Source organism: Megalops cyprinoides, chromosome 7, assembly GCF_013368585.1.
Source record: "Megalops cyprinoides isolate fMegCyp1 chromosome 7, fMegCyp1.pri, whole genome shotgun sequence".
Taxonomy (NCBI): Eukaryota; Metazoa; Chordata; class Actinopteri; order Elopiformes; family Megalopidae; genus Megalops; species Megalops cyprinoides.
In genome coordinates, this window is record NC_050589.1 from 13,929,935 (window position 1) to 13,980,569 (window position 50,635).

Genomic DNA, 50,635 nt, shown 5'->3' on the forward strand with positions numbered 1-50,635 from the left:
TGGCAAGAACTGAGTGTTATTCTGTATTAAATAATGGTATGCCATGATTCCATTTGTGTTATAAGTACTGGGTAACAGCATGAAATAATTGGAAAAGGTGTAGACTGAGATATCACTGTCATGCATGCCAGTTCCCCAAAAATCTGTATACTCAAAAGACATTGTTTACCAATGTAAGGGAACTGTAAAGACGTCAGCAGGTATTTTTATATATACTGTATGTGAAATTTATATTTTGCTAATCATATGTAAACATCAGCAGAGGATGAGCTCTGATAGTCTTTGTCAGAGTTTCCAAAAGAGAACACGTTAGTAAACTGTAACTGCTATCGTCATTGTTATAACAGTAGGTGTGAACACACCATCACCACCTGCTTCTACTAAACCGTCATGGTATTATGCAAATGAGGCATGCTTCACTTTGCAGTGATCATTGAAGCAAATAAAAAAGCTACTGTATTTTTGCACATTAACAAATGAATGCCAGTCTTGCGATGTGAAACAGATTCTGTGTCCCTAGTGCCCAGTCTGTTGAGAAAAGTGTATCATCCTAAATGGTGCTCAAAATAATCAAAGCATCTGGTGTTCACCTCACAGTGGAAGATGTGTGTACAATGAAATTTCAGAGACATGTAGGAATAATGTTTATACAATAGTCTATATAGTCTATACAACTTACGAAACGACACTAATGATTTTAGCAAACTTCTTTTAAATCTTTTTTTCAAGTTGATTTTTAGGAGTAATATCAAGTCAGAACTTAACAGAACCTCATATTGTTGATTGATGTTATAGTATATGTCATGCATTCAAAATGAGATTTTAGTCCAGATTTTAGACATCACTGCATTCAAAACCTGAAGTCAAACTCTGAGCCCTACCTGACCCGAACCCGAGTACTATAATGCAATTATAGGCCCAAACCAGCCTGTACCCAACATGTTTCATCATGTCCTGCGAGTTCAGGTTAGACTAAAGGGCTTTACCTCAATACCTAGTTATTGCAAGTCATTTGTAATACACACAAATGTTATTTCTGAATGAGGTCATTTCTGTTTTTACATCACTTAAACATGGACGGAATTGTTTATTGACACAACTGAATGGACCAGGGAGCAGGAGCTCATTGTGGTGGAAGGACCACTGGTGGGCCAGTGGTTTCTTGTTGTTGGAGTTCCTTATTTAATTCAGTCACCCACTGTAAAAATAAGTTTTGTACAGGTACTCACGTTTTACAGTAATGTTCAAGTATCCTTGAAGGGGAGCAGAAAGCTGAAAGAACCTGAAATCGATGACAATATCTACACGGGAGAGCTCTGCTGATGTCCTACATGGCAGGATTTGTAAGACATAGGGGCAGTAAACAAAGACGAATGTGTGTCAGAGAACGAGGAATGTACCATACGTAAATAATGAATCCCTGGTTCCCCTTTAACACTGAAGCACACCTGGGGATTTACTGGGACAGTCACACTTCCAGAACCGGATAGCAAGTAGCAAACCCAAGGAAAATCAAGATTCCCAGGCCTATGCAAAAGTATTTAGCTTATAGCCACATCTGTTCATTGTATCTGAGGCCTGCTGAAAAGTAAGTTTATTAGTGCAAGCACCCATGGGGAACCCAAAGGGGCCTCCTTTGATGGTGTATTAGTGCATCCCCAGCTGCAATGTCACAGTTGGTGGAATTTGATATTTGTACGGGTCTGTCTATTTTTAACTATAAATCCTGTTATCATGTAATGTGGGATGTGGTACGAAACCTGTGTGGACGCTACCATTATTAGACTGCTTAACTGACATCTTCTGCAAACAGATTAATCCAAGAAGCCTCACCAGATCTGGAGACCTAGTCTACCTAACAAGTACCACATTTAATGTCCAGTTTCAACTGCATATCAATCCCACAGAGGTGGAAAATAACCAATTACAGTAACAAGAGTAGCTGTGATTGGTTACTTTCCACCTCTGTGGGATTGATATGCAGTTGAAACTGGACGTTAAATGTGGTTCTTGTTAAGCAGATCTCCTGCAGTTTATTTCAAATGCTAAACACAAAACAAGATTCACAGCCACTTCTACAGTTTACAACTGAATTTGCCCAATCAGTTTAATGTCTTTGTCCCTGGGGGAACATTGTCCTGGAGCAGTGCAACAGCCTTTTCAGGTTTTCATTTGAACACGGTGTAACACCTCCGACACATGCTCCAGTACACTGGACGGGCCTCCCCCAAGGCTGACAAACTTTGGTTGTAGACCCAGATCAGCTCCCTTTCTTGAGGAGGTTGCTTGCGACAGCTTCTGTCTTAGGTCTGCTTTGCGCATCTGTCACACCTGCCAAGCGTTCCCTTGCCAGGCAGTGTACCTCCCCCAGGCTGTGTTTTTCTGTGATGCGGGGCGTGGAATAAGACATATTTTATGTAAATAATTGCAATGGTTGTAATTAAAACAAGAGTTTGCAGGCAACATCAAGGCTTTCAAGAGCAGTGGCCGATGAGTTTGAACTTTTGGCTTTTTATTATTTGACAAAGTAGGTCAGCTGAGAATTTATATTTCTCATTTACAGGGAGGGGCTGGAGAACCAATACAGAATGCAACAATGGAGAATGCAGCAGATTGCATAGTCAACTAACAGCAGAAGGAAAGATACAGCAGCCACACACAGAGAGCTAGTTTTGAAATTTAACCAGTAAATTAACACCCCTAATCTTTTGCTAAGTATAAGGGGATCTTTAATGACTATGATGAGTCAGGGTGTCATCTTAAACTGTCATCTGAAAGACAATGTCTTCTACAGCAGTGTAATCTTATCATTGCACTGGGCCTTGGAATTCTACCTAGATCAGTGGAAAGACTGCCTCTTACTGGCCCATGAAAATTACTTCAAGCAGTAATCTGTCTTCTCTCAGGAGATTTCCTACCTAAGTGAGCCCTGCCTTCCTTAGGCTGGGAATACGATACATGATTGTAGAGAAATTAACTCACTGCCGAAAAAGTCTCCAAGATAGGAGTGGAATCTTTACATAGTTAGTGAGGATCGGGAGTTGCTACCCCCACAGTACATGACAAGTTCAGTGACATGAGATTAATTGCCCCTACGTCCTCCTCACCACACTAAGGTGCCCCAATGGAAAGGCCGTCAGTTCACTGTTTTTTTTTTTTTTTTTTTTTTTTGATAACAGTGCACAGTGTAGCAGTGTTAAACAGTGCTGCGAGAGATTTCCAGGCGAGTACTGTCACTGCCTATTAAAACGTGAAATACTAATCAAAACAAACAGTGATGAAGAGGATAGTGAGTCCTGCAGCGCGATGTGCGTGGACCCAGGAAAAAAGGAAAAACTAGCAGAGTTTTGGCAAGAGTACAGCTGTGTATTTGATTTTCCGTGCGACTGTTACTGCGACAGAGGCAAAAAAAAGACATTTGCCTTGTAACCTCGCAAGTAAATCTACTAAATAGCAACGTAGGAAAAAGCTAACAGTGACAATGACATTTATTGACAATAAGGAGATAGGGTGAGAGTATATAAATCCCTTTGCTTACGCATGTGTACGTCTGTGTAAGTTAGAGTCCGTGAAAATCGTTTTTAACGAGACGAGCAGAACAGTTTATATTTTATACTTTCCACATGTATGTGTACCAATTAATGTATCTTACCCTATAAAAAAGCAGTTGTCTGTGTCTTTTCAGTTCGGTCCGCCACGGAATGCGTACCTAACTATGGCGTCCTGTCACCATAGAAACAGTTTTGTGTTGTATGCCCTCAGGTCCAGCACCTAGGCATAAATGTTTTCAGTGATATTACGGGTGCTAACATTAAGAGCAAGGCAACGGAGTCGCTGGACAACAAACTGAAGCCCAAAGTTGTGTCACAGCAAACTTTCGTATAATGATATAAGTGGAGTGGACACGCTGATGTATTTTCTTGCGGTTTTTGGTAGGCTACTGTTAAGTGTAATGTGTATCTAGACTAGCTAACGATAGCTAGCTAAACTCAATTTGTTCTCCCTATTAGTTATCCTATTGTAGCTAGTCTGTAAGTTGTTTTAGCTGAACTAGTTAGCCAGCATTTTTTATATATATCGAATAGCTACGTCTAGTGCAACTCGCTGGTAAGATTCCTAACATACAGTGATAAAAGTACGACACAAGTACAGTTACATCACTAGCTAATGTATACATGTAACGTTAGTTGATCATAAATAATGTAAACTAATACGGTTTTCGTTATATGATAAGGAGGCCACCGCTCATACACCGATTATTTAACCTGTTGAAGTTTCACAGTTAGCTGACTATTTTATTTGCAAATTATGGACCCCTCTAACATGGTGTAGTTCATGAGCAATGCCTAAAAGTGTTGTTGGTAAAATTCTCCGCGGCATAACCTGTTTTGGAGCAGAACAGTTTTGTTAGCATCAATAAGGTTTACTAATGTTTCGCCAGTAGCATTAGAAAATCATGTGATTGCTGTTCTTCGGGTATTTATGTTTATGCTTTTTCTCTTTGCCCCCAGGTTGTGCAATAACGGTTGCATGGAACGGGCTGAAATACATAAATATTAACAATGTAGTTAGCATTCAAAATGTGCATTAAACCAATACTCAGCTTCGCAAGTCACTTACTGTTGCAAGGTGAAAAAAATCTCATGAAGCATGTTCAAAAACGAGTATCAGGTGGGATAACTATGCTTTATTAAACTCTGTTGTGCTATAGGCTGATGTATACTTTCTGAATGTTTCTTGTGAAACACAGGCACATTACCTGAAGAAATTTCAAATGAATTAAAGAAAGAAATAAGTTATTTGTGTTTTTGTCTAATGGTTAAAAGGATACTTTTTTAAATTTACATTGTGAATTTCAAATTTTCCCTCATTTAAGGGTGGCGCTGTTGTGGACATATTCAGTGCTCAGGGGAATGATCCAGTGGCAAAATGGAAGCTGTATGGTGGCCAATCAGCTATTAGTAAAGTGAGTGTTGATTTTGTTTAAAATATAAACTCCCCCATTTCTTTCAGGCCTATTAATATTGCTGCAGGTACAAAATAAACAATGGAGTACAGGTCTACCACACAATCAATTAATGTCCTCTTATTAGAGACCCAGCAAACTGCTCTTGTCCTGTGGCTTAATATTGTGCTTTTTTGTGCGTGTGCTTTTTTGCGTGTCATGACTATAAATTTATAAGTCACACAATACAACTGGTACCCAGCAAGAAGACATTGACAATTTTACCACAGTCTTTATTTTTGGCTGTGGTGGGATGGATGCCACAATGCAATGCCTTTCTTCTTCTGGAGAATCTAGAAGTCTCTTAAAAATTTTTGACAGGTTTTCTTAAACAGAATTTAACAGTGTAGATTACTACTGCAGATATTTTGACTTAGGTTTGCATATACTTGAGGTATATAAACTTATTGTGATAGGCTACACAGATTTTAAAAATGCTTTAATGCAATGTGACTGCAAATAATTGTGTAAAGATTTTATAGTAGAATACGGTTGTAAATAGCTTTACCTTTTGTGGTTGCTGTTTGTTTAATTACAGGAGTTTGACAAAGAGATCAAGGGTTTTGTATATATTCTGGAGGGCAGGAGCCAGACAAACAAGATGCAGATACCAAAGGACAGCAGGATGGCACGTAAGTGTAAACTAAACATAATACTACACTGATTATTGGCTGTGTTTATATAGTTTTATACTTATTTTATAATTGATTTGGTCTCTTACAACATGTGAAATTGTTCAGTGGTTTGGCAACACTTTCCGACTTATGTGTCAGTTGTGTCATTATGTCTTATAAACGATGTCATGTCCTGACAGTGCCTTAACGGTGTGGTCTTATGACATAGCTGGGAAGGGAGGATAGGATTTACCCTTCCATGAATGCAGTCAGCTCATTTTAACTGAAAATGCAGTAACTAGCGGGCAACAAAATATGTTGATGTTGTTTTAATGTTGATGTGTTTCAAAGAAGCAAGCAGCATGTCAGTTCAGCTGAAGTAACATTACTGGAATTCATTTAGAGGCCCATTACACTGATGGTCATAACAGGACCATTGTATAAACATAGTTCCAGTGATTGAAGAAATGCAGTGCCAAGTTTGTGAACCCTGTCAAATTAGCTGCATTCCTGCATTAATTAATCAGAAAATGTGGTCTTATCCTCATCTAAGTCATAATAATGGACAAGCATCATTTGATTACACAGCACACAAACAGTTGTACTTTTCCCATATCTTCATTGAACACATGAAAATGTTTGATACTGACATTTTTAACTTGTACCATTTTATGCAAAGTATTGAAAAGCCTCATCTCAGTCACAGACCTGTTTCATGTTCTCGGAAGTATCTGCTCAGCTTTTATAATGAATGTTGCGCGTGCCTTGCCACTGCATTCTGCAATGAGGACTCATAACTCGGCGAGAATATATATTGGCCACAAGGCTCTGGGCAGGGAGGTGTAGTTTTTCGGGGAGATTTATATTTATTCACTGCTGGCAATTGTGCACTGGCCATTTATGAGATATGCAGATGTGTAAGTCAAGTCTGAATTCACAAAACTGACAAATGAATAAGCAAAGGCATGGGAAAAAGTCCAAGCATGGTACAGAGTTTTGAAAATAAATACAACATCCTCCATGAGACAGGTGTTGAGGAGTGTCTGTGTTGTTTTTGAACAAATTTATCGGCAGTTAATGACTTTTTAATATGAAAGCAGTTAGCACTGTAGCTAACTCGCTGTCCTCATTTCGCATCTCTCTGTCTCCTCCAGTAACCAAATTGTAATAATCACACACTCCTTGTTTACACATACAGATAAACAAGTGCAAGGAACCACAGATATACATGTAAGGTTAAATAACCTTGTTTTGTCATTTGTCAGGGTTAAGTTTCTCATAGCTGACTATTTGCCTTAAAGTTTTTACAGCCACATCTTTTGTCTGGGTGAAAAGGGGTAGCGTTGTTGTGATAATGACTTGAACAAGGTACTTGTAGTTGTAGTGGTTATAGTTACCCAGTGTAAGGAAATTCCCATACACAGACAGTGTCACGCAATGTAACCTTTTACCTGGGTTGTTTCTTTCAGTTGGGCTCAGCCAAAGGTTCCTGGTCCTGCAGATGTATGTTCCCCCGGGAAAAGACTTCTGCATAGAACTCATGTAAGAATACTCATACTGCTGTAACCTTTGTCATTGTACAGATAGCTATCATGGAACATTATATTTATAGTTAAATAATGCCAGCCATCACTTTTGTTTAAGCCATTGGCATGTCTAGAAAAAATGAAATTTGATTTATTGATTGATGATTGATTGTACTACTTTAAGTCATAATACTCAATATTTTTCCTGTATGTTTTAATGGAGATTGGATTAACTCTTAACTTTTTTTCTGGGATGACTAAATATTGCAGTAATGTTCTCATTATAATTTTAATGAAATCAACCCCCTGCAATATGTGATGATCTATAGAAGGCATCATCATTTTAAAAAAGGAAAAGCTCTGTTATTATATCATTCAATACTTTCCTAATTTCAAGGCTATCTAATCGGTTTTGCCACAATTGCGCCGCTAGCTGAGCTAAATTTAAGGTAAATATCAATCAATCATTAAATAATCAAATTCACTTTTCCAGAATAATTTTCCACAAAACTATTTAGCCAATCTTGTCACTAAATAATTTATTTACTGGCTCACAAAAAATAACAAATGCAACTCAACAGTGCTGCAGCAGTGCTCTTTGACTAAAACTGAACCAAATGTTAGTTTTTGGAGTCTTGGTTATCGTCCTTAGCTTCCAGCTGGATCATACTCAACCCTGTCCATTTTGACTTAAATTATTATATTGACTTTGTCAACCAAACATTAGACATCAGATTTTCATTACTTCGAAAGTAAGTAATACATCTTTTCATTTTTGCTTCCATGGAAATTGGAAGTGTGTGGCCACTGTTATAATAGGTTTAACAACATTAAAAATTCATGCAGATTTTCTATGAAACATTGTTGAAAGTAGAAACATGCAGGTATTGTGGCCAACAGAACTTCACAGTTTGGCGACCAGAGGGGATGTTGTTTTATTCAGAATAGAAAATGAACTAAATCTTGGTACAACTACAATGTATTAGTGCTTTCTAGTCATCCAGAACAGCCTAAATCTGTATGTTTTCCTGAGATAATTTACTATTGCTACTGTGCAGCTGCATGGCTCAAAACCTGAGTAGTTGGTGGCTTACTCTGTCTGTTCTTAAAAAGATATTCTTTGATTTATACGGAGCAATACATCTGTGTCTCTCTCACTCCAGACTTGGCTCTGTGAAACTGAGATTAAACAGCTGAACGTCCTTGTTCCATTAGCCGCAGGAAACAGGCATCGTCAGCTTGAGGAGAGCCAAAGGCTTCCTTGGTGGCACCCCCCTGTAGTACAAGCTCCTGGGATGCTGAGGCTGAGGCTGAGGCCGCTGATCTGCTTGAGTTTAGGGGTTCAATACGGCGGTGTGCTATGCTGAGCGCAGTCCATGTAGCAGTTAGCATCCGCACGGTGGCTGAGGGGAGCCAGCGGTCACCAGGTTGCCTAATGAGGGGAGAACCAACCCAGGTTGGTGATGGAGCAGGTGAAAGCCCCTGGGTTGACCAGGGTGACAGTTTGAGGATTGCCCTTGTGAATAGCCACTGTGATGCTGCAAGACAGTGGGACACAGCCTTTTGCAGAGTCCCATGTCCTCCCACCTGCCGCTGCAGGTTGAGTGGCCCTCCTCCCTACTGTTTTTTGGAGTGCACTGTCTGCCTTGCGTTCCACTGTCCCTCCAGCAAGACAACGGTCTTTTGAAATGTCCGTCAGAGAACAAAACTGTGCTCTCCTGTGTGGCAAGCAAGGATGCTCGCCCCCACGCTAGCATAGTTTGCTACACTGCATTGTTGTCCGCAGAATGATATCGAGACAGCTTAATACTGGCACACGTCTTCTCTTTCCTCTGGCCATTCCTTCAAGCAGTCTTGCTTCTACCAGTCAGGATGGGCGAGTGGTCTAAGGCCTCCCCTGGAGGCGTGGGTTTGAATCCCACTTCTGACATTTCTTCAATGCTGCTCAGTTCACTAGCTTTCCAGACTTTCTTGCAGAGAAAAACCTTCACAGAGCTGCCTGACAACTCTGTAACAAGTATACTGTAGGTAGCTGTGGCCAAGTGGTTAAGGTGATGGACTAGAAATCCATTACTGACTACAAAGTCAACTTTTTCCAGTATCCCCTTGGCCTCCAAAACCGCCCCAGAATGTACGCAAGTTACAGTTCCCCCTTTCACAATGCAGTCTGCAGCTTTGAGATCCCCATGACCCAGCAAGCATGACCATTGAGGGGTCCTTCCACTGCAACGTACCTTTCAAGAGGTAGAGGAAAATGTTAGTTTGGTCTGTACATTCAGTAGAAAAGGCATCCAGTTAGGCTAATATCACAACTGGCATATTCAGCTTACTCAAACATGGTGACCAAACAGGTGCTACCCCTAAGGTGTCTTCAAGTTCTTTCATTGAATTCATTCCTCCTCTCTCCTTCTCTCTGTTTTGAAAAAGATATTCTTTGATTTATACAAAATTGTATCTGTGTTTCTCTCACTCCAGACATGGCCCTGTGAAATTGAGATGAAAGAGCATAATGTCTTTGTCTCATTAGCTGTGGCAAACAGGCATCATCAGCTCGTGGAGAGCCATAGGCTTCCGTTAGGTGTGGTGGCACGCATCTGTAATCCAAGCCTCTGGGAGGCTGAGGCTGCTGATCTGCTTGAGCTTAAGGGTTCAATAAGGCGGTGTGCTATGTTTGTGTAACAGTCAGCATCGACTTGGTGGCCAGAGGGGAGCCAGCAATCACCAGGTTGCCTGATGAAGGGTGAGACAACCCAGGTTGGTGATGGAGCAGGTGAACGCCCCCGTGTTTGACCGGTTCAAAGATGAACAGACACTGCAGCGTTGCCTGAACAAGACAGTGGGACAGCCTTTCGCAGAGTCCCATTTCCTCCTGGCTGCCACTGTAGGTTGAGTGAGCATGTATTTATATAATTTATTGATGCATTTATTGTCTACGTTTATTTATAAATGAGCCAGCTGTTGTCCTCCATAACCGTAACCCTGTTCAAAACCATAAGTAATCCTTACAGATAACAATAGCCTTGACATATTTCACATGTAGACTAATTATAAAGACAATGATGATAGATTGTAACATAGCATAAAAGGATTCTTCCCTTGGAGTGCTTGTTAGTGTGTTGGATTGTTGAATTGCCTTCCAGCCTTAGACTTTAGGGACTGGGGAAAGCATTAAAGACAGTAATCAAGAAAAATTCTAACAGGAGATAGGAGAAATTGGCTGCTCAGTATTAATGGCCCACATCAGAGGCCTTTCTGCTTTGACCCCATGGCAGCCTCAATCCAAGGTTCTTTATCAGATATCCCTGTTCCTGTCAGTGCTAAGCCGTCTATTCCACATTAATTTGTTCGGGTTCATACACAGTAGAGATGTGTTGATAGTCTGTATCTAGCTAAAAAATCCCTCATTTCCAAGAATGCCAATTTTACTAGAGAAGCCACATATTTCTCTTAAAAGAAACACAAAGTTAAGCTTACTGTCAGAAATCATCCCTCATTTAATGCTGGTAAATTAATTTTGGATGTGCATGCAATACTTTGAGTTTCCTCCCATTATACTTCATTACTGTGCAATCAGTGCATTTCATAGGATCAGACAGGTTTAATTTAAAGACACAACTGATAGGAAAATGACATTTATTGCATTATATTGAATGCATATTCAGTGACTCCTTCTCATGGATGTGAATTTAGACTGTCTCAAAACGTCCAATATTGAGGTTTCCTTTGCCCTAGACAAACATCAGATACTGATGATTGGACGTTTACACCAGGTTTGGCTAATCACATACACATCATTATTTTATACTGTGTATTCTGTATTCTTTTGATTTCTGTGATTGAGCAGACAATTTTCAAAGATTCAGCAGTTATTGATTAACTTTAATTTGTTATGTACCAGGCAACAAAATATCAAATAATGCATGAAGTTACCATATTTTGCTGTGGTTTTATTAAATTGTGTCAACTCAAACAGTCCATTTTTAAAGCGGTCTGTTTCATTTAAACACAAAGACCCTTTCTGGAAGAGTGAGATCTGCAAGGGTATGCATAATTCTTTTGGTGGTGTAGCTTCTCACAAGCAGATAATCCATTGTGTTGAAAAAAGTAATTTCCAGATTATGATGTGCAGGTGGATGATCCTTTTCAAAGCTCTACATTTTAGTCATAAAGAGGATTGTGTTGTATTTTTCCACTAGTTTCTATGGCAACACATCTCCTTTGACAAGTTACAGATTGTGTTTTCTGGAAGTAAGTATGAGGCAGGTTTTTTACAATAAAGGATGCTTTATGCCTTCCTCATGTCATGTACAGCAAATATGTATATTTTAGATTTCATCTAAAAAAATTTTTGAAAATGATGAGCCAGCAAATGGAATAGCAACCCCAGCGCAATAAGATTACAGGCACATGCCATGAGAGCTTTGTTATTTCACAGACAGTATACTAATCCATTGAATTGCACTGGTAAAATGCTGCCAGTGCAATTGAAGAGATTTGGGGAGATTTTAAATCTTCAGCACATAATCTATAGCCTGTCTTGATGGAATAAAGAGTTAATTCATACATACATATATATATACATACCTGTACATGTAACATTTTGTGTCATTTGTGTCTTCGTGCCACTGTGGCAGACACTGCTCTCTTCTTCAAGGTCAAGGAGAAACAAATAAATAAAATGCTGGATTTTTTATGTCCTACTCATCTGCGTGTAATCATGCAAAGCTCATTATCCAACATCTGCTGCGAATATAACGATTAATTACAGGCATTGATAATGCTATATACTTGGGTGGTAATTAACCATAACGGCAATGATTGTGTGCCTTGATAAAAGCAGCTGTTAAGCCCTCTGATTTCCATGTTTTTATTCCATCTATAATTTAGTGTATCAAAAGTGCATGAAATGTTTCAATTATAGCTTTTTATTCTCATGGGTTTCAGTCCTTTTCTACAGTGTGATAGATTTGATTGTTGTTGTGAGCCATGTAGAATCTGTCATCAACTGTCAGCAACAGTCTATGAAATGAGAAAGGGGACTGCTGAAGAAACACAGTGAAAATAAAGCTTATGACTGTGTTTGCATTAATCAGTTACAGATGTACACTTTGTTTCACCTGGTTGTATCAATGCAGGCTTCATTTCTCTGTATTGCAAAAGGGTTGAAGATGGCAGGGCTGCAACCGTAACAGCCATTACGCATTAGTCTTTCTCTTTGGAGATATGAGTTCTGTAGGCAGGTGGGCCTGATGACAGTATTGTTCTTCTTCATAATTGCTGCTAGACTCTCAAGCACCGTGACCTCAGGCATCTGCAGTTTTAATCATCTCTGACAGTGCCAGAGGTAACTGGGAAGCCTGTGACACATCAGGATTATGCCTTAAACACCCTGTGATAGCCGCCTTGTTTTTTCCACTTAATTTGCCTTTGCATTCTTTGTGCGAATAACATGTTAACGAAACAGGGAGCTCTTATAGGATGCTGTGACATATGGGGGTTACATGAGGTGACATTGACTGCGTGAAGATACGCATTTGCATGTCATCACAGCAGGTGGTGGACAGAACAGAAGAAACATGCCTGTATTATATCTTTGGTTAACCTATAAGATTATGAATGAATACTGAAGCAACGAGGACTGAGCTAGTTAAAGAATGGAATTTCAGAAGTGGCTATCGCCCTCTCGCTGGCTGTAAACGTAGATGCTGAGAATCAAATGTTCATATGTTCATGATTACAACACCTGGTGATTACTGACAATACGGATGTAGCTGGTTTTCACTTTGACTAACTTTCTCTTTACACATGCTTTCGGTACTTTTCCTCCGGTGTGTGTGATTCATCCTTAGCAACTGCAAAATTCATCATGAAAGAAGTTTGTCTGAGGTCTGAGAAGGAGCTGCATTGTCATTAAACTGTCAGCATTATGTGGAAGATAAGAAGAAAGTCTATGTTAAGCTGTTTATGTAAATGTTGCAACCATAAATCCTGACTGCCTAAGGGACCCAGGAGTTCATTTGAGGTAAACTAAATGTATTGATATAATTTAAGGTGTTATTGAAAGGCATCGGAGGAAAAAAATTTTTTTTTTTGAATTGCTATATTATTCCACTGTTTGCTTTAGTGTAATTAAGAATGGAAATGCACCACTGACATTTCAGTGTGTTTGAAGTTCATTATGTTGTTGGCCAGTTGGCAGTGCATCAAATAGTGTGTTGTCCTGTGATTTCCAATGATATTATTCACAGTTGGCTTGGCCTTGTCTTGAGTTGTGAAATCATCATTTCATAGTGCCGAAAACCTTGTCTTCTGCATGCCCAGTTTACCATTTGAAAAGCAATCCATAAAGCTTGCCTTCAGAAATCTTATTTGGACTCTTGGACTTGGATGTTTTAAGCCATCCCAAGCATTGGACTCAGAGTCTGTTCCATGGGAAAAGAAACAAATCTTTATTTAAACAGAGCCAAGACGATTGTATTATGTAGATGCTGAAGAGTTGTAGGGCATGAAAATGACATTATGTACACATACATACGCATAGTTACACATTCATACTGTAGTGAGTTTAGACAATGCATGCACCTTTACTAACGACAGTTGCAGAATCATTTTATTCATGAGTAGCAGTATTGAAGGAGTTTGAGAGGTTCTGTGCAGAGTTGATTATTTGACCCTCTGGCCTTTGCCTTCACATAGATTGAATTCTTTCTGTGGGAACAGACCAATTCGGTGTGGATGATGAAAATAAATTAGCATGTGAAGCAATTTCAGTCTGGCTGCTGGCTTCCATCTTTATGTTGTGGGGGTAATTTTCATTACTATTCATTGTCATTTATTGGGGAGAAAGCCTATATCAATAGTCCTAAAATTCAGTTAATTGCATGTATTCTGTTTCAGTTTTTCATTTTTTCATTCATTTGTTACCAGGATAACAGATTCAGGAAATCTCAAGAGAAGGTTATATCTATCAACTGTTCATAAGGAATTGTCAGCGACCCCTTTACATGCCAAAATACCCCTCTCAAGTTTCAGGCTTAACATTGTGAGTATACATTTTTGAGTATATTCTTATATGAGTAGCATTTCTGTTATTTATTGTATCTGTGTTGCCTATGCTTTTCAAAAGCTCATTTTTTGCCATAGCATGCTTAAAATAAACTGTAAAATTATTAGGTTAAGGATGTATATTAACCCTGTGGCTAATTTGAAGACAAATTTATTCTAGCCCCAGTGGAAAACTGGTAGAAGTATTGCTGAATAACAACAAAAATCTGTCAACCAAGGGAAGTTAAGAATGTTGACAAAAAGAAATTGAATGAAGTTAAAAGATTCCTGGGCCTGAGGGTGAGGGAACCTGGAACTTGGCTGCCAACTTGGCTGGAACTTCTGAAGCAAGGAACTGGCAGTTCCCCTCTGCCAGGGTCTGTGATAACAAAAGAATCGCTGTTCAGGGGAGAGCTGAGAACATGCATGGGTTGTGTCTGTGTGGCCATTCCATATCCAGGTTGCTAAAGCCAGAGGAATGCATTTCTGTGGAGGAAATTCCTATACAGATATGAAATATATTGTAATATACTGAGAAATATGTTGTTCAGCCCAAAAATATATTGCAAATACATTTTAAATAATAAAAAAAATTAACACAAAGCAGAAACATATTACAACATACCAAAATGGTTAACATATATTTTAAATGTATTGATATAGCTAAAAAATATATTTGCAAAAATATGTTCTCTATATTATTTTTTTTGTATGGGAACCAACAGCCCTGTGTTGCCTGGCTAGCCCCTTCCAACCTCACATAAGGACTATAACTAAGAATACAGGTAACTGTTGAAATAAAGGAGTCAAGGAGTTTTCACTTTCCACCATAGCTGCGCCTAGTCGATAATTTCTGTCCCTCAGACCTCCATGCCAATATCATCTTAGTCACTGTTTCTCTTGAAACATCAACAGGTTTAGCAGTCTTTATCACTGAAGCTCCTGACAAACATACCTCAACAAATACCCCTCTCTCACAGTCACTGAGATGTCCTCGTCTAATGGTGGTAGCCAAAATAATGGGCAACTGTGCCTACCTAGCATTTTTATCCATGCGCCTAATGATGATGGGGTGCTAATTGCGTAATTAATTCAGGAATCACACCTATGCAGAAGCATCTGCTTTCAATATGCTTTGTACCCCTCATTTACTTGAAGTGTTTCTTTTATTTTGGCAGTTACATGTATGTTATGTCTCATGAAATCACAAAATTAAAGTGTCAGTAAAAGTACATTTAATAATATTTTATTTATTCCATAATTACAGTTGTTTTTGGTATGCATGACCACGGAGTCCAAATGCATTTAATACTACAGGGAGATTGAAGATTTTCAGTAATGAAAAACAAAAAGGAAGATGCTTGCTACCACAGGACTCAACTAAGACAACTCAGAGGGAAATGCTTAGCTATTTGAATTTACTTAATCTAATCATGCAGTTTAATATCCTCTTAAATATCACCTACCTAGAATTTACTTACAGGTACTTAGGTAGCAATTGGACAATTGCTAACATTTTTAGGTTGCTGGCTGCATGCCAATACTCCTTAAAAATCTGTTTCACAGCATTATTAAGTTTCTTGTTTGTACTTGTTTGTGAATATATCACAGTCAGTTCTCGGGTGAAACAATCCCCTTGGTAGCAATTCAAACACTTTTTAAGTGGGTATCTGTGTGTTTTCAGTGGGGGTATGGACGCTATTTATGAAGCATAGCTTAAACAAATATGGTTTTCATGTTCCAGAAGAACACTGTTTAACTGTTCTTCCCCCTCCCCCCTCCCCCCTCTGATTTGCAGTGGTGTAACATGTGCATTGACCTTGTGTCATTCACTGGTGAGATATTCAAAGGAGCTGCATTCTTATCCTTGGATAGAATCATAGTTTGTGCCAGCTGCAGGCTCAGAAGAATCTTCACCATGAAGCTCCAGCCACCAGACACCATCAGTGAAAGCGGTATGTTCAGTGAGCAAAACCATGATTGCTGCTGGCAGGAAACAGTCAGGTTTTAATGTACTTATTTTTAGCATAACTGTATTTGGGTGACTTACTCATCTTTTCTGATGAAAAAACAAAGTGAGCACATTCTCATGTACTCATAATATGATTCATTGTTTAGTCTTCCCTATTGTAAATCTATGCTCAGGTTTTTTCTTCGTCTTTTTAAGAACTCACAAGTCACGTCCTGAGCATATAATTGGACATTTTTCATATTCTGTGAATTGTAAAAATGGCTTATTTAAGAAGAAGCTAATGTATAATAAGTATATAATACTTAGTAAGTATAATAACCCTCTACAATTTCTGTCAAGTATACTATTTTCCTTGGTGGCATGAATTCGCTGTAATATTGTTAATCATAGGGGTATTTTACTGCCTCAGACTCTACCTTTAAAATACCTTTAAAATGTCTATATCATCTCATATTGTGCATTAGTATTACCAAAATGATCAATAGAGTACTATACCAACAGTTGTTGGCTGGAGTTTAGCCAATAGAGGGTGTGAACTTAACATTCATTGAGAAAATAAATAGGTATAGCTGAAACCATAGAGAAACCATAATTTACCACCCCCTCATCATAAGAGAGAGTGATACTGAGAAAGGCAGACATTTCTTATTTTAAACATCAAACATTCACTTTATTCAGCTGAATGTACTGTTTGTAATGAATTTTTCCAAGGGTATGGCCACATACTTACCAGACACCTTTATTGAGAAAACATATTTTACGATAGAAAATTACATATGGGGCCTTCATATACTTTAAGTAAAAAACTTTTTGAAATGGTCTTTTCTTCCTTAGATCTATACATCTGTGGCAATGGTCTCAGGGAAGTCATTCCAAGGACGTTCCAGTTTCCGGCAGATGTACAGCACATCACACAGGTGGTGAATATGAACAAACTGCGACTGGCAGAACTGAAGCTCAGCGGCTCTTTATCTGAATTGGGTGCGTAAAATAACAGGCTTTTTTCCTTCTTCGTGTCCTATTTTGTTAATGCTCCTCAGGCAAGTATTCATGCTGCTTACTGGCCCTGACAAGCCTCTCTGTGTGGATTTCCTCAGTGTACATGAATGTCGCTGAGGCCTCTGGTTGTTAACTTGTCTTTTATGTGGATCCCTTTTTTTTTTTAACAAATTAGGTGTTTATCATAGGGTTTCTGTTGGATCAAAGTCCAGTACCACAGCTTTGTGTAGAATGACCATGAGTATGATGGTGAAATCAAATTGCAACTACCTCATGTGGCGTCCAACACACAGCTCAGAAGGAAAAAGAAAGAGGAAGTATCTTACCAGGCATTTCTGTTTTAAATATGATACAATGAAGTTTAAATTTCTTATTTGTGTGAACTTAAAATAATAATGTTCATCTCACACATTTGTCGATGAAAAGAGTGTATATTAAAGTGTATTGAATTTTCCTGGCTATGTTTAATGTTTGAACTACTTCAAAGCTTGTAGGAAATAGTCCTAACAGACTGTGCAAAAATGTGTCATTCAGAGAGCTTTACTTATGTTAACAGCCTTCTGTTTGTAGCGATGGAGAGATTTTTGCTTTGAAACCCAAGTGCCCCTGGATCAGAGACACATACCTGGAGACTGCAATTACCTCTCCTTATGACAAAAATAAACGGTCCAGCGGTTCATTATAATTCCTAGTTCCACTTCACTGGCATTTTTTATCTCTGCATATTTATCCACTCTGACGGCTGTCTCATTCATGTTGATTTATTCAGTCATGCCCATAGAAATAAGATGAGAGAATTTTCATGTAAATGAGCTCTCATAATTGGTCCCTGTGTTATTAGCATAACCAGTCTAATAATGATTAAAGAGGACTGATATTAAACTAGGCCTTAAATCTAATAATATAAAGAGGCAGTTACAAATTGCCATTATTGCGATACATCTGGACATTGTGTACATTTTATTAATTAGCGCTGTGAACACATGACCCTATGAATCATTCCATCTCAGTCTTCATTTCAACAAAGGCATGTCTGCCTTTTTTTAGTATCATCCAATTATTATTTGAAAATAAGCATGTTGTGTGTGCTGAAGTATCTCAACCAACTGATGTCATTAGAGCTTTGGGTTTTTATAAGTAGTCTGTCTCAACATTTTGCGAGACTCATTGTAGTATGTAGAGGTTTTTTGGATTTTGATTTAACTCATATGTTATGCTTTATGCTCATAAAGTGAGTGGTACAAAGTTGTATGCTGTGAATACCTGATTATGAAAAGTGTTTCTGGACAATTTACTAATTCCAGAAAAATATTGCCACTGTCCCACCATTTTTGGATGGGACTTTTGGTTGCAGTGCTGACTCATTCATCTTACAGATCTTTGAAGAAGGGTGGGCATAAATCATGAAATACTGCTTTGTTCAGCCAGAAATGCTGGCTACGCTCTGTCAGCCCAGTACCATCTAAACAGGGCCTAAGGATTCATTCTTGCCTCATCCTTACTGTCTGCGAATTGAGGTCTCTGCCGCCTATGTCATTTCCATAGAGAGTAAGTTGTGATGTTTTGCTGTCCAGATGTCTAGTTAGCTAATCTTGTTGGTTGCTTCCTGGCACAGTGGTCTGAGACACTTTCCAACTGTTCTAATCGTGTTAGCTATTTCACAGTATTGTGCCCTGTCTGGAGCTGGCTACCATGTAAATCACAGAGAATGTTGTTATCCAACAGACAACTAAATCATCATGCTGAATGCAGGGGTGCATAATATGGGTGATTTGTTCTTATGGAACACCATATGAAAGGGGGCATTAGTTGCAGGTATGTATGTACATGCACGCATGCATGCACAATCAATCAAGTAAGTGTCATTAGAAATGATAACATTGTCTGAGGGTATTTCGCCAATAAACAAACACAGTTAAAAGAGAGGAAGTAGAAAGAAATACTAAGTGAGCTCTTTTCACCAAGACAGATCAGACCATAATCCTCATTAAAACCTATAGGACATAAAGTAGTTTAAGTAAAAATCCAATATGCTCTTCCAAAAAAGCTTGTTTAATTAATCACTTCCCTGGATAGATAGTATTGTCTCAATTAATCACAGAGTTTTAGGTAGTGTGTGACAACAAAATTTGATCAAATGTGGTAAAGGTAGAAAAACCACCAAGGCCATTAATAAGTAATATTACCAACTAGAAACACATAGTCCTTATTTACTTGCACAAATTGTATTACAGTTTTTAGTTTAAAGTCCATTGTTGAGACTATATTTGTATCAATTGTATGAAAGGCAAGTTTTTCAAACTATTAGGATCCAAATTAGGTGTCTTTAGGAGGGGCTAGATAGCATCTGGTTAAAGAGATTTTGGAACATATCCCAATGAGAAAGACAGGTTGATAAAGTTCAGTATCAGCTCATCAGTCACAGAGATTTACAAGCTTTGTAGGTATTGGATATACCATACAAGCTGATGGTTTAGAAGATGTCATTAATTTAGAGACTTGGGTTAATGATGCGAGAGCAAAACAGTCAAGGGTGCTTGTGGTTCTTGGTGAGATACTAGTGATAGATGGTTCCAAACAAGATAAAGGGACTGTTGCTAAGTAATGGATATTACTTCTGATATTGTATGTTTGGTTGAAAAAATTAATGGATACATTACTGCTACATCATGGAGGAACAATGAAGTGTGAAGGTGGCTGGCTATTTGACAGTTTATTCACAGTGTAAAAGAGAAATGTAGGATTAGTATTTCTATTTCAAAAGAAAAAAAGAGAATTGAGAGTATAGAACTGCGGAGAGTGTGTGCTTGCAGGTCATTATGCGGGAAAACAACAACAATGCTTTCATTAATGCTCTGTTGGACAAAAATCACAAACTCACCGAGGTCAGTTACAACTGGTCTGTCTTGGTTTGATTGTTTTAATTTGAATCCTGATGTGACCATGCCACCGTGCAAAAAAGTAATTCTCTTCAAATAAAATGGTCAGAAAAACTAAGTATAAAAATACTGGTCTGACTTACATGAAGGAATTTAGGAGCTGTAGGGAAGTTTTCTTTGTAATAGGGTTAGGGTTAGAGTTAGGGTTGCTTGTTAAGATATACTTGGAAACTTGGATTCATTTTGGCATTAGCAATTTCAATGGCACATATTTTTGCTGAGATTTTAGTTTAACTGCTTTGTATATGCAGGTAATGTATCATTTTTGTACAGTGGAAGTGTTTTTGTAGAGATAACGAAAACATGAGCAAGAATTATAAGGGCAGCCTTTATACAGCTGTTGCATTACAATTGTAGTGAATATTCTTGGAACATCTTTCCAATAAAGCTGGTTTAATGATTAATATGTTATACAGACATTGAATAAAGAAAGCTGACTATTTTTAGGCTGTTGGAGAAAATTACACATTCTGTGATGGACTTACATTTTTACAGCTGGATATTTATGCAAGCGGTGTCCCAGCGGCTCTAATCATGAGAGTACATTCCATCCTGTAATGTAATGGAGATGTTAGCTCTCTGGGCTTGATAGCTACACACATAATCTGTCCTGTGGAAGGACATCTGCTGAGCAAATACAAATTGGAAAAGCTTGTGTCAACACAGATGGCGATGGTGCAGTAGTGTCACTATTCCCAGGTGTGCAGCTGACAGCAGGTCAAGCAGGAGACCAGACCATGGTTTCACATTGCAGGTGGCTTGTCCCTGTGTGTCCCCGTCCATGCTCCACTGCACCCTTCACACTCAGCCATCACCCATGCAATTCCTCCATATATATTGCATGTTTCCAAAACCCTTACTTTGACACATATGTCTAGAGCAACCATAGTACGCCATCAAGTAGGCTAGCGCATGGCCTTAGTTTTGCTCACTTGAAAGGTTACAAGGTGGAAGAATTGATTAACTGCACGCTTGCAGCCTTGAAGCTTTGAAACATTGCACACTTTAAGCTGAGGAAAGTTGAATGTGCCAAACTTTGTACATGTTTTGCATATTCAATCTGAATGAAGAGTTGTTTTTATGTATATGAATATAAATGTGATTCACCAGACACTGTAGGATTCAGGTGTTTCTTGACTTTATGACAGTTTTCAAGGTCATTGCTGTTTATATCCATTAGTGAATGTATAAAAACAAACTCTTCCCCCAATACAGCTAATGAAATAGGTATGCTCAGTAAAGTTTGGGCAATAAATAAACTGTCCACTCTAAGAGAAGAAGGGTCCTTCAGTGCTAGCGTTGGTGGCCATTGCCTAATGAGGTCTGGCTCTAAAAGTGAACTTTGATGCCAAGCCAGCATTACGCACCACATCTTGCCTGTGGTCAGAACAACATTCTTTTCATTCGTAGCTGGAGAAAGATGGCTCTGCTGCTGACTGTATATGGTTAGGCATGAAAATCTTATACCTCAGACCTGTAGGGAGAGTTAGCAAAAGAGAGCTGTGGGAAGTTGGGAAGCCCCAAAACACAGAGGGTGCTGGAGTGAATGAGTTTGGTGCTGCTGTACACGTAGGCAGGCAGATGGATCTTTTTTCCCAGCTTAACTGTCAATGTTCCATATAATACTTGTAAATGTAGCCTGCTTACTTTTCATCATGACCAGATCAAGAAATCCTAAATTATGGTGTGCAGTTCTCAACAGCCTCTCTTATAACTCTTCAGAGCTGCAATTTAATTATGAGTACAGCGACGGATAACATGTCACCGTGGCAGTAAATTATTTTCTCTTCTCCACATTGCCAGTGGGAGGCCATTAGCAATATTACAAAATCATGGTCATGGTCAAAATTGTTGTTGTGCTGTATTAGGATTATCTTTAGATCATTTTAAAATACAGATATAAATGGAAGACATTTGTAGTTTGCAAAATTGATTTATATTGATTACATTATGTTAAATTTATCTTTTTATTTGAAGCTTTTCTGGGGAACACTGACATTCACACTCACACACATAACATTACAATAATACAAATAATAACACTGATATTCTGATGACCATTGAAACTCTGCAACTTTTTGAGGTTCTCTGTGCTCACTGAGATTATGTGCTCACATAATTCCCTCTTTCATTTAGATTGATGAATGTATTTAATTTCATCTGTCCCCCCTTTATCCTTAACAGGGCAGTCAAGCAATTGCAGTTCAAACAGCGTGCGAGGAGCCAAGATCCAGGATGTGTGTCACATTGCTTTTGGCTCAAAAGTCCCAGGACCTCCACCACCCACAGGGAGGAAGACTAGTGCATCTGGTGGTCGAGAGGTGAGGATGAGGCTGGTTCTCCTGGATAAGAAGCTGTGATCTCACAAAATCATCACCTACTCAATCACATGTTCATGCGTTTGCTCATTCTGATTAACATTATGTGTCTAATGATGCACTTATGGGTTGTTTTGGATAAGTCACAAAGCAGACAGTCTTCTGGACCAGCTGTGTTTCTGTAACGTTAAGACTGCAGAGATGTATCTTTTCCTTGAATTGGAATGTCCCTCTAATACTCTGATACCAGTTAAAATGTGGCATGACTAAACTGTTCAGGAGGCATAAGAAACTTTTGACATGTAAGACCATGATCAGGTAGTGCTACTAGATGTCCCAGGTTTATAAAGTGCACACATAATACAGTTTTGTCATAGTTCTGCTAAAATTTGGCTTGGTTATAGTCATTTTCACCCTACTCCGAGTTTTGTGCACATGCAAAAGTTGCTCCCAATTCAGGTGAGTTATAATGAGTTAAGATTATTGTCACAGCCAGTCCTAACAGTTTTTTCAAATTTGCACAGGGTCAAACCCTGACGAGTGAATAGTCTTGGACAATTAACAGTACAATTTAATCAAGTGGTAGCTCTGTGGAGTGTGGAACAAAATTCTAAACAAACCTTTGTCCTTGGTTGAAAAGCTATCTAGTTATGTAAATAAAAATGAATAAGGGAAAGAAGCATAGCAAGCCAGCTGACTAATGTGGGGATTGAGAAGAGAATTTATTTAGATGGCTAGCAAATGTCTCCTTGAAAAGACAAATGTAGAAATTACTATAGTAATACATTCTTGGTTGGCAATCTAGACTGCAAACTCAGACACACATTTAACTTGCTAACTGGATGGTTGTGATACTTACACTTGTACCTAGAATAAATGTTGCACCTGTTACATAGATGTCAAGCTAATATATGCAGCATTTAACTTTTCTGACTAATAATAATACCACCCCTTTTTCTTTTTACACTTACCAGAAATGAGTTTACAGGGAGTTTAACATTTATTGTACCAGCAATATTCTGTGTGTGTTAACCAACAAAACTTTGATTTTACATTCACTAGTTGTACAATTCGTAAGATACAGTATGATAAATATCTGTAGTCCTTCAACTCCTGCTTCCTGCCGTTACTGTATGAGTTGTATTGATTTGCTGTCTACACACACTGATATAATGTTGATTTTTGCTCATTAGATTATTTGTATGAGGGCAGTGCTCTTTCTTGCATTCCTATGTTTTTTAAAGAAAATTCTTAATATATCCAGTGGTTATTGACAGCTTACTGTTCTCACACAGAGATTGTAACTGGAAAAGCTCAATCATATTGTAATAGTTTAAATGAAAATGTCTTAATCAAGCTTCCAATGCTGAAATTATACAAACTATTCTTTTGGCAAGACACACACTTCACCAGTACACTAGTTCTGTTTTAATAAATTCCTTAGTTCTGTGTCTCCTAGTGGTCCCATCCTCCCACTCTATTAATCTCATGTTGATATGGATCTGATAATGTGAGAGGATGATGTCTGTTTGAGCAGATTAAGGTGAAACTTCAATAGTGCCTCTTGCTGTGTTCAACATTTTTAGTTTTGTCAAACTGTCTAACTCTGCTGTCTTAAAGGCTCTGTAGCACTGATCAATGATGTGTCTGTGGAACAAGGACACCCTTGCACAATGGTGGGACTCTGTATTTTTCAGGTGTTTGTTTCTGGTGCTAAAGCAAGCCAGACTTGTGGCCTAGTGAGGCAGAACAGCGGAGATTGGACAGAGAAGCAAAGCTATTGCCGTGAGACGAACCCCATTGCTGGACTCAGTTGCATTCCTCAACAGTGTGAGGACAGTGGACAAGCATTTCAGGGGCTCACAGGTAAGGATAATGGCTCATACATGAACTCTCTTGTGCCATAACGTGCACCATATTACAGCACATACCATGACACCTAGAACCAAGAAACTTAAAAATTAAGGTGGAAATGAAGTCAATGGCATTATATCTTGACATAGAGACATTACATGTACATGCTTCTCAATATATTGTCTTTATTTTAAGGATATAAATATTGACTAAAATGGAAGCCAAAAAATAGAAAACCTCCACCCATTCCAGATGTTAAAACATAACTTAATGTTATTGTGTGTTAATGTTAATGTTGTGTTAAAAGTAAAAAGTTGAGTTAATTACAAAAATAACTCCTAACAAATTACATGGGTGAATATTTCAGTTAACTTTGTAATTAGGAGTAGGCTGCTGTGTTGAGAAAGCCCATAATTTAAGAGGGATGGGTTCATCAGATCTCTCTTGGATAGAAAACCATTCTAGAGTAGGAAAGAACTGTGAAATGAAGTGGGGATTTCTCCACTGAAAAATCAGTTTATCGCTATTCAGTATGTACATGCCCACTAAACATGGTAAGCTAAAGAACACAGTAAACTGGAGACTTCATCGAAGGTACCCCTTAAGTGTTAAGTCTGTTGAAATACATTTACACAGGGCGCCCTTGGAGCCTGCAGCCACACCCCCCACCAGGCAAATCATCTGTGGAGAGAGCAGGAGTGAGGAAGCCTCGAGCCTATAGTGCAGGGAGAGAAAAGCCAGCCCAGACAGGTGAAGGGTGGGGTCTTCAGGGATTTGTGTGTGCTAAGAAAACAAACTCATCAAGGGCCACATCAGGTGCTTGGCTTATCTTTGTGCTTGTTACTGCAGATTTTACTAAACGTCTTATACACAGTGCACATAGATGTGCATGGGTAATTAAGGTTTTTAATTTTTTTTTCTGCTATGTACATTTAAATGTATATGTACATTTTTTGCAAAGGAAAGAAATAAGTCATGTGGCTCTTAAACAGCAAGATACCTGCAAGGATGGGCTTGAATAACTCTTTTTATAGTGCAGATATAGACATATTATGTAATCAAACTGCTATATTGATATAAAAGTCCTCTGTTGGCACGGAGTGATATTTTAGTACATTATACTCTTGGGTTTGTGTGGAATTTGGGTTTAATTGTTGTACTCCACTTTTTTGTGATACGTGCTGCCAGCTGCTGTACAGAGCTGCAATGGAAATGAAACCAGATTCTCTGAGAGCCCAGCCCGTCCTTACTGCAGGACCACGAACAGTGCAGGACCTCTGGGCCCCAGTGCAATAGTGGAAAATCCAACAGCAGGTCAGAAATACTTCCAAACATATAGTGGCTCGTTGAGCGCTGCTGTTATTATGCTGTCAGCTTTACACTCCCATTGTGAGGCATATCCTTTGTTACATGTGGAATTTTCATAAAGGGAGAACAAAAGAGTGATTGTACTACTAGATTACCCAAACCCTGACAGAACAACTCAGCTACCCTACAGCAAGAATGACCCCCCCCCAGGTCAACAGCAATTTAAGGATGGTACACTCCCACCCTGCTGTAAGCTAGCCATGCATTATCACTAATGGGATATAAAGTAAAAGTCAAAGGGACATCTCTCGGGATTCCACTGTAGTCTTCACTGCAGACAATTAAGAAAAGTTGATTACATAGTAATGGTGTTTTAAAGTGAAGTGAATGTTCATTCATGCTTTTGCCGAGGCTGGTGCCGAAGATCGCTAGCCACAGCTGAACTGTTTTAATTAGTCATATGGTTGAAAACAAAAGACAGGACAGATTGCTGGCTAAGGCACTGGGCACCTGCACCTGAGGTATTTGGGTTCTAGTTCCAGGTGGGACACTTGTTGCCCCTCAATACAATCTGGCGTATTTCTATTCTAAAAAGAAGTACTGAATAGATACTAGAAAAATAATTCTAAGCATTTTAAGCTGTCCTGGTTGTGTCTGCAAAGGCAAAAAATAGCGTTGTGTGATGCAGTTTACTACAGTGGGTATTGTGTCAAGAATTTTAAGAGTACCCCTGAACAATTTAGGGAAGGAGGGAGACATACCAAGTGAGAGAGCAAAATAAACCCATCAATTTTTATTTATTTTTTCATGTAGACTTTTATTAGGTCGGTTGCTGCTTTGATTTGTTGTCTTTCTTTTTCCAATAAACCCCAGTTCCCTGTGGCTCTCCTGTATTCATTATTCTATGCAGAAATAATATTCCTTGCTACCTGATAAAAAAATGATAACAGTCTCCTACATTATTGATTTTGTGGGACTGTTGAGACTTTTACGATGCAAAGACGAATGGAAAAAATAATAATGTAACATTAACTACAGGGGTTTCCAAGAATACATTGAAGAAATCCCTGAATTAACTCTCTCTCGCTCACAGTGGAAACTTGCATACTATGTACTACGCTTATCAAGTATGCTTGGCCATCTAGTATGTTCACACCAGATAGTATGGGTAGGTAGTATTGTTGACAATACACAGATGTCATGCTACAGTTGCTGCCAAAAGGAATGCGCATTGGCTATACACTGTCCATGAAGTATTTCGCATTTCCTATCCTAAAATGCATTGCAAAATAAAATTGGAGAGGGAGTTGAAAAAAAAAATGAAAAAAATAATGGTGGAAAATTGTGCGTAGTCAGTATGCAAGCAGCTATATAGCAAATAACCGTTTAACAAATAGCACATTTGTTATTGGTATTACACTAACATTGATCATTTGACATACTGTCATGTAAATTAACATGCCGGTTGTAGTATTATGAGAGCAAAATACTGAACCTAGCTCGTTAGCCTCTGCTTAGCTAACCTCAGACTTTTTTCATTTAGAATTCTAACAGAGAAGTATGTATACAATTGATGCATACTGTGTACTTGTGTACTTATTGATGTGTTCTAAAAGATGTACTAAACAGTTCATACTATTCAGCCTCTTTGTATACACTATGATAGCATGTGTTTTGGGACGCAACCACTGTCTCCTTCAGTGGTGAATATTATGTCAAGAGGGCCTCGCCATGTCTCTGATATTTTTGCAATGTTACTCGACAGTAGTGTAGTGACTGAGGACTCATTCACATTAAAAAAGAACCTTAGGTAAGTGTCACAGATGTAGTTGTGTGATCTTAGCAATTTGATTTTTGAGCATAGAGATTGCATTTTGGCTGCAACTGATTCTTGGGTTAAAGCCAGTCAAAGACTCAAACACCCACCGTCACCCTCTAGCCTCACCCCAATCTGGTATAACCCTGACCTCACAACTGACAGTAAACCATTCATATTTCCAATCTGGGGTGGGGGAGAGACCTGCAGGAGGGGGTGGCTCACCTGGGGACAGAAGGGAAACAATTGTAACCTTTGTCTTCAAAAATATCTGTAGTATTAAGTAGTTTGTTACAGCATGAGAATAAATGTCCAATGGGGTTGTGTGGACCAATAAATCGCCCTGTGTGGCCTGAGGATTATCAAGGCAGTAGGTGCACAACCGTGAAAGTGCATCTGAGTAATGTCACAGCCAGAGATTATAAGTCACTCATTTAGGTCTGCAAATGTGTCACTGTTAACTATCTGCATAAGTTGCTGTTGCAGTGTTTTCTAAATGTCATTTAAGATGACTACATATGGCAAAAACTTATGTTGTAGTCGGCAGGACTCGAACCTGCGCGGGGAAACCCCAATGGATTTCTAGTCCATCGCCTTAACCACTCGGCCACGACTACCCATGCCCCTCCTGAAGTGGTCAAGCAGCTCTGTGAACCTTTTTCTTTGCAAGCAAGTCTGAAAAGCTACTGAGCTGAGTAGCATTAAAGAGCTGTTGGAAGTGGGATTTGAAACCACACCTCCAGGGGAGAACTACAACCTAAACAGAGTACCTTAGACCACTCAGCCATCCTAACTGGCAGGTTCATGCATGGGTGCTTGAGTCAATGCATATAGGGAGGAGAAGACCTATACTAGTCTGAAATTGTTTCAATATCATGCTATATGCCTTTTCTGCAGAAAGTACAGAGCAAGGTAACATTCTGCCCTCCGACCTCTTGAAGGGTATGTTGCATTGGAAGGACCCATCAATGGTCACACTTGCTGGGTTGTGGGGATATAAAAGCTGCAGACTGCATCGTGAAAGGGGGAACTGTAACTTGCATATGTCCTGGGTGGTATTCGGGGCCAAAGGGACACTGGCAAAAACTGACTTTGTAGTTGGCAGGATTCAAACCTGCACAGGGAAACCCTTAGCCACTCAGCCACAACTACCCATGCCTGTTTCTCAATGGTTGGGCAGCTCTATGAACGTTTTTCTTTGTAAGCAAGTCTGAAAAGCTACAGCATTGGTAAAAAAAGCAATGAGAAGTGGGTTTCAAATCCATACCTTGAGGGGAAACTCTCACCTATTACTCCAGGATGATGTTGCATTGAAAACCTTGTCTCATAGTGCCCTTTTGTGTTTTTTGTTGTAATACCAGTTTTGATTGTTTGAGACTTCTGCATTTCTGGCTTTAACCATTAAAATAATCATCTAAAAATGCCATGCAAGGCAATAAAGAGCTGCATACAATTTACAGTTTGCAGTCTTTCCCTCAGCTACACTGTTTTCTAGCACTATGCCAAGCCTAGTCTTGAACACCTCAAGGTTCTGTTTCCACTATGAATCTTGCTTCAGGAACAATGTTAGGTCACCTTTTACTACTATATAACAATCTTCAGTTGTTAAGTTCACTTCACTCTGCCACCCACATTTAAAAAGTTGTCCTCATTTACCACCACTTGTCTTCTGAACAGATTATTACTGGACAACACATTTTTGAGCAATAATATCAATATACGCCAAAGAAAAAATGGTACCCTGTGCATCCATAGAAAAGAAGAGATGTTTGGTTGATGTCTTCCCTATCCCTGAAGAATTTGTCTGAAGATACAGTACAGTTATGTCTTCTCACATGGGTAGTTTTAATGATCAACGGAAAGGGAAAAAGTCTTTTCTCTGTGGTTGATTCTGCTATCTGCATCCCTGTCCATTCATTTGAAAGCGTACTTTTAAGCAATCTGAAATCCTTCAAGATCCATTAATAGTCTTAAAATACTCACAAGTCAAACATGTCAGAGGTTTTGAATTTGTTTCCCAAAGCAAAATGTAAAATAAATAGCATTGTAAGGCATCAATACGGGCTGGAAAGATAAGGTATGTTTTAGATGAGTGTTGCATTGCTGTTATCTAGTGTATATAGTGGTAAAAGAGACAGCTTTTTATAGTAATGGGCTGCAGTTTATAACCTTTTTTATTTTGTTTCAGACAAGGGGTCTTCCCATAGCAGTGTGAAAGACATCAGTGGTTTGGATTCTCCCAAACAAGCTCAAGAAAATCTTTTGAGACTCGTGGAGTCACCATCCCCAATCAACATGTGTGACCATGAGGAGGGTGAAGGCCCGGAGCCTCAGCTCAGTCTGGAGGATGTGTTCACCTTCTCTTCCCGCCCACACTCTGCAAGGCGCGGACAAGGACACCCTAACCCCATGGAAGGCTCCACGTCGTCCCCTGGCATGTGGGGTGAGGGGGATGGGGCATGCAGGGGTGCCAGGATGGAAGACGATTTCTATGGCAGTGAAAGTGAGGAGGTATGTGTCCTGGTTCCCCAAACTGACCTTTGTATTCACACACATGGAAAGCAGCAAAAACCCAGTTTACTGCCCACTAGCTACAGGTCAATCTTCTGTTTATATATCTGTCTATACATCTATCTTAACAAGCTTAAATGTATGGCTTGTATGTTTAAGGTGAATGGCAAGGCAGCAACATCACACTTACATACTGAAGATCGAGATGTTCTTTGATCATGTCGTGCAACTGTATATTGTTTGTATAGTGCTAATGCTTGCATTTCAAAGGTCATACAATGTCTGCACAAAAATGAAGCTTTCACCCAAAATGTCCTTTAGTAAATTCAGCGGAGTACTTTATGCCCCACATTCGTAAAATCCCCTCCTGGTTTGAGCACACTTGCTCCATCTGCCCTCATGTGAAGAATTGCATATGTGTCACAATACAAAGGAGCAGGTGCTGCTATCGAAGACAAACAGTTTATATTCATTACAGCTAGTTTTGTAATACAACATACAGTGCCTTGCCAAAGTATTCAGACCCTTGACGAATTTTCACATTTTAGTATCAAATTTCCACACATTAATGTAGGTGGTAGAGCCACCTTTTGCTGCAGTAACAGCTTTAAATATTTTGGGGTATCTACCAGCTGTGCACACTATTAGGGAGCGATTTTACCTATTTTTGGCAGATTTGCTCCAGGTTAAGGTTCCGAGTTAAGGGAACCAATACCGGCTCATAAGCCCTTCATCCTTATGTAATAACACCAGTCTGACCACTCTCTGAATGCATCATTACTTATTTAAACTATCACACTGCTTATGGTGGGAGTGCTATCACATTGAATTAAACACATTCTGCAATGTCCAGACTTTTTATGACTCTAAAATGAGCTAATGCATTATGGTAAAACCTTATTTCATTACTTCCTTATAGAACAATTCTGCTGTGGAGCAACAATTTGTTGGTATGTTGTTTGATTTGGACAAATATAAAAGTGAGTAAATGAGTCATTTACAGATTGGAAAATGTCTGTTGCGTGTCTGCAATACACCTGTTCAGCCACAAGAATAGTTCATACAGATGGTTTGCATAGAGGTTCACACGTTCTTATGTCAAGTTTAATGTTTATAAATCAGAATGTTGGCATAGATTTCTGTGTATGCGCAATTCATGATAAAGTTTTACGATGATGCTTTGTAAATAAGGTCCCAGGAGTGACCCACTTTCAACCACACCTATCTACACCTGACTGTATAAAGTCTTGCAATTGGATGTAATAAAGCTTGGTATGGATCATTAGGCTTTTTTGACCAATTTCCACATAGGTAATGGAAGAAAAAAACATAATGGTAGAATAACCAGACAGGAGAGAGATTTGTTTAATTTAGTGCTGTTGTTTGAAAATATGTGTTGAAAAATGCCCATGTGGGCTTACCTTTCCAACCTGTCTAACTTAGAAGGGAGTTCATAATGAGTCCATGGAGTGACAAGGTATGAAAACTGATTTGAATAGAAAAAATACATCCACACTACATCACCCTGACATGGTCTTATTAAAATGCCAAAATGCTAACTGTAGAACGTAAAAAAAACACAGTTCTAGCCTTAGCCAACAGAATATTTTGAGGTAAGTCTCTTTCAGCACATTTAAATGCTGTGACCTTTTGTTCAAGGTGTCTAAAGTGGAATCTATTCCTGGAAGAGACTGCTGCCAAGAGATTGCACTGGTTCTTCTTGCTCATTGATCTCTTGAACCTGAGCAAGGTCATAGCCATTGACATTTCACTAGCTGTTTTGGAATACCCATGGCTACAGAACTGTGATGAAAAATGCATTCATGGTTTAAAATGAGGAAATACAGAAAAGCATAAAATGAATTGTGGGATTGAGGGTGACTAGGCAGTGACAAATATGCCTGATCAGCAGTTTGCATTCATTAGTACCTGAACAGAGCTGTCTGCTTTAAAGACATAACTTATGAGGCTAATAATGAGCATCTCTACTTACAAGGTACTGTCATAAACAACCAAGATGGTGTTTGATTAGATACCTCGCTGTCTGATTTAATTTCAAGTTGTTTTTGACATAATTCCACTCCAGAGTTGCCTGTCATATCTCACTTCGTTAAAAATGTGTTAGTGAACTCATACATGTTTAATCTGTTACAAGTGTGCATTTTTTCATATTAAATTGCTGGTTTCAAAGTATTGCATCAGCTCCTTATATGCCCCTTTTTTGGTTTTCCTGACATTGCCATGACAGACAATTCAAAAACATATCTTTGTAAAACAACACCTGTGATGTGCACTTTCAAAATGAAAATGTGAAATTTCATCTTTTTAACTTACAGACAAGTGACTTTTGGTTGTGCCATTTCTGAGTTTCTTGAATTTTAATTTGAATAGATTTAACCTCTTGAGAATGCATTATTGAAAATGTAAGAAAATTAATAATTTGTATTTTACTCTTTTTGGGTCAAGAAAATGAAAACCTTGTCAGCTTACATGTAAAGATGCATGTAAAACATACATACATTTGACAATAACTGTTTAAGAGTTAATATTTTTAATTCATATCTTGTTTAAAGTTAATATTTTGCTTTTAAAATCATGAAACATGTACAGCTATGAAAGATTGGAAATAAAAACAACCATATAGACAGAAAGGCATACATACACATATAGAATAAGTGTTCACAGTTTACCTCAGATTTCAATACTTTAAAAAGTTAGTTTTCTTTTCTTTGTTGATGTACACAGTTTTGTACTGGTGCAAATTATTTCAAAACTTTTAGTCTCATGTTAATTAAATGAATCCATGAATGCAAACTTTAGCAACTAATTGAAGCCATAATCTACCTAACCGTTAGTGTTGTTGCAAGGATAGTGAAGATGGGATTCAAATCTTCATATGAAAGTAGCAATCAATTTGCTTCATGTTAGTAGTGAACAATCTGAAGATTTTTGAAGTGAGCTTTTTAAAATAAGACCGTATTATTCATGCCATGCATTTAAGAATTACCGTTTTTCTTATATACATATGCATTTCTGATGCTGCCATTATTACTACACTGCTGAGTGGGCACTTATGTACAGTTTATTTCTTTAAAGGAGAATCGACTGAAGCAATTAAATATCCAAGCAATTAAATATACAACAATAGTATCCCATTTGAGATTTAAACTTAACACATTCTGACCCAGACAATAAATAGTCAACATAGATAAAGACATTTTCAACAACTGATAGTGAATGTTTGAAATTGGTAAAATGATTTATGTAACTGACGTGTCTGCTTTCTGCACTTTCTGCCAGGATGAATCTCACTCAGCAGCTGTCGTTCAAAGACCCTGTGTGCAGTGTAGCCCAGGTGTCCCAACCTCAACGAGCCCAAAATCCAGGACCCAGACCCCAGATGGAGAGGATGTCCCCAATGCAGAGTACTTGTCCTGCAGTCCAGATTCTGGGTCTGCCGCAGAACCTCTGGAATCGAACAGTGCGTCGACAGCGACAGTGTCCCAAGGTGATTCCTCAGACTCAAGAAAAACGGAAGTGGATTATGCAAGCATAGTCCCAGTCCGCAGCCTTTCCCCCAGCAGAAACAGGCTGGGGTACAGCCTGGACCTCCCCACAAGTGCGACGCCTTGCCAAGATAACTGCATCAGAGCCTCGCTGAGCAGGAAGTCACTAAAGGAAATACCCATAGGGGACTCCAGGCTGGATGTGGAACACACTGTAAGTTCATTTGTTATAGTAATACTTCTACAATCAAGCAAAATCAATTAACAACAACAAGCAACAAAAATGTTATGCAGCAAAAAATCATTTCCTTATTATTTTATTAAATGAAGGAATACAAACTTAATGGCTATTATTGTGTGCTTTTTTCAAGGGTACATATACACTTTCCAATCCTCAGATTGATAAGCAAATATGTTTTCACTGGAAATTTTTTGAATAAATCTACATTGATAATCAGCACAATGAATAAGACATAAGACACAAGGTTTTTGATTATATAACATTGACTTTGTAGCTTTCTTGACCCAAAATTTAATTGGATTCCTTACCCATGGCAGCTTCAAGGTGAGTGAAAGTTGAAAAAGACATGAAATTCACATGAGCAGCATAACTCTCAACTTGGCCTATGCACTGACAATGCTTTCCAACAGAATTCAAGTATTTGATATTTATTTTACATGCAGTGTTGTGATGTATTTTGGATTCTGTGTTCTAGGGCCTGTTGTATTGTAGTATACTTGGCTTCTGTCAGATTGCAAAAGTAAATTTATGGTAGAGCTCGAATAATGATATGCTCACACTCAATGCTCTGGGAGCATTGTTAGTCTGGTCTGACACTGTTGCTCATTTAATTTAATGGATACACTTATATTCTGTTGTGCTGGACGTTACTCTGGATAGGAGCATCTGCTAAATGCATGTCAAGTAACACAAACTGCATCCATTCTTGCTGTAATACTGTGTAGCTACATTGGTCCACCATACTTCAAACAAAATGTACTTAGCACTGACCAGGTTGCTGAAGATTGCAACACTCTCTCGAACAGTCAAACATACCCTTCAGAGGGAAGTTTGCCACTTCCCTCTCCTATGTATTAATAGATGTGTGTAATTACCTTTCCTGCAATTGCTTTGAGCCTTTGTAAATCACATTAGTTATTGCACAATCATCTCTTTGAATTTTCTCCTCCCACTATTTTGCTCTCCCATAGGAAACCCTAAAATTCTTATTCTTTCACAAAAACCAGTAAAAAAGCCATGGTTCATGCATCTTCCACAATGATGCACACAGATGAGTAGATACACGATTTATTGCTTGTGATAACACTTTTACATTATTAAATATCCACAAGCCTTTCATAAATTATGCCCTACTACTTGGTGTTTTTGCTTAATCATTAAAATGGGATTCATTTTGCAATACTTCCTAAATTGTTCCGGACATATTTTTGAAATGGTCTCTCAAACAGCATGAATGCACTCTTGCTGCCATTGTGTAGTGATATATATTTTCAATGTAATAAGAACCCATTGCCTTGCCTTCTGAGAATAAGTGTATGTTTCTTGTGTTTGAAAGGGAAACAGTGGAAAGAGCCATAAGCCAATTGGGATAAGCACTTCCGAGTCATACACACAGGGTAGTCTTGGCAACCAGGAGGAGGAGGAAGAGTTGCGCATGCTGGCCAGTCTGTTGAGACAGCAGGAAGAGGAGAGGGAGGAGCTGTATGAGGAGAGCAGGTCTCCAGGCCTCAGCACCTCCCAGATCCACAACTGCAACGTGAGCATCAGCACCAGCAGTGATGACACCTCCGCCTGGACCCCCTATGTCCCAATGGTGAGCTCTGCAGCCACGTACTGAACAACTCCTTTATAAATAATAACTTTCAATAGCTTATTTGATTTCTAGAACCATATTTTGAAGAGTTTGATTCAAGATACACATTAGGCTGTGCCCATTTTCCTTTGAATGTGCTGAAGCTTTTATACGTCTGTGTCAGGTGAAGTATTACCTATTCATCTTAAGACCCAGACAGCCAGTTGTGGTTGCCAGCTTTGCACAAAGGCAGTGATCATTTTGTCAGCTTCAATCACAAACTGCTGTTAACAGAATCTGCAGGCGTCTTTTATATTCCCTCCTTGGGTGACACAGCTTCTAACTTTGAGCTGGAGGGGTAGAGGCAGGGAACCTGAGAAAGTCACAGCACTCTCTGCCTCATGGTCAAAGCAAGCATTTGTATACTGCTCTTGTTGGTGTCAAAGACAGTAACAAAGCCTCGCTGTTACTTCATTTTTTCATGTACAGCAAGGTAGAAGTTTCTGTATTTGAGATTTGTAAATTGGGCTGAAAACAAATATGACTGTTTTTTCAAGTAAGTCAGTAATGTACACTGAATAAACATGTTACCTATTCTTCTCATACGTTTCCATATTATACATAGGAGTCTCCCTATTAACAGTATTTTGTTAATTTGGGAGGCTTTACTGCAGAGGATCACTCCAAACCAAGGGACCATGACTTGCCTTTTTAGAGAAATTTCAAGCAAAACGCTGTAGTCACAGCTTCAGTTTTATTTAAATTACAAAAAGTGATGCCATTGTTAAGCTATAAATGCATTCATATTCTTTCGAATATGACTTTAGAGGCTGTCATGCAATCCTAAAGTTCACTTTAATTCAATATTATCAGAAGAGTAACTGAAAATGATGAACTTGTTCTGCTTAAGCCTTATTCACAGCCCTCATAAATGAAATATATGCTGAAGCAGTGGCTCATTTAAACAAACTTGATTTGTTTTCATTGTGCTATTGACAGATGAAAGTACATAATTATTACATTCCAGCTTCTGATGGTCCTTTCAGGAGTGCAAAATGTAGCAACAGTGCCCCCATTGGATTGTCAGAAAGTACACCACGACTTTAATCACAAAAAAGTGTAAAATAAAATATAAACAATAATCATGTCACAGTGGTTAAGGTTGTATTTGTAATTTAATTGTAAAGCACCTTTAATTTGTTAAGGCATTATAATAATGTATTACTTTATTGTTACAAGCTGTAAGACACCTTTAGTAAGTGTCTACACAAGTCTCTGTTCTGTTGCTATGTAAGGAGAATGAAATCGTATGTCGTTTTCCTGTGTTGTTCCCAGCCCGCCTATCAGGGACATCATTACCAAGAAGAAATGTCCCCCCTCTTACACTCCAATCCACGGTAAGAGCCAAATTGGGAGGGGGGGGGGGGTTACCCATAGAAAACAGTCATTTTACTGATTTCGCACTGCCCTTAAATCAATTTAGCATTCTAGTTTTATTTAGGATAGGATGAAGTGAGAACTGCATGAAGTAATTGACTAGATGCACTGCAAATGATAAACTGATGTAAAGAGAATAACAAATGCCAGAATGTGGTAATACCAAGATGAAATAAAACACCAAATGAAATATTTAATTTCTGAACAAATGCCATTGCATGTTTACATACTAGAACAAACAATGTCATGATTTTAATCAATTGACAACATTTTTACAACATTTACAACAGGCTATTACTAGAAGTATTAGTCCAAATTCTGAAAATGAAAGTTTTTGTTTTTCCTAGAATAAACTTCAAAAAAAATTTCTTGACATTCACTATTGCCATTGTTTTGGGTGACTTTGTGTGACAAAAATGAAGGATTGTAATGCAGACTGCAAGTGCGTTTTTTTGTATTTTTCTGATTTATAAGCAGTTTATGTGGAAAAGTCAAACTTTTGCTGTACTATGCAGTGTTGAGAAATCGTTTTTTTTTGTCTGCTGTTTCATTCACACCCTGAGGTTAAAACGCTGCATTATTGATGCATAATTTTGAGCCTTAGAAAATATTCAGAATACACCAGTAGTGCCAGAACTTGCAAAGCATGTTTGATACTGAAAGACGAATGTAAAGAACAAAGATTATTCTTTATCATTGTTCTTTGCTTTATCATGGATCCTTTCACATTTTAAACAAAATTAAGTAACAGGGCAGAATTAGTAAGATGATTTGTAGTGTCCAGTATTACTGCCAACATGCATCCTTGCATTGACACAATTTTATGACTTCCAGTACATGGATCTCCTTTGTGTACACTTGCATAGTGAAGAAGCTTTTCCACATTTGGCTTTGCACACCTTGAAAAAATAAGGCAAAAAAAGCAAAAACAGAAATTGCAGACTATTCTGGTAAATGAGTCAAACCTGATTTGTTATTGAGTCCTTTTTGGGAAATTTTGTGCCCATTCCTGAATTTTAAGACTTTATTTTGAAGACTATGTTATATACAAAAACACCTCTCAGTCTTATGCTACTGCATGAAACCCATCGTTGACCCCGTAAACAAGGTTTGGGCTCACATTTAGCTGCTGTCCTGAAGAATTATAACCCAGGGTTCTATCTTTTATGCTATCAAAGACAATTAGTGTTACATCTGTGGCCACCACTGAAGAGCTTAAATTCAGCTCAGTTCCCTCTGATTGTAAAATCAGCCACCATGTCCTCCTTGTGTCCTAAGGACCAACAAAAACCCAGTGTATGTGATGTATAGGGCTGTCCTTCTGTTTCTGTGTGCTCTACATCACCCATGTCCCTTGCTGTGGGTGGCTCTGTTCATCGGCTACCCTTCGGCTACACTTCCTGCATTAAATCTCCCAGGTCAACCCTGGTCCCATTATTTCAGAATCACATTTCCATTTAACATTCTAAACCCTCACCTACTTTTCTGAACATAAATGAGAGCAGAATTCTGAGCAGAAAAGAAGTTCCCAATTAATCAATGACCGTGTTACTGTACTCTCATTGTCCTTTGCCATCATCCAATACTTCCTCCGCAGCTTCTCTGTACTTTTAGTGTAGTGGCCTCGTCGTGGATCCAGTGGGTTTTGAGTTCCATCTATCAGTCATATCAAACCTTGACTTTGTGAATGCCCAGACTGGGGCACAGCATCCACTCTGTCAGTGCCTCCGTAAGTCAGATGTAAGTTACATGTTGTATTCATTAAAGCATTGCTGTCTCATTATCAGGGCCTTGCTAGTTTAATAATATTTCACTGCCTGTTTAATCCCTATCTTTTTCTTCTCTTAGGAGAATAAAAACAGGGGCCCTCACTCATCTAAATGTTAACAAAATGAGTACATTTTGTGATGGGGAAAAGTGTGCAGGAAAAATTCATGTAAGACTCATGAAACTACAAAACACCCAATTTTTTTCTTATCCCTGCTCATGTGATGATGTATCTAGATTGTACTTAAATTAGATAGATAAAATAGATAAAATAGATATTAGTTTATTTTACCTGTAATTAGCATAAATAAACATCCCAACAATCCAATATAAGGAAATTATGATTTCTGAGTCGCAGGTGTAACCAAAATACTGTCGAAAGGGAAAAAAGGAAAATATTTTTTCTGATTCAGAGAAGTAAACAATTCTGGCAGTGGTGAATGCAATGAACAATATATTTTGTAGTTGGAGCAGTGGAGTGTTTTAGACATATCACCAGTTGAAATAAGCACAACACTGAAATTATTCCGATATCTAAATGAATTTTTAGCTCAAAAAGTTTGTCCTTATGTTGTCTTGTCTAACAATGAAGTTTTTATCTGGCACGGAAAGCATGGGAGTAGATTTCAGAGATGTAAGCCATGGGTAGAAAGGTGCACGGTTAACTATGATTTAAACCTTGGTTCAAAGACCCCAGTTTAGACACTAACAAATGAAACATGTCATCTGTTAATGCTCCTATAATTTGTAAAAATAACATTGAGAAAACATATTTTTAACTTCTATTTTTGCAGCCATTGTATTTGTTGGTGGATTTTACAGGAAAGCCCGTACAAAATATGGTAGTGTGGGGAATGCTTTTAAGTTCAGTTAAAGGCATATGCACATATGCAGTTTTTAAGAACAATTGTGATTGATGCATATGTGCTTAGAAATACAAGCCGATGATTTATATAGCCCTCCTGTATCTGGCATTCTGAATATGCTTCCCTGAAGAATAAATGTAAAAGACCATATATATTTTCTCCTCTCTGCATGTAAACATAAACAACTTAAGTCATAATTCGCAAATTAATAAAGTTTTCATCTCACAACAATGCTATAGAAAATAAAAGCTGCAGTAAAGCGGGGGATGTGAGATATAGCAGTTTGTTTGTACTTGTTTGATGTTTTTTGTATTTATATATGTCAGAGCAGCACTGGATTTAGAGATGTCATCATTGTGGCAGGCCTTGAAGCCTAAAATAAGATAAGATGGCTGTTGGCAAGGACCCCCTCTTATTGAGGAGTGCTGCCTATCTTTATTATCATCTCTTTTTTTGATTACCTCTCAGAACTGTCAAAACAATATGCCAGTATGCACAGGGGGGCTCAGGGGGCTGTACATGTTGTATGAATATCTTACAGTACAGATTTGTTTTTATAGCTTCTGTCTATCTTTTCATAAGCACAGTTATATTTCCCTTGAATGTCAACGGTTTTCAAACAAACATAACCTGTTCCCTAGTGTCAGGTATTTCAGCTTGCCTCTGGCTTGTAAATATGCTTTGAAGCTTCCAAACAAATGAATTTTGCTATTTCACATATATGATTTCAATATAGCATATCTCTTGGTTGTATAAAGTACCTGTATCTTCAGTCAGGTGGAGGTAGGCCATCTGAAATTGCTGTGAACATCAATAATTTAATAAACTACATTTTCACATTACATACCACATTGGTCTAAATATCGGTGTGTTTTTTTCATCAAAATACATACTTTAATTCAAATTGTCCTGTAATCCCAGATTTATCAAAAATGCTGATGCTAATGTTAAGTAGCAAAAGGTGCCACCTTAGGAAAAGCAACACTAGGGTATTTATTTTACATTAAGCAAAGATGATTGTTTTCTTTCTCACTATAGAAGGTAGAGCTCATGTCTGTAATACATTGACAATGTTGGAAATCCAGTTGGCCCCCAAAGCGTATTTGCATGTTTTGCAAAAAGAAAAAAGGATCATGATTTTTTGCTTGTCGTTATTAAACCCTTCAATCACTGTTGAATCTTATGAAGTGGAATTTGTGGTGTGTAAAACAGCTAATGGGGGCAGACAAGCAGTGTATCAGAGGGTTGCATGTGCCTTGCCTCTTTGCTTCCTGTTTGAATACAGAAAAAAATCACTGTTGATTTTCAAAACTGTATTTTTTTAATTGATTAAGTATATATCTGTTATCATTAAAAATGCTCTTCTTTGACATGTGCGGGGGGACATAATACTCAGGACCTCCTTAGGGTACTAATTCCCTCATCATCACACCAAACTGTTGCCTTTCCACAAGCAAACCCAGAGCTTGGGTTTCTTTCTGGACAAGTGGGCAAATTCTAGATAAGTGTAAGAAAATACAGCAAAATTTCAATAGTATTACAGTATTTAGTTGCTGAATGACTTGAACTGAAAATCAAAATGTAAAATTGTGGCAGCGAAATTTATGGAAACTTAAAATTTAGTGGAAATGCTGGTCAGATGTATTGTCAGGTATGATTAAAGGTCACATGTAAAATTGAGTTAACCTTTTGAAATTGAATATGACTTGTGCAATACCTGGAACTTGGAACTTGATGTGATAGGGTTGTGAAAGTGGAATCTTTGAGTTTACCAGAATTGCACACTGATAATTAGTGTGAAATTATTTGCATATTTTTTGTTATGCTGAGATGATAATCATGTGGGTGGATGCATTTATGTTGTGGAGGTTCACACTTTATGAATACCCTACTTAATCAAAATGTTTTTCAGTGAATGAGATGGAAATGCACTGTGAAGTATTGAGACTGAATAATTATTAATCCAAAGTAGTTTAGCTGTCAGCTGGAGGAGCTACTGTGGTTACATGATCACTAGATTCACTGACAGGTGTAATCAAAATTCAGAGCAGGCCCTCCTGTTCAATCAATATCTTTGACAGAAGTAATTAAGACCCAGGCTAGAAGGTGTGGTCTAACAGATCGTCTGTTTAAGGCATCTCCACAGAGTCATTTTTCACTACTGTAAACATTATAGATGTATAAAATTTCCAGATTATTGTGAATGGTAGGCACTCCCACAAGAAAATCTGTAGCAGCTAAGACTTCTGCATTTCAAAAAATAAAATTCCTCAGTCATTAAATGCAAGCCTGTTGTTTATCACATTTAACTTATTTAATGCTTTAAAATATGAAATGGAAGTAGAAACATTAATGTTTCGAACAAATGCAAATGGAAACTAGGCTGAGCCCTAGGAAATGGAAATGACTAGGAAATGACTGAGAGCCAATATTGGTGGAACAAATTGGCTTTGTTCCGCTGTGGATAAGGTTGGGAAGGGTGGATAGGGTCCCCTCATTGCTTCACTCTTGAAAGCCTGAGACTCGTGTGCATACCTGTGCAAGAGGATGTGCCTGTCCTCCATTGGTGTTCGCCACCTATAAAGCTGTGAAAACGGTTGCGATTGGTGTGCATATGCATATCTGAGAATTACGCGTGTCTCATTCCTAATTCATACTGTGGTTGTTGCTGTAGTTGTGATTAGCTTAATTGGTAAAGTTGACAACCATTAAATATTAGGTGAAAAAGTGGAATGCAAAAAAAAAAAAAAAAAAACAGAAAATGAGGGGTAAATATAGCTGTAAGCATTCATTGTAATTAATTATTTCAAGCAAATTGAAGCAAAAGTTATGTGCCTACTTACTGCACAAGTACTTATTAAGTTCATTATAAGTCATTATAAGTTCTATTATTAAGTTCATTATTGTATTTGGGTAAAACACACAGTAATTCTAATATATGGCTGAATACTTTCTAAAAGGTGACACCAACCACAAAGAGGTGCAGCCCTGGCAGTTTTATTAACACTCTACAACAGGATATTGACAAAAATAAGTTTCATCTGCAAGAAACAATAATCGCATCATCTGACATGAATAAAGACAAAGTTCATGAATGAAGTTCAAGGCTGAGGCTAACTGACTAGGTAACTAGTATTAGCTGACTATGAATCCATCTGATGATAGATAACTAGCCTGAAATTGCGCCAAATTTGAACTTGTGTGTCCATTTATCTGCAACTGGGAAGTCAGGGAAGTGATGGTTACCTGAGACAACGTTTACAGCTTTGTACTTGGACAGTGGATGTATAGTTACGTAGGTAATGGGTAAACCAAAAACACAAAAAGATGTGCATTTAACCAGCTACAACAGCAAATAGCTAAATAGCTAGCCATATCCACAAATTCAGTGTGTAGTTATTAGCTCCTATGCTGTGCTGATATCAACATGTCAATATATGATGACTGGTTACATACCAATGTACTGGAACATTGTCCCCTGTCACAATTTATTCTTTGCTGTTAACTAGACTAGCACTACTTGTTACGTTTGAGCAAGTATTTAGTGTATAATCAAGTATACGTGCAATAGGAAATGTCATGTAATTGGTTCGCAAAATTTCAAAATGGTGGTCCTTGAGCCAAAATTGTTCCTTTTGAGAGTAACCAAAGTAGCAAGTCTGAGAGTTCTACAATTTTACACTGATTATTAACACATTTTTTGATATTGGATTTTCAATAGACTGTTATAGCGCCTCCAAGTCTCTGATCTGTGCCATATGGCTAGCGTGGAGTATTGGCAGAAGCCTCTACTTGCCTTGAGTTTTTGGTTTATATTTTAAAGAAAAGTGGCATAAAATTATTCTGTCTCAGTAACCATGCTTCACAAATGTTGTTTCAAGGAGTTGGCCGACAATACTGTATGCTTTTGCACATGTCAGCTCTTGAGCACTGGATTGACTTCTATCATTTGATTGTCTGCAGGAGTCATATTTAATGAGATGATGAATAGATTTAATTTTAATGAACTATTTATTCACTCTCAGTCCTTAAAACTACATTGCATTAATTGCACTGAACAATGTAATCCATCCATGAACAAAAGTAAAGGGTACTCTAATGCTGTAGCTGTAGTGGCTTCTGCCTCCTAATGCTGTCCTTAAGGAACCTGTCTATATTGAAAGGGAAATATTTACATTATTGGCTGTTCAGTTTAAGTGGAAGGGATATTTTTGTTCAAATAGTAAACAAATGAAGAAACTGACAGCTCTTGTGAGGTGATCTGTAAGGCATAATTCCATTCTGTGCTAATGCTTTGAAATGAAAGATCATTAAAAGCATGACAGTGGAAACATTGCAAAACTCGGATTGATTTCACAAAATCTCTTCTACTGAGTGCCCGGCAACATGATGATTGTGTTATTATAAACTCTGCAGAACTCAGTTCAATCAAACATGAGAGGTTTGAACTAAACAAGGCACCTCATCACAGAAAACCAAAATATCTTGGGACCTAGAGCAATTCCTCCCAAAAGAATCATGACAAATCCCCCCTCAGAGGAGCCAAAGTCTCTTGAGACACCACAGGAAACAGCTTGTCAGTGTAATCCATGCCAGAGGAGGATTTACATAATACTAACTACAAGGGTGTAAAAAATAATACCTTTGTGCTTTCTGGATTAAAAAGTCATTGTTTGTGAACACTATGACTTTGATCTGTGCAATGCTATATAGAACAAAGGATAATTGTTCCTATAATAAAGACCACATATAAATGTGGAGAGCACAGGACAGTCTATAAAACTGGAGAATGAAATGTCAGTGTTCTGGAAAAAGGAACTGACTGTTTCAAAGTACACCCCAGAGAAACTGAAGTTTGATGTACTGAGCACACCCCATCTTAGTTGCCATTACAATGAGTTGTACTTATGCCCATCAAATATGCATTTATGTTTATGTGTAATTCCTGACATTTGAAAAAATGAATAACATAGTGAGTGTCATGCCTCTGCTTTGTGTAAGGGGTCCTGAACTTATAAATGCATTTTCCATTGTACGGAACATACACACAGATTCCCTGTGTTTCAGATGCAAACATGCCGTTACATATCATTGAGTGGAACAAGCTCGTCTCTCAGCCTACTTATGTGTGCATGTTTGTACATGTGTGACTGTGTAGTGTTGGAGCTCTACTATATCTTTGCAGTCCATGTTCAAGGTCTCTCTAGGACTGGAACATAGCTGCTTACACATTACACAGGTACTTCAATTTAGATGTTTGCACTCGTTTATTTATACAGTCTCATTGTAGTCACCTCATTTTTGCTACTGCATAATTATCCCCACAGCTTCAGTCAGTCATGTTTCCCACTGCTTTCAGTTCTCAATCAAAGGATGTTCACCGCATTCAGTCATCGAAAATAGATAGGAGAGGTGGCACTGAATTCAAGACATGACAAAAAAAGCTGTATTTTTGCCATTTCTATATTTGGGTTGTTTGTCCGTCTCGTCACAAGGAAATATTTTCAACATCTGTATACATCACCAGAAAACAACTGCTCACAGTTCTATTTTTCAGAGTTACACACTGAAATCAACACAGCATTATTTCTTTTTCAGTATCAACTTATAAACTGAGAAATAAAACAGTCCAGTATTTTGTCAATGTTCAGTTTCAGCTTTATGTAAAATTGGTGGGGAATGCAACCCCCCACCGCCCTTTATCTTTTTAAAACGAGATACTGTTTTTCTGTGCTCTCACCTCATGCTGGCAAAGCTATAACGCATCCAAAATCACTTTCTTTGCCCCATACTTTGTGCCACAGCCATTTATCCCCACTTTTACTTGACACAGGAGAGACATAAAGCAGAAAATTCTGTTTCTACAACAACATTCAGTGGTTCATCTGGGGATACTCCAATGTTATGTGTGATTTTTTATGAGATTGACCATATGCCTCATATATAGCAAAAGATATATTACGTTCAATAAATATGTAGACTTGGCAATGATATAATAAAAATAACCTAATGTTATGCCATGTTATTCCATATGCTATCATGAGTGCAAGTGTGGGTAGATTACCTGAGGTGGAAGTGTAATGGAAACCTGAGACTTTGATTTTCTGAATGTCTATACAACATGAAGAAAAATAAGCTTGTGCTCAAACAAAACAAACATTCATAACTGGCATTGATGAGGGTGGCCCAACAAACCCAATTTACACTAATAAATGTCCACTAATAAATACACCTGGAGAAAATACTGTATGTTAAATGTGTGTTTTTTACTTGAACTGCTATTTTGTGATCACATGTAGTTGAAATGCATGCTAAACATTCAATTTTAAGTTTATGCAAAGACACTGAGAAAAACCAATGTCAAGAAAATAAACGTGTGCCTTGCCACATGGCTCAGCCATTAATAATAATAACAACAAGAATAATGAGAATAGCTATTTATATAACACCTTTCACACAAGTTGGTAACACAAAGGAAAAAAAAAACAATCATAGAAGGGTGCACCATATAACTGGAATTGAGGGAGTCTCTGATATACTGAGGGAGTCCATTCCAGAGTCTTGGAACATTGAAACTAAAAACAGCCTGTTCCCTTTCTTTTAAATTTACATTTGGTATATTTCTTGTGCTCTAGATTATTACCTAAGAGCTTGAGTAGTTCTGTTTGGCTGTAGCATTTCTCTCTTGTATTCTAATGTCATCCCAAGTTTTCCTTTCGAAACCAGTAATAAAATCTTAAAATACATCCTACAACTCACTTGAGGCCAATGTTCTCTTTTTTTGTTTGTACCCTGGCTGCTGCATTTTGCAATTAAAAGATTCCCAGTTATGTCATTCAGGGCACAAGCAGTTACAATAGTCCAACCATGGTGTGATAAAAGCATGAGTAGTAAAGAGACAGAAAAAAAAAAATGTTTTCAATGTTTCTAATATTGAGACTTGAGGCTTTGGTGATGATTTTCGCATGTGATGTCATATTGTACATAGCTCAGAGTCCAGGATTACTTTTCATTTCTAACCTCTGATTTAAGACTCAGAAGTTTAGAGAGTGGATCTGTGCAAAATTGTTTTCTTTGGATTTTGACCCAATTCAGAGTGCCTCAGTTTTGTTTCATTAAGCTAAAGCAAATTCTATGACATTCAGTTCCATGATCCATATCCATGCCACTCAGGCCTTGGATTACCCTCCATTTGAACTGTCCTCAGGTTTAACAGATGGAGTATCAGCATAGCTATTTCTGTAAAGGTCCCAGAACAGAGCCTTGTGGAATGCCAGAAGTAATGCCTCTTTGCCTTGATAGAAATAGCCAACAAAGGCTACAGACACTGTTCTGTCAGATAGGATTCACACCATGTTAAAACTCTATCAGTTAGTCCTATCACATTCTGAATTCACATTCACATTCTTCTGGTCCGCTATATCATTATACATTACATTACATTATACATTATAATGTAATGTAATATCAAAAACAACACTAAAAGAACCAGTATGCCAAGATATCCAGCATCTGGATTTAGCTGCAAGTTGTTTAATGCCTTGAATAGAGCAATCTGTGCTGTAGTGGGTGCAGAATCCTGATTGAAATTCAGAATTTTTCTTTTGAAGTACTATACTGAGAAAAGGGAGATTTGAGATAGTTCAGTAATTGCTTAGTGGAGAGGTATTTGGCTTCTTGAGCAATGGTTTCAGATGTTTTCAAAGTCATTGGAAAATTTCTTGGGTTGTGAGCTGTGTGCAGTAGCCAGTAATTCACTGGAAAGAGAGTTAAAGTGTGTGAGAGTGGTATATACACACTATTTTCTAAAAGTGCTTGTGAACTTCAATAACCTACTCTGACTCTCTGCAAAAAAGGATTTCATTTTATCCTAGGGCAAAAATGTACAACTTTAAATTACCTCAGAATTCTTCTGAAGGAAGACATCCAACAAAAGAAAGGCAAAGTGAAAATGAGAAAAAAAAAATCAATGAGGTTTAAGATTGCGGGCTGGTATTGCAATTTAATATGCAGTGATACAGTTCCAAGTCTTCATTACACAGCACCCCCACCCTGGAGGCATTAATTGAATTCTTTAATTTTCTGCTCCCTCTGTCTTCAGGACTGCAGTACTATGACCAAATGGGGTACAGTAAGGCAACATTTACCAAAAATAGGAGAGGATACGTCTAACTAATTCAGAGAACTAATTTACTGAGAGAACTGGTGGGGATTTGTTCATTACACGGTTATGGTCTTATCACGGAACTGCCTCTCATACCTCACCTCTCTGTATGCCATCCCTGTATCTGTATGCCAGCCAGGGGTGAGGTTAAACCCACCGACTGGAGTCTGAATAATACACCACGGGAAACTGAACTCAATGATGTAAACAAAGGGTTAGGGGCCTCCAATAGTACTGTTTAGAAGGGGATGACTAGAAAATTGACTAGGAATTTTAGCAGAGAGAGAGACTGGAAGATACTGTTAACACTGCAGAAAGGTGATGCTATCAACACTGTTCTCTTTCTCCATGAGAGGCAATTGGCATGTATGTGAATGTAGGGTTTGAGAGCTGAAGCAAGCCCAGAGCAAAATGAGTTTGACCTTCATAACCCCTTATCATTGTAAACAAGAGAGCTGAAAAAGCTGCAGTAGTCACAAGATACATATTGAGATAAATAGGTGCTGTAGTATGGTTTCATAATGTTTACATAAACATTAAAAACGCATCCAAATTCAGTGCTAATCATGCATGTGTCAGATTGCATAGATTTGGCGATTCCGAAGACCATTCCACTGTGCAGTGTACGGGTTAGGTAAACAGTGGCCAATGGTAAATGACTAACAGAATATGTTGATAAGCAGTTAAAAATCAGTGGTAGGTATGCTATATATGTATGCAAACATACTGACTGTAAGCATGTAGTAGCAATTTGGTACTGATTGAAAACTGATGGTTTGTCATTAGACCCCTTTCAAACTTGATTATTTTTATTAGGCTACATGTACACTCTAGGTTTTTATTACACCCCGCTCTTGGTGTAATATCCTATCCATTACATATTCATCATTCCAATTGTATTATTATGGATAAAATGATATAAAGTGATTTATGATGATAATAACTACTGTGTGATGATTATATTGCAGGGAAAGGTTGAATGTTCTCAGCCCTCCTATCTTCCCCCCAAGTCAGCAGGCGAGAAGGGAAGGGACAGGTCAATGCCAGAGAGACACTATGACAGGTACTGTATGGGAAAACACAGCTTTCAGAGGAGACATCATCTCAGTATAATTCATTCGGTTTCCAATATTTTCATTCCATCCTCTGTCTCTTGTCAGCCTGTTGAAAGGGAAAAAAAACCCTGTCTGTTTCCCTTAGATAAGTATGCCTTATTCTGTTTATTACAATATAAGATGGTGAATATCTCTGTGTTGAGTGTGACTCTCGCTCAGTCACAAACCTTTGGTTTCCTGGGAAACAAAACTGAAGAAAATCACTCCCCCAGGACTTGACTCATCCGTGCTGCTGTCCCCCTAGGCTTACCAAATTGCACCACTGTCACAATTGACAACAACTATTATTCCACAGACAGCTTGTCAGCATCTAACCATATTAAAATTATTGCCGGAATAGTAATGCCAGTTATATTACTTGTTAAATGACGAATCAATGCAAAACTATGATTTGGCACATCCATTGCCTACACCAGGACTGCAGTCAAGCTAGAGCTAGTTTTATATTGTGTCATTTCACTGTTTCAGGACATGTATAACTGGAAAAAAAAATCTGTTGAGGTTTGATTAGGCATGTTAAAGAATTCTGTTTTCTCACCAAATGTTTCCTATTTTAACTAAAGGTGTTATTTAGTTAGTGTCCATTATGGTATAAAAAGTCTTTACTGTCCATAAAACTGATTTTGCAGAAGCTCAGCTTCAGTGGCACAAACCAAAATAGTTGGGATTTCGGTCTGTTGCCACACAATGAACAGTAATACCATTTTTCTGATAGCTGTGAGGAGCTCATTCCACCACTTGGGGTCCAGGATGTAAATGGGATGTGATCAAGATGCATGATTGAGATGAGTGACCCTTCCAGGAAGGGACAACTAGGTGACAAGAGGTAGCAGAGCAAAGTGGTGTGGGTGTGGAGTGTAGGGTGTGATAATAGATTGTAAGTACAGAGGGGCCATTCTTGTTACTGCACAGCAGGCTAGAATCAAAGTTCTATCCATGCCATAACAGTTTACTAATGTATAATGATCATCAAATCATCAAGAAAGGTTGTGCAGTGATGACAACTTAGCTGGCATGTACAGCTTTTTTATTTTGGAGACAGTGAGCTTGAAATGCTTGTTGATCATCCTGTTAGATAGGTCATTGTGGCATACCTTGATCAATTAGGTGCTCACTGGTGCTGGTAGTGAGAGAGAATTGTGAATCATCAGCATGCCATGGTAGGAGGAGCCATAGGATGAAATGACTAAAGCCAGATATTGTGTATAGGGAGAAGAGGAAGGGACCAAGGATAGGTCCATGTGAGACTCCTATGTAAAGGCAGTAAGAGAGACAGTTATGCCACTGATCTCATTTATGCGTGATTGCTCTATGTCTTACAGAAGCTGAGATATTGACAAGTGAAGAAAACGAGGAAGATGAGTTTCTAAATCTGCTGTATGACCCCTGCCTCAACTGCTACTTTGACCCCGCTTCTGGAAAGTATTATGAGTTGATCTAATTTGAGCATCAATAAAATTCATGTTCTCTTTGAATATATGATTTAAGTATCCAAGTGAAATTATTGGAATATCCTACCTATAATTTACTGTAATTATAAATCATAATGTCAGTATATAATTACAAAATTCATATTCAAAAATTTCCAGAGGCACAGGTGCAAGGAATTTGAATTGAATTATTGACCACACAAATGCATAGTCTTTAGCACTTTGATGTTAATGTTTATATAAGAGGGAATGATTTTACTGTAAATGGAATGTTAAAATTAGTTTCCAAGACAGAGGAGTATCTGTGTGTCCAGCTTTGGGGAAGGAGTTGCATTTTTAATCTGTTATCATTATTTTGTCCAGAGCTGTCTCTGTATTTGCAATTTAGAATAAGAAGATTCTGTATATGTTCTTGACATAATAAATTTAATGATTTATATCTTGTCTAGCAACAGACTAAGCATCAACATTAAAATGTCCTATTTTGTACCGTAAAAAAGGTGAAAGACCACAAAAATCTACTCTTTCACACTGCCATCTTCATTAGCAATACAGACATAAGAACACTAACTCCTTACTACATGGGAAATTAAATGTCCAAATGTCTTAAGATAGCCCGGTAGTACAGCA

General features: G+C 38.1%; 1 protein-coding gene and 1 non-coding gene across 2 annotated transcripts; one reads left to right on the forward strand and one right to left on the reverse strand.

The window, feature by feature from the left end:
• Window positions 1-4,627: 4,627 nt before the first annotated feature.
• cfap20dc (CFAP20 domain containing) lies at window positions 4,628-50,016 on the forward strand. Its single transcript, XM_036532785.1, has 17 exons — window positions 4,628-4,671; window positions 4,877-4,966; window positions 5,544-5,637; window positions 7,089-7,161; window positions 14,073-14,187; window positions 15,988-16,153; window positions 16,681-16,690; window positions 22,303-22,420; window positions 24,115-24,283; window positions 24,908-25,021; window positions 25,460-25,585; window positions 29,584-29,906; window positions 33,207-33,626; window positions 34,990-35,247; window positions 36,562-36,623; window positions 48,429-48,523; window positions 49,898-50,016. Exons 1-17 carry the CDS (start codon window positions 4,651-4,653, stop codon window positions 50,014-50,016), a joined length of 2,373 nt encoding a protein of 790 aa, XP_036388678.1. The 5' UTR covers window positions 4,628-4,650.
• trnas-aga lies at window positions 27,931-28,012 on the reverse strand. The gene has a single exon. It is a non-coding gene; the product is annotated as a tRNA-Ser (tRNA).
• Window positions 50,017-50,635: the final 619 nt, after the last annotated feature.

What these genes read in the sequence shown, in the direction of transcription:
- cfap20dc (XM_036532785.1), top strand. Translation starts at nt 4,651, where the DNA reads ATGTTCAAAAACGAGTATCAG. An exon ending in AGCATTTCAGGGGCTCACAG is followed by an intron (nt 24,284 to 24,907) that starts GTAAGGATAATG and finishes ACATTTACACAG; the next exon opens with GGCGCCCTTGGAGCCTGCAG. An exon ending in CTCTTACACTCCAATCCACG is followed by an intron (nt 36,624 to 48,428) that starts GTAAGAGCCAAA and finishes ATTATATTGCAG; the next exon opens with GGAAAGGTTGAATGTTCTCA.